Raw genomic sequence first — 72,089 nt, forward strand, 5'->3', positions numbered from 1 at the left:
CTAACATTTTTAAATATGTTAAATTTATTTTTCAATCACTTTCTAAAAATAACTACCAATTTTTTCAAATATGGTTTCAATCTTTCTTAAACTAACTAACAATTTTAAAAAAAATTTAAATTGTGCTTTCAATCATTTTTTTAAAATAACAAATAATTTTAAAATTTTTTCAAATGTGATTTCAATCTTTGATTTCAATATTTTTTTAACTAACTAACAATTTTTTACTTTTTTTTAAATAATTTTGTGAAACATTTTTTTAATATAATTTAAATTTTTATTTCAACAATTCTTTTAAACTAAATAGCAACTTTTAAAAATTTCAATTTTGGTTTCGTCAATTTAAAAAAATTTGGCTCAATAGTTTTCGTTTAAATTTTTGTTTCAATCATTTTCAAACAAATTTATCCAAACTTTTCAATAATTTTTTTATCAAAATTTTCCATTTAAATTTTTCTCAAATTTTGGTTTCGTAAATTTTTATAACAATATTAAATTAGAATTTTTTTTCAAAAATATTTATGACAATTTTTTTTCCACTAATTTTTATAATAATTTTAAATCATTCAAACTATTTGTTTAAATAAATTTGAACTATGACTTCAATACTATCATATTTAAAATTTAATATCTAATCTAAAATCTAATCTTAATAGTAACTAATAGTTTGAATTTAATCTAATGTTACTGATAACTAATATCTAATCTAATGTTACTATAATTAAGATATTATTTTTGGTTTTCACTCATTTTCTTAAACTAACAATCTTTTCCAATTTAAATTTTCGTTTAATCAATTTTAACAAATTTATATTTTCTAATCTAATTTTTGTTTTTTTTTCCATATTTATCACAAGTATCAAATTTATTCTCTTTTAAATACTTCTTCTAATTTTTTAAAAAGTTACACAACTATAATATTACAATATTTAACACCAATTTTGTGGCCTTCACATTTTTTACGTAGTAATCTAATCTAATGTCTGTTTATTCAAATCTAATCTAATCTAAAATGTAATCTAATCTTCCTGATAACTAACATAAATATTTGATATATAAAATCAATAATAAACAAATAAAATCAATACTAAAAAATAAATCAATACAAAACAATTTATAAAATAATTCACATATAAATATTTTTAATTAAAAATAATTCCTAATTTTTATTTCAAATAAAAACATTTTTTTTTAAAAAAAAATCACGTACGAATTAATAATCCGTAAGAGTTTTTTCACAGACCACAACCACATGTAGAAGAAGAACCAACCATGTAGTGCCATCATTCAAACAACAACCATATGGAGAAGAAGAAGAAGAATGCAATGAAGAAGAAGCAACAACAACCATACCAAGGTGCCATCATTCAAACAACAAGTGAAGACATTACTTACCTCGAAGGAGAACCCAGGTAGAAGAAGAAGAAGCAACAGCGCACGAAGAGGAAGAAGAACCACGAACGCAGGAACTTGACGGAAACATGAACACAGGAACGAAAAGAAGCACCAAAACGAAGAAGTCCTATGGAGCAGCAAGCCGAATAGGAGGAAGAAGAAGCATATATGGTGTGGGGAATAGTGACTCGTACGTACGAGTCACTATTTGCTTTTATATGATAGGGTGAAGAGCGTTTTAGCCCTTTCACCCGAGTTGCTGGGTGCCCCAACAAAAACGTTGGGTGCCCCAAGCAACTCCCTTGTGAATTTTATTTTTTTGGCCTAACTTGGTTGGAACCCGATGTGAGCTGGGTTGGTTACAAAAATTGCCTCTATTTGCAATCCTAACAACCAGAGCTCAATTGGATGGAAATGATCAAATTGAAATTGATATATTTAAAAAAAAATTAAGAACTAACTTAAATCTTTAAAAATTTTGAGACCAAATTAAACTTTTTAAAATAATTTAAGAATCAAATTGATAATTAAACCTATTTATTACTACTAATAAAAGATCATCTTATAAGTAACATTAATTTAATTTACTAAAATTTTGAAACATAGTTAATATACGACCATTCTCTAAATCTTTATGGATAACATAAATATTATTTTTTGAGTTTAATGTTTATTTACTCTTAGTTTAAAATCAGTTTTACATTGTCATTCAATCACAAATACCGTTTGAATTATTTTAAGATAATGATTTTAAAAATGAACAAACTTATCATATATGATATATTGTGGTTAAAAGTCTAGGTAAAAAATTTTACACTAGCATAATTCTTTTTAATTTTTTCAATTAAAATTTATGAAAGTTTTTAATTACATGTGAAATTGATAATTGATATGTATATTTAAAAAAAGTTTAGTTTATCTTATACGTAAATATATTTTTATTAATATTTTGATACACTATTAATTTAATAAATGCTTTGAAATATATAATTATAAAAATTTAGTATAAAATTATTGTATTGAACAAATTTAATTTTAATAGTTGCCCCCCGCAACTTTTTAGTCTGGGTCCAGCCCTGCCTAGTATTAGGTTAGAATAGTTCTCAACAAAGTTTTGGATTTATATTTTTTTTCATGGAAAAAATGTAATTAAGAGAAAAGTAAACATCCTGTACCAAAAATAATGGAAAATTATACGAAATATATAAATAAAATAAAAAAAATATAAAAATAAAATAAAACTTCCCTGTGTCTGGTGGCGAGTTTAAAAACTCGGAATTAACATTGTGGTGTCAAAGGTTTCCATCTTTTTACTGTTTTCCTTTGTCCCTTTTGTATCACAGAATCATTCTGGCATCTCTCGTATTCCTTCTCCTTCTCTCTCTCCTCCTTTCCCTTCATTTCCTGGTTTTGGTTTTTCTATGGTCCTGCCTTTCCACACAATCCACTATAGTTTCTTCTATACCTTCCTTGTGGATCTGTCACTATGACTTCCTCACTCGTGAAGATCCAAGGCGAACAGGTCCTCACCAACGATTTTCAGGACCTTTCAATCAAAGATCTGGTATTTTCCCCTTCTTTCTTGTTAATGGGTATGCATATTTTTTTCCTTCTTTTTAATGGGTATGCCTTATTTTGATTCAATATACGTATTTAATTTCTGGCTTGTTTGGATGATTTTGTGGGTACCCAATTGGGTTTTTATGTGAAAGTTTCAAAATTTATGTTGTGGGTATGATTTGTTTTTAACCAATTGTTGATTTTGTTGATGTTCTTTTTCTGTGGATGGAAATGTTGGAATTTGTGTTTCTTTTGTTGATTCCATGGTTTTTGATGTTGTTTGTGTTCAGAGTGAGAAAGGGACTGAGGCAGAGATTCACAAGGTGGGGTCTTATGGAAGCCATGGGGGAATCTGTGCTATCTGCTTGGATAAGATAGTGCTGCAGGAAACTGCTCTTGTAAAAGGTTGCGAGCATGCTTACTGGTTTGTCTGAACGATCTCTTGCTGTTCTTTTCAGAATTAAGTTTGACGAAAATGTGCTTTTTTTTTATTATGGTATGTTCATTTTCCAATTGCTTTTGGATTGGTTGGAATTTTCAGTACTAATTGTTGTTATCACCGATATGGATTAGTGCCACTTTCCAAATGATGGTGGTGTCTTTCTTTCCTTGAACTAAATGAAAAAAACACCCCTCTAAATGCTAGTATGTTTTCTGTGTTTATCCTGATGATGTGGGACTGATTCATTTAATTGGAGTGTATTATGTCTGAGCTACAAATATCATTTATGTTTGGATCTTTTTTAATATCTTTTGTGCTTGAGATTTGAGAATCTTTTAAGTCAAGGGTAAACTAGTGGCTTTATTACCTTTGGTTAGTACTTTGATTTGCAAACATCTATTTATGAGTTTTTATAAGTTTGTCACATCCAAAAAAAAAGCATTATATAAGTTCAGTTAGTATGTTAATTGAGCATTATGGATTCCCACAAGATCTTGATTTGGAGGCTTTGATGACTGATGTGGTCATCCGTAATCCAAGTTCAGTTACTATGCAAACTGTTGGATCTCAAACATATTCCTTTATGTACTATCATGTTCACATTACGTCCTTTTGAGGTAGGGTGATCTGTTTTCCTGAGTGTTTCTCAAGGTTATCAATGGCCGATGGTGCAAGGCCAAAATAATGCCATATGAGCTTGCCATGGCGGCCTATGGTGCCTCCATAGCAGGCCTCCCTTCACAACATTGTGGCGATGCTATAATGGTTATTTAACAACATTGGTATTTCTTTTATATGGTTGCCCAGGCTGAAGTCTCCATGATTGGGATGATTAGTGGAAGATAGTAACTCTCTTAAAAGCTCTAGATGCAAGAGCACTTTGGGCTTGAAGCCTGGAGAATGTGCACAAGTGTAATTTTAACATGTGCTTAGGCTCAACTTTTATTTAGAAGAATGGATGAGATAGATTGAATTTGAACTCACGGCCTCTTGGTAGTAGAGATTCTGATATTATAAAAGTATAAGTTGTTAGGTGAAAGCACTTGAATGGTTTTATTTAATGTTGAATGACTAGGTTAGCTTTGATTTGATAGTTATAGCATTTCGAATTTACGCCCAATATTTGTTCAGTGCTGAAATAATAACATATCTAGGTTTTACCTCAGCATGTATCCCATATTGAAAGCACACTTACAAATGTCATCATGTTGACAAGTGATAAGTAAAGTTTCTTGCAGTTGCTATGAGTTGGAAATTAGAATTGATTCTTACTTTTCCTTGGAGGATGGGGTGTTGCTTTTCACTTTTTCAGTTGTTTACTTTACTCTTTAATCTACATTCATGGATGAGAGGAATTCTTCATAATTTTCTCAATCATCATATATTGTCTATTCAAGTTATCCTAGTTGATCAGCGATGATACATATCACGTTCAATTGCATCTATGGAGTTGAGTGATCAACAGTGCTTTATATGGTTGAGGCAAGTCTTTTAGGATCTTATATTTCTTGTAAATGAATATCCTAGAATGTGTCTGCATCAAATTGATCTGATTTTATTGGTTCTGCATCAGTGGGATTGGAAAAATATAGGTCCAAAATCTGGACTGATCAGCTACTGACTTTTAGTGGACGTATTTAAGTTAATTTTTAATGCTCTTGACCCTACTTTGTATGTTGGGGAAGTTCCCTCACTAACATTTGAGCATAAAGCAGGAGGCTTATATGATTTGCATTTTTACTTTTCTGTTCTAAATGTATCATATCCTTTTGGCTAATTGCAGGTACACACTGTAGACAATTTTGTTCTATTTTGATTTTGTAGTATTTTCCAACTTTCGTTCCATGCATTAAATCTTTCGTGGTAATGGAAACTACTTGTGTAGTTGGAAATTGTAGTCATTGATTACTAACATTCTGTGCATTATCTTTTTGTTCTAATTTTTTAAAATTAACTACTATTGAATTGTCTGTTTTGGCATGTGATATTATTATTATTTTTTTTTTTTGAGATGTGTTTTCTACATCTTTTTGTTTATGGTTTTACTTGATTTTGTGTAGTGTAACATGCATCCTTCATTGGGCTACATACCGTGAGAAAGTTACCTGCCCTCAGTGTAAACATCCATTTGAGTTCCTCAATGTCCATCGCTCACTTGATGGCAGGTAATAATTGCACCTTTTACTTCAGTTTTCATTTCTAATTTAGTTTATGCTACTTATGCTTAAAATATGATGGAAAGAAGTCATTCTAATTTTGTATGGGAATGGATCCTCTCATTTTAAATTTCACATGATCTTGTCATGTGAAAATTTTGTGTTTCTCTCCATAATATTAACAATTTTTTGCTAGACCTCACGTATTTAATGCCTATGAAAAGAGAGAGAGACTAGATTCTAATGACAAGGTCGTGAAATTCAACATTGGAGGATTCATTCAGAATTTTTCTGTGATCAGCTACATCAATCAATTAATGGCCATTAGTTTCTATCAGTAACTAAATTTTCAGTTTTTCTAGTCAATTAGAAAGTATTGTTGAATAGATTGGAATTGGAAAGGTGTGTCTAAGGCAAATTCTTCCTTCTTTACCATGTTTCATTGTAATCAACAGTGAAAGGATGTAAAAGATATAATTGTAAATCGAGATTTCTTTTGAAAATACTTGAGTTGAGTTATTATTGTCTGGTTGCTGAATATGGAAAATGGGATTTCTAAGGGTGTGTTTGGTTTGCATTTTCATTTTCTGTTTTCATTTCCTGTTTTCATTTTTTGAAAACTGTTTTCATTTTCAAAAGATTAGAATTCTGAAAATATGTTTGGTTTGACTTCTTGTTTTCTGTTTTCATGAAATAAAAATACTGAAAATTTATGATATATTGACTTCTTATCTTTTTGTATTTTTAGATTTGCTTAAAATTACATTCATTGTCACCACAATTTCATTTTACCCGAAATGAGGTTTCTGTTCTCAACTGAAAACACTGAAAACGAGAATTTATTGTTTTCATTTTTCTGGTTGTTTTCTGTTTTCATTTTCACTGAAAATGTTTTCAGAAGTCCAACCAAACATATTTTCATCACCATTTTCTATTTTCAGTGAAAATGAAAACAGAAAACAACCAAATCAAACACCCCCTAATTTTATCTGATTGAAGTTAGGTTACTGTGTTTTCAGGTTTACCTGACCCCTAAACATTATGTTGGGAGGCTTCTTGACTTTCAAGTTTTAGCTCCTATCAACTTGTTCCAACTTAGGATAATAAGCTCATGAGTTTAGTCTTACTTCACCAAGTTAGAATAAAAAAATTGGTTTGGACTCCAAAAATACAATGATATTCTGGTTTATTAGATATTAGCAATCTTATTTTAAACATCAACAGTTTTACTTTTGTCAACCTTTTCGGCTCCTTTGGTTATATATCATAAAATACTACCATCTCGTACAATGTTATCAAATAGCGGCCATGGCGGCACCATGGCGGAATAGCGTGGCGGAAATTTGAAAAAACGCCACCGAAAAGCGGTGGCGTGGCGAGTTGCGTATGGTGGCGCCATGGCGGCCACCATAGCCATGCCGGTCATGGCGGAATAGCGGAAAAGGCGGAATAGCGGGTTTTGTGTTTTTTGCGCGGTAGGTGTTGGGCTGACCCGACCCAACCCTACCGGATATTGTATTGCAAAAGCGCAGCGGGGAGAACGCACAGCATAGAACACAGCAGCATGACCCCACACGCACGACCCCGCACCCAGCAGCGACGACCAAGCACACGACACTCGGACGGCAACGGCGGCGGCGGCAACGGCGCTACAGTCTGCAACGGACGGTAACAGCGTTACAGTCTGCGACGGACGACATCGTGGTTCTGTTTTTTTTCTTCTTTTTTGTTGCTGGTGTTGTTTTTTGTTCTGTTTTTTTTTTTCTGTTTGACACCCCTTTTATTTTTGGTTCTGCTTTTCTTTTTCTGTTCACCCCCTTTTTTTTTTGTTCAGCCCTTTTTTTATGATCTTTTTCTGTTTGACACCCCTTTTTTTGTTTTTATGCTTTTATCCTTTTGTTATTTTGAACTCTTGAATGAGTTTATTTGGTGTTGGTACTTGGTTATTGTGTGAACTCATGAAACTTTTTTAGTTTATTTGAATACACTCCATTGTTTTTTTAATTTTTTATTTATATTTATTTTTTATCTATTGTTTTGTTAATATATATATATATATATATATATATATTTTTTTTTTGTCTACCATGACGTCCACCATTTTTCGCTACGCCATCCGTCATATTTTTATGGTGAATTTTTGCCTTTCCGCCATGAACTGCCATCCACCATTAACAACACTGATCTCGTAGCACAGGAACTTTAAACTATGTAAGACTAGGCTGTAACAAAATGCCAAAATAATGTAGCATCAGCAACTACTTAAATTTTTGTACCTATAATTGCAGAATGAACATTCTATAGGTGAAGTGTTGCATTTGAATTTCTGTTTTGGCAATCATTCCAAGTTGTGACTGAAATCATTTTCTTATTGCTTAATCTTCAATTATACTGTGGCAGCATTCAAGATTACATGTTTGAGGAGAGTGTGTGCCTGCTACTTCGGGCCTCATGGTTCACACCTTTATCTGTTGAAGAACATGTGGTTCATGAAGATGCATATGAAGACCTAGAAGATTATTATCAGTACGAGGATGATGATGATGATGATGATATGGATGAAGTTTACTATGGTGGTTCGTCCAGTCTTCGGGTTATTGGCAACCGTAGATGGGGAGATAATGGTTATGTCAGGGCTGGTCGTCAAGAAGCTCGGCCAGTCCATCGTCCAAACTTTCAGGATTCAGGAGCAAGTTCTTCTTCGCATGAGCCGAAGAAGAAAGAGGCTGGGAAAATTATCACAGGCAGAAGGGCAAAGAGGGCACAGAAAAGGGAAGCTGCTGACAAGGCGGCGGAAGCAAAGCATCAGCAGCATTTAGTAAGGTTGGGTAGGAAGTGATTCTATTTTATTTATGTCAGGCCATGGCCTTGAACTTTCCTTCCCATAAGTTAAATATTTTCTTTTTCTTTACATTTTTTTTTTCTTGTACATTGTTTCTGTGCTCTTTACTCTGAAGCATGTAATAGATCTTGGGGAAGGTGTTTTAGAATAATGGCTTGGTGGGGTGGTTGGATTATGGAAACTCCGAACTCACTATAGCATTGAACAATTTAGGTTTTAGTTGTTATTATGCTCTCAATGCAGGTCTAAGTTGTACATAATTTCCATGTGATGTTGATACCTCAACAATGTTGATATCTATCTCAAAGTTAAAATTTCAAACACAAGAATAGTTAAAGGAAACGCGGTTGCGTACATGGCCAGAAAGTTGTCCTGAAACTGCTTTGGATGCATTTTTAATTTGGTTATGCTGAAAGTCATTAAAAGTTAATTTTTGGATATACTTTTGATTGGATTATCATGAAAACTTTTAAGTTAAAAATATAAATATAATAAGAAGATTTTGCAATGGTCACTTTGGATACACTTCTAATTTGCATTTTGTAAAAGGCTATTTAAAAGTTAATAGGAATCACTTTGGACGTATTTCTGATTGGATTATGATCAAACTTTTAAAATAAATTAAAAAAGATAAAAATGACTAAAAATACCAACACACAAATATTTTTCAGAAGAATTATCTAACTTTAATTCTCTATTTGTAGGAGCAGGGGATCAGTCATATCAAGTTAAAAGATAACAATATAATAATAATTTTTTTTCATAATAATAGATTTCTTTTGTTAAAAATAACAATAAATAGAATATCCAAAAATATTCTTTTTCATTTTGAGGGTTAAAATAAAATTTTATAAGTTATTCAAATTTTCACATTAACCATCTTAGGACCAACGTCATAAAATGCTAATATCTTCGGTATGCGTAATTGACTTTTGAATCAAAAATTTGGTTGCAACTAATTAGACCCAAAATTCAACTGTGCTAACCGCCATATTTATTTAAAATGATGGTATACCTAAATAATACTTTGATTGGTCGGTCATATTTATTTACCAATGTGTATTTTAACTTGTATGGTATTTTAACATGGATGGACCAATCACTAGAGTAAGGAGTAAGAATTTTCAAGAAGAGCTTAGCGAGAAATTAAATTCTCTCATGGAGAAAAAAGAAGAAGAAATGAAACTCATAAATTTTAGTCAACTTTTAAGAGGATTTATTTTCGTTTTTTAATTATATTTTGGGCCTATTTTGGACGTAATGGGTTGCCACGACCTTCTATTGTTATTTTCAAGTCTTTTAATTATTATATATTAGTTATTGGACCTTGGGCCTAATTTAGTGTTGTTAGTAGGAATATGAATAGACTCGCCTAATTTAGTGTTGTTAGTAGGAATATGAATAGACTCGTTAAACACTTTGTTGACAGCTTTTGATGAAATTTCATATTACACTCAGTTAAGAGACTGTCTCTCTTGGTTTTTGTATGAAACCTTAGGTTTTTATCAAAGAATTCTATTCTTTGTGACGAATTATCCTCAACTTACCAATCTTTCAAGATTGTAGCGTTGTTCTTTCCATCTCCTTTTCTAATTCCATTTTTTTTCTTTTTATTTTCCCCCAATTTTAGAGAGTTCCAAATAGATTCCCTTATTTGTTGATGCTAAAAATTAGATCCACAAATTAGCGTTCCATCAATTGGTACCAGAACTTCGGTTCTTGAAATTAAGTGTTATGTATCCTTTGTGTTTTCTTTCTTCTTTTGTGTTTCCTCTTTTGTTTAACGCTATATTATTGTTTTGTCTTCCTTTATTCTATTTCTTTGTGTCTATATTTATTTTTTGAATTCTATCTAGTATCAATATCTTTTTGTTTTTGAATTCTATATTTATTATATATATATATATATATATATATATATATATATATATAATAAAAAATTTGTGCAAAAAAAAAGAAAGAAGGGAAAAAACCTAATTTTCAAATTTGGAGCCAAAATTCTGTCACAATTCATATTTGGATAATGGAAGTTGTTAGGATCTGAATTTGTTTTTCAAATTTGGAGAAATTTTTTTTGTTACGATCTAGATTTGGATCTGGCTAATCACTAATTTGCTTTCAAATTTGAATTTCGTGCCAAAAAAGTGGAGAGATAAAAAAAGAGCAAAAAAAAAACGCAAAAAAAAAGGTATGCATTCAAAGTTGTTTCCCTTCTAGTTTTCACATACCTATGCTTCACAACTAAAAAATTGTGTCTTGTTGGTTATTTACGTCTAGTTTAGTTCAATTTTGGGACAATCTTTTTCTTGATTCTAGAGTCTTCCAATTTGTTTTCCTTGGCATTCCTTTTGAGTATTCATTTTATTATTATTTTTGTCTTTAAAATTACTTAGTTTTGTCTTAGAGTATTTCTATTCTTGGCTTCTTGAGTTGAGTTTTGGTTTGTGACATATATTCACATTGAATACTTCATGATTTTGAGCTTGAAGGTTCTGCTTAAGAATTGAAGAGGAGAAAGAGTGGTAAAAGACAAGAGCGCATATTATAAAAGGAAAAGCCTTGAAAGAGTGATACACGAGTGAAACACTAAGTTAAGTGGTGAGGTCCTGTTCTGTTTATTACTTGTGCACTAACTTTTCCTTGTAGGTATGGCTTCTACAAGTGGAGATGCTGCTCCACCATCTCCAAAAACCGTAAGGCTCATGGCGTAGATGATTAAACTTGGTGATCAAATGAGAAGAATGAGTTATGAAAATGAAGAAAGGATGGAGAGAATGAGGAGAGTCTGGGAAGAATACACGGGAGTAGTGAAGCTTTAAGTGCGAGGATTAAAAATATAGAGCGAAGAAGAGAGGACATATCATCTAATTCTTCTCATGGAGAAGTGAGGGGTATGAAGAGAATGAGGGAGGAAGGAGGAATGAGAGGTATAGAGAGAGAAGAAATCATAAAAGATATAGAGGTAGGCAACGAGAGGAAGGGATTGAGGGACTGAAGGTGAAGATCCCTACTTTTAAAGGGACTTGTGATCCATAAGTGTATCTTGAGTGGAAGATGAAGGTTGAGCAAGTCTTTTCTTGGAGTTTGAGGGATATGCCTTAGTGTGGTGGAACCAAGTGAGGAGTGATGTTGAGATGATGAGAAGACCTTTGATTAATACTTGGCAAGACATGAAGAAAGTTTTGAGAGAGAGATTTATGTCGTCCTATTATGGGAGAGACCTTCATAACAAGCTCCAAAGACTAATTCAAGGAAATAAGAGTGTGAATGAGTATTACAAAGAGATGGAGATTTCCTTGATTAGGGCTCAAATTAAGGAGTCTCAAGAGGCGACCATGGCAAGGTTTTTGCATGGTCTCAATAGGGAGATCCAAGATATTGTAGAGTTGCACCACTATGCCTCTTTGGAGGATCTCATTCATTAAGCTATCAAGGTGGATCAATAATTAAAGAGGAAGCAAATATACAAGAAGTCCCCATATGAATCTTCAACTTGGAAAGATAAGGAGACATTCAAGAAGGAGGGAGGATTTTCATTCAAATCTCATGAGAAAGGTGTTGCACTTAGTAAAAATAATTCTAACCCTATTCCCACTTCTTCAAAAACGAGTTCTATTAAATGTTTTAAGTGTTTGGGAAAGGTTCACATTGCCTCCCAATGTCCTAACAAAAGGACTATGGTTATGTTAGGTAATGGGGATATCACTAGTGCATCTTCTTCTAGCTCTTCCAGTTCTTCTAGTGAGAGTGAAAGTAAATGTGATGTACAACCCCTAGAAGGTGATCTTTTGATGGTTAGGAGGTTAATGGGTAATGTGTGTAAGGATAGAATGAAACTCAAAGGGAGAACATTTTTCATACTAGGTGCATGGTCATGGGAAAATATGTTCTCCCTACGCCAAACTTGTGTAGGTATCAACATACGTGGTGGCTCATCCCTTTCTACTTCCTTTTTTTAAAGGCATTTTTGTTTCTCCTAAATGCATGATCACTTGGTAAGAACCTATGATGACAGTTAAACGAAGATTTTTTCCCCCATTTGCCAACTGGAAGGCCTTTGTGTCCTCCATGCAATACGGACATGTCAATCTACCTTGTGTCACCTAACTAAACAACATGCCATAAGTAGGAAAATCATTAATAGTCCACATCAAAGCTGCCTTCATCATGAAATTTTGCTTTCTTGAAACATCGTAAGTCAGAACACCATTCCACAACTTCTTTAGATCATCAAAGGTTGTAAATAGAAATCAATACCAACCGTTGGATTAAATGGGTCTGGTACAACACAACTCAAAAACATATCAGGTTTAGTCATACACATTTATGGAGTAAGATAGTACGGGATAACAATGATTGACCAACAAGAATAAGGTGAAGATAATGCTTGAATATATGGGTTAAATCCATCTGTGCATAAACCAAGTCACATATTTCGTAGATCAATAGCAAAATTTGGATGTACCCGATCAAAGTGCTTCCAGGCTTCACCATCAAAGGGATGTCGTAACATGCCCGAACATCTTCTATTCTCATAATGCCATGTCATTTGGCCTGCAGTTTGCATTGATGCAAATATTTTATGCAACCTTGGTACTATAGGCAAATAGAACATCACCTTAACTAGAATTGGTTTTTTGTTACTCGTTCAATTAGTCTTGGCACAATACCTGGGCTTGTTAGCAAATTTGCATTCAGTTAACACTACATCATTGTTATAATAGAACATGCAATCATCCATACAACAATCAATCTTCTTAGCCTCCAATCCCAACTTTGATACTAACCTTTTGGCATCAGAATTTTTTTTGGCAAATGCTCTTCTACAGGTGTTACATCCAAAAGCATTTTTGAAATAAACTCTAAGCACTAATCGAGGATATTCCAATTGGACTTGCAAGCTATAAGCCTCACGAATATTGATAATTTTGAGTCTGATGCCCCTTTGTATAATGGCTTATTTGCCACCACAAATAAAATGTAAAATCTTCGAGTATCTTCATTTGGAGGTTCTTCCATATTATTTGAGTTTGGAGCTTCAAATGTCTCAGGTTGCCTGAGCGCATCACACACCATCTCTTGCATTAAGACAAATTGTTCAACTTGAGCCACATCTGCTACACTACTTGATGCATTTGTGACACCCTCTACCCCAACATTCATATAAATAGGAAAAACATATAAAACGCGGAATCTAATTAAATCAATTTTATTCAATAAATCGTAAGTAAATGGTAAAAGGTCTACATTCACTTCTCTATTATCAAATAAAAATTCTCAGAAAACATTTCTGGCTCAAAACAAGGTCGTTCAAGTTTACAAAAGAACTCAAATTAAGTAGTAGAATAAAATAAAGTAAAATGACATGTTTGGAACATCATGCAATTAAAACAAAAACTCATGCCCCAATGTCACATCCTATCAAAACATTTTGTCTTGACGTCCTCTAGCACGAGGTTCCTTAAAGCAATTCACCTAGCCGTCTACTCCCACGAACACAAGGTTCGAGATCATCACAAGATCCAAACACAAACAACACATAGGGAGTAAGTTATCACATTCTTAAATAGATAGAGATAAAAAAAAGACAAATATATATAATATAAGTATAACAAGCTCAACTTAGCACAATTCGCATCATTTTACCACTCATTGCATAACATCACTTGTCCCAAGGATTTAATCACAAAATTACATTCCACACCTTCACATTAATCACATGTTCAAAACAACAAAACTTAAGTACAACATGACATCTCATGCTCATACAATTCATTACCCACCACCATCACGTAACAAGTCACAATGATCATTACACAGGCGTTATGCAACAAATACATTAAGACTCAATCCTATATGCAATGTGATACCATGTCAATGAAATACAACACCAGTGCACCTAGGAGTACATAACAAGATAAGTCACACAATGGGTATGTCAGGTCACTCTCACTAAGTGAAATCATAAGGTGACCAGTCAGGGTCACTCTATTTTGCGAGAGTGCTCCAACTATATGGGATCAACATAGGCTTAAAGGAGCATTTAAACCGAGTGTATTTACTCCCAAGGCCTAGACTTCGAAGAATCTGTTAGGGCTTCATCTTCCTAATTCAGGTCCAACCCTTAAAATAAATTTTGCATGCATACACTACTCATGAATTATACAATATTCATGACCTCACACTTATTTTCAAGCACGTTTAACACAATGCACTACAATTTAACACCCCAAGTTCCTAATGGAACTCTAGACTTTCCTTTTAACACCTCGTGTATTGCATTACAATTTAACACCTCAGGTTCCTAATGGAACCCTAGACTTTCCTTTTAACACCTCGTGTATTGCATTACAATTTAACACCTCAAGTTCCTAACTTGGAACCCTACATTTTCCTTTTAACACCTCGCGCATAAACACTTTTCTCAAGGTAAACACCAATCAGGTTATTGTATAATTCACAACTCAAAACACAAGTAATATCACATCAAGTATTAACCGCACACTTATTTCATGTCCATAATTTAACACCTCCCAATGTAACAATCCACCATCACATGTTCACATGTATTTCACAAATTAACACATGCTCAACTTACCACTTATACTCAATGTTAATCATAATTCATAATATACAAATATTATTACATATATAAACACACACGGTATATAAATAACTAAAGACACAAATATTCTAATCATGAATTTACAAAGTGAAATATAATCAAATAAAAATGTACCTAGGATTCACTAAAACTTTGGAAGAAACTTATAGTTAAATATACATTGGCCAATTTTAAAGAATAACAATATGAAACAATATATAAACTCATATTAAATATTAAAACTAAAAAAATAATCGAGAATGAAATTTTGTTAGCCTATTCTAATTCCAAATTATAATATTAATTCCAAACAATATAAAAAAAATTTAAAAAGCTCGAATATGTGAAAAATACAAAATCAATATCTCACTCTCTCTTACGGTAAATCTTTCTTTACTTAATTTCATCAATTCATGCTAATTAGAAAAGACTCAATTTCTAGGTTTCACACTTAACACAAGAACATATCAATTTTGCATCGGGGCATCAATTGGCCCGTCAAATACAGTCAATTTGCGAATAAAAGAATAAGAACAAAATTGAAATTCATAATACAACCCAAAATAACCCAAAATTTATCCTCTAAGGATCCCTACGCATGTTCATTCTAATCCCTAGGCGTGAGTAACTCATCGCTTACCTCTAAGAGGGCTCACGTGTGTAGTCCGGTAGTGATAGCGGTGTCCCTAGCGGTTTCCTCTAATTCCTCAAGCTTTTCTTCTAGTTGCTATGTTAGGATTTCCAAGCGTTAGAGAGAAGAAGAAGGGATTGAAGCCTTAATTTCACTGTTTGTGCGCGTGGGGAGTTCCTTGTTAAATCCCAATTTGAAGGTGGCGTCCACATTTTAGGATGATCCAATGGTTAATGTGTCTGAGATTGTAGTTTTACTTAGACATATTTTGGTGTTTGCAGAAAAAGAGAGGGTTTTGGGAAAGGAAAAAGGGAGAACAAATTTGGGAGAAAGGAAGAGTGTAGAAACGTATCGTAATTGTAAAAACTGACCTAGTATTTCTTTATTTATAACTAGGGTACTCTGAGCCTATTATTTACTCTATTTTTCTTTGTTTTATTATTTTATAAAAAGGAACTTTATGTTACTCTTTCATTAAATAAATAACCAATTAAAACATCTCTTATTTTAATTAACAAAAACATTTTCTCTCATTTATTTAATTTCTAAAAACTCTACTAATTTTTAAATAAAACTTTATCTATTTTACGTAAAACAAGGTATTGCAGCATCCATGTAACTATTGTCATCATTTAAATCAACATGCAACATGTGTTCACCATGATCAATCCAAATCCAATAATTAGGCTTGAATCCATTTTTGTAAAGGTGAACCTTCACAACTCTATCCTCCAAAATCCTACCCCATCATTGTAATAACAATCTTGCAAATTAGCTTTGCTTACAAACTCTTCAACCCTCTCGACAAAGGATTCTTTCAAACTACTTCTACCACTATAACATCTATCGTGCATCCAACGACAATTCAAAGGAATATAGTTCATGTTTTGTATGTTTAAGCAAAAAAAATAGGAACATTCATGAATCACATACATAATCTTAGAGTGATCATCTATTATTAGTAGCAAAAATTCCGATGATGTTTTAGGTGAACACAAAAATCACATACATAGTGTTTGAGTTTCTTAATGAACAATGCACGGAATATAAATCACATAACCACAACCAGAAATATAATTAACACATTTACTATACAAAATTTTAAGCAACTAGAATAAAAAAGTTACAATTAACCTGAACAATACAACACATGTCTGAGTAAGGGAATGGTCACCTAACAAAGTCATACCTATTAAAAATGATATTTAAAATTAATATATATGTGTGTAGGGAGGGAACACATTTACAATAAAAAAATTTAAACAACTACACAATAAAAAACCACATCTAACCTAAACAATACAACGTACGTCTGAGTAAGGGAGCGATCCCCTAATAGAGTCACACTTGTTAAAAAATGATAATTAAAATTAATATATATCTGGGTAAGGGAGCCAACACATTTACAATACAAAATTTTGTATAATGTATAATTCAAAATAAATGATATTATTATTAATATATATCTGTTAAAAAATTATGCTTTAAAAAATTAAAATTATAAACACTTAATTTTTTCCAGTTTAATAAATAAAAATAAATATTAAAATTAAAAGAATGATATATATACATATATATGATTAAAAGAAAAAATTAAATTAAGCTTACACAATTTAAAATTTAGTGTTTTTCTAAACTTCTTTTTTGACCATTTAATTTTCTAGAAATTATACAATAAATAAATTTTATTTCATATTATTGGCATGTGATAATCATTATTTTGGTTGAACAAAATTATAACAATGCATTGTAATAGTTTTTCAGCATTTTTCCTTATTATATCAAATTATATGTTCCTTTTCTTTTTAGTACATTTTGTATTGATTAATGTTATTTTAAAATTCATGTAATTTGAGTATTTAATAATTTGAAAATCTTACTATAATCAAGAAGATTTGATCTCAATACATAACATACATATCATTTAAGAAAAATTATATAAAGTTTAAGAAATAGAAATATTTATATTGTTATAAAATCTAGAGTACGTAAGGATTATTTTTTCTTATCAATTTAAGATAATAAAAAAAAAAAAAAATCCAGTGTTAATCAGCTATTTTATGTGAAATATTAAATAAATTATGAATTAAAGGTATAAATGAGATATTGTGTGTAAATAAATTAACCACACTGTATTGACAAACTTAGTTAGCCACACGTTATGAATTGAAGGAATAAACTTTAACTCTTTTACTTTTTAATAGAACAATTTATTAACTTAATTAATATTTTTTTAAATATTTATTTGACATTAATTTGGTCTTTCGAAGTTTTTGATATCAAATATATTTTTTTATGAATATCAAATAAATTCTTAAATATTATAAATATATACAAAAATGGTCATTTTTAATCTTAAAAAAATTATTTAATATTATAAATCTTTTAATGATTACTATTATAAGAATATTCTATAAATGATTAACATAAAAAAAAAACTAGCTACACATGCTACACACGGATATAAAATTTAGTGTTTATGGTGGTGTGTATTGTGAACACACGAATAGCAAGCTCTATAATTTTAGAGAGTTCATACGATACTTAGACATACTATGTAGGGTACTATTGACAGCTAACAATGAAGCAAAGATCAGCTGAAATAATAGAATAAAAGCCAAAAAAAAATGTACATAAAATATGTTGTGATTGCTCATCGTGTTCAATTCCAACTCAAATGCGTTACAAATAAGTAGGTTGGATAAATCCATGGGCAGAGCAACAAACATTATTATGTCAATGCAAAATACAATTTTTTTATTCGATAAATATCCTTGTTAAACAAATAATACTATGTTATGTGTGTTAAATTTCTGCGTCCAGGAAAGCGCCACTATTTTTAGCTTCTATTTATCACGTAAAATATTCACGTCTGTGCTTGTAGATGCAAAAGGCAGAAGTGCAGACCCAAACATATACTAAATTATAATTCCCTTTGTCGATTCTATATCAAGATATGGAGCAAGTTCAAAAGCTGCAACAACGCCACCATTAGATGCTATGTATTGCCCAATCTATACATAAGACAAGGGGAGCAAAGGAAATAAACATGAAAAGATAATGAAAATTAAAAAAATTGCACAGCTTATCAACCATGAACACAACATATCCGAGATAGTATATGAAGAAAATTTCCATGAAAGTTTAAAATTGAAATACAATATTTATCATGGTACAAGTATAAGGCTACTTCACGGTCAAGGAAAAAACTCATTTGAATGAGATTTTAATTCCAACAACCTAATCTCAAGTTCGAGTTCCTGTTGTATGGGTATGGTGTACAACTTACCAAAGGAAAAAGGGTCAATAATGAATTACATAAATGATATTTTCAACGCGCTATTTCTCCCTGATTCCTTCCCCCAAGCAAAATAAAAGAAGCATAACTTTTTTTATGAGCAAATATCATGCTTACAATGAGCACGACGGTGTGAAAGATCAAACAAAATTGGAGTGAAAAAAAATTATGAACCAGAGAATTCAAGGTAACTGAGGGTCTGGCACAACAGCCATGTGGGCTCAATGGAGGGGTGCTCGATCAATGGCGATGACGCAACCATGTGGGTGACGGGGCCTTGTGCGATGACGGCGTGAGAGGTTGATTGAGTGGGATGACAGGCAATGGCGGACTTACTTTGGCTTTAGGGGTGTACTTACACCCCTCATTTTTTAAAATTTACTTAATTTATAAATAAAATTATATATTTTTATATTTTATTATATATATATTTATATAATTGAATCCATTGATTTTATTTTTTATAATTTATTCTCACTGACTTAATGTCTTAGATCCGTCACTAATGATGGGTCTGATTAGGGTTGGGGTCATTTTTTTAGAACATTTTTTAATTTTGACAGATAATTATTCCATAAAAAAATCCGTCGGTTTATGTTTCTGACAGATAAATCCGTCCATATAAATCCATCGATAATATATATTTCCCGACGGAAAAAATATTCGTGGGTATTTTAGATATTTTCAACCAAATATATTTTGTTGGTAATTTCAATATTTATGATGGATTATTATCCTTAGAAAATATTTCGTCGATGATAACATTTGTTTGTGTAGACTTGTATTTGTTTGGACGCAATGACATTTAACAAGCCTGCTTTTGCATGGTTACATTTATTGGTCCGTATAGGCATTCATGTTTGTGGACTATCCCACATACCTACTTTTATTTTATTGAGTATTGACTACTCAGTCTTTCATATGCTGAATATTGACTACTATGGCGAAGCTAAAACGTGGATGTCAACATTTTAAAAGAAAACTTACTATTAATTATGTTTAAATTTTAATTGATTTGAAATAACATGTTCTCCCAAATAACTTGAAACTTGAATGGAATTAATGTTCAATTTTTCTCCAAAAGTGATCTTCACGCAATAGGCTTTGCAGAATATTCAATATTCAATAAGGTTTGATCAAATTCAGCGTGGCTCAAGCTAGTCTAATGTGTTGAATTCTTTACCAAGAACAAAAACTAAGTCAATTACTAGTGACGGACAAACCGAAATCCAACAATCACGTAAGAAATATAAATATTTTTATGAGAAATACTAGTAACAAATGTTCTAACACTCTTTTGTGAACACTCAATTATTGATTAAAAAACATTTATTAAAAATTTAAAATTTTGACGAATTTCACTTTAATTTTCATTAATGAATTTTTTCGTTATTCGGTTGTTTTTAATAAACTTTAACTAAAAATTGAGTGTGTGCTAAAAAGCTGTTTATAGAAAGTGTGCCATCCACTCTTCATAGCTATGATGATTGAGGCTTTTTAGAGTTGCTCCAACGGTTCTTTGTTTGTAGCTATGTTCTGTAAACTCCACCATAACACTCTTCAATCCCAATTTCAAATTTAAATTAAGCACAGTATTTCATAAATGGAAACAAAAAAAGAGTGACTAATGCCACCGGATTTTATGTATAGAAGCAATGACTATTTTTCTACGTTTCCATCATCTAAGTAGACTAATTGGGCCTTTGTGGGTCCTCAATACCAATACTCCTAGCGAGTGGAGCAAGTGAGTCACCGAAATTGGAAGCTGCACTGTCAAGCAAAGAAAAAAAAAAAACTTCTGTCTCCCACACCCGTAAAGAAAGATTAATAACTAGCAACAAAAGGCTAATCCTATTAGTTAAGGACATGTTTGGTATAATTTCTTTATAAGTGTTTTAAGGAAGAAAAAAATAAGATAAAAAAAATAAAACGTACTTCAAAAAGTTTATATATAAATTAATTTTTAGAATCTCTCCTATTAGCTTATTTAAAAGACATTTTTTAATTTATATATAAGTTAATTTTAACTTATAAAAAATATTTTATTTTTATTTGTCTCTCTTAAAAGTATTTATAAAAAAATAATTCAAATAAATCCAAAATTGATTGTATGAATCAAGTACATAAATCACTTAATATCATTTACTTTAGTTAAAGATTAAATCTTCAGAGGTATTTTGAGTGACATTCTTTACACGTGTTGAAATCAGCTTAAAGATTTTTTTATAATTTTTTTTTCTTAATTGGAGCTACACTACACTAGCATATATATATATATATATATATATATATATATATATATATATATATATATACCAGTAAAATAAAGAGCAGAAGCAGCAATCGAAGAAAAAGTGGCATCCAACCAATCCCATTAAGTCATCATCATCTTCCCTATTCATTTTCATGCTTTCATCCTTCAATTTTTCACCTACTACCACAACAAGCTCCTTAACCCCCCTTCCATTTCCATCTAAACAACACACTTTATTGCAACTTAACTGTCTCTCTCTCTCACACACACAAACACGTACACTTTATGGATAAGTACCCCCGTTTCATGATCATTGATGAACTAAAACATCTATGTGAACTCTGCTTGTGTTATAGTTTCTTATTCTTGAGACTTTTTCTGGCAAGTTTTGAACAAAGTTTCAACAGGTTAGAATGGATTCGTTCAATCAGAGTCATCAAACTACCAGCTTCAGGTACAATCCAAACTCGAACACAATGAATCATGCAGATGATGACGCTGAGTTCTCAGGGATTCTTGATATCTATGTTCATCATGCTAGGAACATTCACAACATATGCATGTATGATAATCAAGATGTGTATGCTAAGTTCTCTCTAACATACAACCCTGATGAGACTCTCTCCACCAGTATCATAAATGGTGGTGGAAAAAACCCAATATTCAATGAAAACTTGAGGATGAAGATAACCCAGATGGATGCCGTTCTCAAGTGTGAGATTTGGATGTTCAGCAGGTCAAGAAATCACTTGGAAGACCAGCATTTGGGATTTGCTTTGGTCCAAATTTCACAAGTTGTTGGCAAAGGAAAGGTGACAGAAGATTATAGCCTTTCCTCCACTGATCTTTTCCATTGTCCTCCTGGAACTGTCAAATTGACACTGTCTTTGGACACATCATTTTCAATCAATTCCACTGTGAATCCCATATCACAATCAGCTACTAATTCATCCATATCTTCAGAAGTTGTTTTGCTTGATCCAAAAATTTCACAAGATATGTCAGACCCAGTTGAGTATTCTAGAATTGAATTTCCTGATGTTAGTGTGACGAAGGAGAACCAGAAAATGGTTTCTGAGTACTTCAATTTGGAATCTTATGGTTCTTCTGCTTCAAGGCCTAATTCAGTGGGATTGCTACCATTTCTTCACCTTGGTGCTTCTCCTCGAGGTGATGATTATGAAATGACTGTGACTGCACCAGATGAGAATCATGAATCCACTTCTCCATATGAGAGCATTCAGAAATCTGTGTTCCCAAGTTCTACTACTACGAGCTTAAGTGATGAAAGAAACACAGGTGATTCAGTTGAGGAAAAGAACAACTTAAGGGATAACACATCAAATTCTTTCAATGTTTCAATCACAGTTGAAGGTTGTCAGAACTCTGGTGCTAGTCCAGATACCCCAACTTCCAAGAAAGAAACTGGAGCCAGAGATGAAAAGGAATCAAAGTTCACATCAAGGAAGGAAAAGGAGATCAATAGTGATAGAAATACAGAAGCTACAAGATTTGGTCAAGTTTTTTCTGCTCCACTAGGGAACATCAACATGGAGGCTGAGCAATCAGCTATGCAGCAGCAAATAGTTGACATGTACACGCGAAGCATGCAACAATTCACCGAGTCTTTGGCAAAAATGAAACTCCCAATGGACCTTGACAAACCCGAGAGTGAAGGTCAAGGTGATGTGGTTCAAAATCATAACAGCAACAAGTTAGAAACTGATAAGAAAAAGGATGGATCACGTGTGTTTTACGGTAGCCGAGCTTTCTTCTAGTTATATCTTGATGCAGCAAATGTGGTATGGTTGGTAGATAACCACGTGCCTAAAGAATGTGGTAAGGGATTTGATCTCCAAGCTAAGTTTGTGTGTATGGAAGAGTATCTATTGAGAGACGTTAATCCCTTAAGTGAATCTTAGTACCTCAAATGATTGGTCTCTGGCTTTCGGTGGGGATACTCCAGATTCACCAAAAAGAAAAAAAAACGTTATATCTTGATGCAGCAGAAACATGAATACTTTAGTTTATTGTAACATGGGGTACCTCAGTTTCTCTGGTGATATTTATTATGATAGATTTTAGTTAATCCTGTATTGTTTAACCTTCCCTTTACAATCTTGTATTTTAGTGCAACACTGTACCCCAAAAAAAGATACCTTCATGACTATGTATTTCTTTCTCTATAATGTAGTCATGGGAATGCTTGTGTTAATTTCCTATGCTATTCAAATCATGGAGCATTTTAAGATGTGTTTATTCACTATGTAGTATATAAATGAGCAAATTCATTCTGTGATGATAGCAGTAGTAAATTGTTGTGCTGAAGTAGATTGCAAGAAATTGTCTATTTTCATAACTAAATTCATAGTGCATAATTAACGTAGATTTAGAGTGAATTGAAAGGCTTTGGTCAGGTTGGAAACAAGTTGAAAGTGACTTTGTTGAGGCCAGACTGAAGTTGTTTTATAGAAAGCATATATACTAGTGGTTTTAATTAACACCAAATTGGCATGCATGCTAGCTCATCAAATAATTTCTATTCAACACGTCTCAATCTCCTTTTTGTTTGAGGCTGGTATCACCATCCTCAAGTCATATATATAGGTACAAAAATCTTACCTGCTTTTTGAAAGTTTTATTGGATGCTTTTGACACCACTGTTGGGAAGTGTTCCACATGCTTTATTTTGCAATGATTGGTATGCCTTGTTTGAGAAAACCTTGTTGTACCCCCTTATTAAGAACATATTTGCAAATCAGTTAAAAAGTTACTTTTTAAAGCTAAAATATTTTTGCAAAACAATCAGGACCTTTACTTTTATTTCAATTTTATTTTTATTAGTTAAATTTATATTAAAATGAATGTTACAGTAATTTCAACTACAAACCAAACATACCAGAACTATTTCATCAAATTCTATAATTGAACAAATTATGTGTTTATAAGTATTATTATATCTATAGGCTCAAATATGGGTCCCATGTAGATTGAGAAATCAGAGCCGAAATTTGTATATTACATTGTAGTTCTGGTGGGTGGTGGGGGCAGGTTTACACCAATTTTGTCAACACAATGCATTTAACGAAAGGAGGACAGGGAAAAGGAAACACAATAAGAGGAATCCGAAGAGCCACGTTCACATTGATTTAATTAGAAAAATGCTACTAGTATTTATTTATTTGTTTATTTTGATAAATAAAGTTTAAGAGGAGGAAACATTGTTTAAGATCTTTTTTTAAGGCTAAAATATATTTTTTATTTACATAAATATAAAAATAATTAAAATTTATCATTGTAAAATTTTCAGTATATTTTTTATTTTTATAAAATTAAAATGTGTTATTTTTTATCGATTTACATATATTATGAATTGAATTAACTCTTTATATGTATATATAACTTATTGCTTTTTTCTAATTTTTTTGCTGGACAACCTTTTCCTAATATATATCAAACTCCAATCTTATTAATTGAATTAACTCTTTATTAGTGTTTTTTATGCAAATCTATTTACCATATATAAATTCTGAGACGCGAATTGTGACGCTGTCATCTCAGTTCTTTGTAATGCATACATTATTCGACGTCAACTTTTTTGCTTATGTGGCGTGCTCCTCTCACTTTACCATTTTCCTACACTCTTTAAAGTTTGAAACAAATTATTTCCCGTTACTAAATGTCACCATTTGCTGTGTTCACTCTTAGAGTCCAAAACAAATGTTTTTTTCTCAGTGACTGAACTGTCATTAAAGTTTTCAAAATCATCAAGCAAATATTACTCTAATATTCCTTACGTTTGAGTATATGGTCTCGTTGTCTAAAACCAATTGCTTTTGATTGGTTACTATTCGCTGTGAATTGAACAGATTTTAGACTCTCCTCAAATGGACAAAATAAAGTTGCTTTTCTATATACCTTGCGATTGTAGCGGAATTCATTTGGTGGAAAGGCTTTTTCATAGGAAAACTACAAAGAAGTCATTTTCTTCTACTTTGAAGGTTGTATGTGTTACATATTTTTAATATGTGAGTCAACATATAATATTAAATTATGTATTATATATATTATCGATAAAATTTTACTGTCCCTATTAAAGTAATTTTATAAGGATAACTTTATTGAAATATATAACATTGCATTTGATGTAATCGATTATATAAATGTGTAGATATTATAAGTCTTATTTTTATTATTATGATGGATAAAATAGAAATAAAAAATATTTAATAGTTACAACTCTTCTTGAATGAGTATAATGATGAAAAAATATAATTCTTTATGAGAGGATACTTAACTATTATAAAAAGGGTTATGGTCTCCAAGTAATATGTGCCAATTTTCTTTTCTAACATCTCATCACTAGAGAAGATCAAGAGAGATTGTGCATAAATACTTGGAAGATCATTGAGCTCAATTGTTTCTTTATCTTATAATCATCCTTGGATACTGGTACGCTTCCGCTATAATTTTTTTTTTATATTCTTGATGATTTAACATAAAAGTTCATGTATGATGTTTATCATAATCCAATTTATCTTTTTCAAATTTCTAATAAGTGGTATCATAGTCCCTTTTATGTTGAATCATTAAGAAAATAATTTGAAATTCTTCTTTAAATACTTTTGTTGAGTATTTTTTTTTGTTAAATCATTTTCAATTCGTTAATGGATACGATGTTTAATTCTTCTATCATTATATTTGGTACTATACACAATCATGGATACTAATTTCAATGCATTTTCAAATTCATTATAGTATCAAATGATTTCATTTCTGAATTGTCCACCTATTACTGCATTTTAGTTTCGGTGTTACAATCATTATTTATTATGACAAGAAATCGCATTATGGTTTGGTGGTTTGTGGCTTCTCCCTATAAGTGTTGGTTGCATGTTCGAATCTAGGAAATTATGGTTTTTTTTTTCAAAATTTTAAAACCTTAAAATAAATTCAAAAGAAAGGTAGTGCTGGAATTCAAACTTGTGATGGTTGGAAAGAAGGAGGTGCCTTAATCCCCTATGTCATTTGGTTCAATTATGATGCATTTGAAACTTAAATTATGTGTGTGTGTCTGTCTGTCTATCGGTATATGTGTGTGTTTTGAAATGATTTCATTTTTTGGCATTTAAATTCAAATAATTAAATTATAGAAATTCATTTTTTATCCCTAATAAGTTTGTCCATAATTCTTAGTGGATTAATTGATACAATATGTTGCCAAAGTGACCTCTTTTATGAAGATTTTTCATAAAGAGTAATGGATGTTATATGCATATGTAATTTCATGTTGGTATTTTACTAGCCAAAAGGAAAGTCAATATTTGACATAATTATGCATGCATTTGTGATGATAAATACACAATAATATATGAGTTCATGCAAATAATAAATAAATCAATCCAAAGATAGTTTTAATTGACATGAATTATTGTTAGTGTTTGATCATTGAAACAAGATTTGTCATTTACAAGTAATATTAATGCCCAAAGACTTGATATTAATGTTGTTACATGTATCTTGTAATGAGTTATAATTACTTGAATTTATTTTTGCTAGTTAATATTTTGTTTGAGTATGATTATGTTGTATTATTTTGTTTTAGCTACTATTTCCTCAATATTTTCCAATTTAAGTTCTATTCCCGTGTTGAATGAGAGTAATTTCAAGGAATATAAAGATAACATTTAGATTGATTTGGGTTGCATGGATCTAAACCTTGCATTATAAACTAAACAACCTACTTCAGTTAATGATGCAAGTTCCTTTGAAGAACGGAGACACTTTGAGAAGTGGGATTGCTCAAATCGCATGAGTCTAATGATCATTAAGTGTGGTATTCTAGAAGCCTTTAGGGGTGTAGTGTCTGAAGGGATCACCAATGCTAAAGATTTCCTTGATTAACTAAAGAAATACTTTTCAAAAAATGATAAGGCAAAAACAAGTACATTGCTACAACACTTAATTTCCATGAAGTATAACGGAAAAAGAAACATTAGAGTACATCATGGAAATGTCTCATAGAGTTTCTAAGCTTAAAGGACTCAAGCTTGAACTATCTGAAGACCTCACTGTGCATTTGGTTTTGATCTCTCTTCTCGTGCAATATAGTAAATTCAAGGTAAGTTATAATTGCTAAAAGGAAAAATCAACTCTTAAGGAGCTTATTTCTTACCTTGTGCAAGAGGAGGAAAGATTAAAGCATGATAACACTAAAAGTGTTAATTTGGAAAGCACCTCTACAGGAAAGGAGAAAAAGAGAAAGAGATTTGAGGCTGCAAGTGGTTCAAATCAAAAGAAACATGTCATTGACAAGGATAAGTGTTTCTTTTATAAGAAATCTGGACATCAAAAGAAGGATTGTCCCAGATATCACACCTAAGGTTTAAAGATAGGTATACCTATTACTTTGGTTTGTTCTGAAGTTGATCTAGTTTAAGTATCTAGAAACACTTGGTGGTTAGATTTTAGTGCTACTACTCATATAAGTGTTTCTATGCAGGGTTGCTTGAACTACTGAAAGCCAAATGATGTTGAAAGATACATTTATGTAGGAGATGACTAGTCAATAGAAGTAGAAGCAATTGGTCATTTTAGGTTGTTATTAGGAACTCGATATTATTTGGATTTGATAGATACTTTTGTTGTATCATCATTTGGGTGGAGTTTAGTTTCAGTTTTTGCATTGGACAAATCAGGTTACTCTTGTTCATTTGGAAACAATAAGTTTTTATTGTCAATAAATCTAAATATGGTTGGCACTAGTTCTCTAATATGTTATGATAATTTATACTTACTCGAGATAATTGCATCTTATCAAGAAACCTTGCAAGCATCTTCATGCGGTACTAAGCGTAAGATTAATCATGAGAATTCAGGATCATTATGGCACAAGCAATTAGGTCAGATTTCTAAACAAAGAATTAAATGACTTATGTCTGAAGGGATTTTTAATGATATAGACTTTACAAACTTTAATGTTTGTATTAATTGTATCAAAGATAAACAAACCAAAGCTAAGAAAATAGGTGTTTATCAAAGTTCTGATGTCTTAGAATTGATACGTACGGATATTTGTGGATCATTTCCTAAGCCTTCATGGAATGACCAACAATACTTTATATCATTCATAGAAAACTACTCAAGATATGGGTATCTATATTTGGTTCATGAAAAATCAAAGGCCTTGGATATGTTCAAAATATTTAAAACTAAAGTAGAAAATCAACTTAACAAAAGAATTAGGAACGTTCCATCTGATTGTGGGAGAAGCATTAAAGATAACAACCTACATTTTGAATAGAGTGCTAACTAAAGTAACTACTAAAATACCTTCTGAGCTTTTGACAGGGCGAAAGCTTAGTATAAAGCACCTACACATTTGGGGATGTTTGGCTGAAGCACAACCTTATAGGCCCAAGGAAAAGAAATTGGAGTCCACAAACAATTATCGTTACTTTATCAAATACTTTGAACACTCCAGGGGTTATAAGTTTTATGATCCCACACTTAAGACTATATTTGAGATGGGAACTACATAATTTTTTTGAAGATGGTGAGTTTGGGGGGAACAAGGATAGAAACATTTGTTTTAAGAATTGGTTTCAATTCCTAAACCAATTCCTATTCTTGCTTCTAACAATGCATAGTTTATCATACCTATTGTTGTTCAAGAAGTAAATCCGTAACCTCATCAAGATAATGTTGAACAAATCCCTATGGAACAACCTCAACAACAAGTGCCTTTACGATGATTTATTAGAGAGAGGAAAAATGCAAATCTAGATTATTATATTGTGTTCCTTCAAGAACACAATGCTGATAATGGTATAATGAAGGATGATCTAATCAACTTCCATCAAGCCATGAAAATCACTAACTCTCAAAAATGGATTGAAGCAATGAATGAAAAGTATAATCCTTGCAAGACAATAAGTTTTGGGAACTCGTTCCACTACCTGAAGATATAAAAAAATATTTAGAACCAAACGAGATGCAAATGGTAATGTGGAAAGATATAAGGCTCGTCTTGTGGCAAATGGTTACACTCAAAATGAAGGGATTGACTTTAAAGAGACTTTCTCTCCAATTTCTACGAAAAACTCTTATAGGGCAATCATGGCACTAGTTGCACATTTTGATCTTAAGCTTCATTAGATGGATGTTAAGACAACATTTCTCAGTGCTGACATTGACGAAACAATTTATATGGCGCAATATGAAAACTTTGAGTTGGGAAACCCAAGCAAGATAGTTTGCAAATTGACTAAATCCATCTATGGACTCAAGCAAGCTTCTTGATAGTGGTACCATAAATTTCATCAAGTAATTATCTCATTCGGTTTTGAGGTAAACATTGTTGATAATTGTGCATATCAAAATTTTCATGGGAGTAAATTTATATTCCTAGTTTTGTATGTGGATGAAAATCTGCTTGCCACCAATGATATAGGCATATTGAATGAAACCAAGAGATTTCTATCAAAGAATTTTGAGATGACTGATCTTGGTGAAGCCTTCTTTGTATTAGGAATCCAAATACAATGAGATCGTACTTTGGGTATTCTTGGATTATCACAAAGGAATTATATTGAGAAAGTCCTAAAAAGGTTAGGCATGCAAGATTGCATACATGGAAATGCCCCTATTGCTAAAGGCAGAAAATTTATCCTAAGTCAGTGCCCTAAGAATCACCTTGAAATTAAAGAAATGCAAAAGATTCAGTATGCATTAGCTATTGGGATCCTTATGTATGCCCAAGTTTGTACGCGTCTAGATATTGCGTACATTGTGGGTATGCTAGGCAGATATTTAAGTTATCCCGGATGGATCATTGGGTGGCAGCCAAGTGGGTTATGTGCTATCTGAAAAGAACAAAACATTACATGATCACCTATTGTAGATTTGATCGGTTGAAGATCACAGGATATTCTAATTCTAATTATGCTGGATGTCAAGATAGTTAAAGATCCACTTTAGGCTACATTTTCTTATTGGTAGAAGAAGCCATTTCATGGAAAAGTGTCAAACAAACACTTGTTCTTCTACCACCATGGAGCTAGAATTTATAGCAAGTTTTGAGGCATCCAATTATGGAATATGGTTGTGAAATTTTGTCACTGGGATGCGCATATTGGGAAAAATAGAAAGAGCATTAAAGTTATATTGTGACAATAAATCAATAGTTTTATATTCCAATAACAAAAAGAGTTCATCTAAGTAAAAACACATTTACATCAAGTTCCTAGTTATCGAAGAAAGAGTGCAAAGTGAACAAATATCCATTAAACTCATAGGGACAAACTCCATGATAGCAGATCCACTTACCAAAGGATTACCACCCATGGTCTTTCATGAGCACACTACTCATATGGGTGTTGTCAAGATTGAGGATATTTTCAGTATAGTGGGAGTTTGTATTTTGTTTTGTTTAATGTAAGATACTTATTCTTTATGATATTTATCTAATCAGAAATAAAGTTATTCAATTTCCCGTTGTTGTGCTTCACTCTATTAGATTATACTATAACAATGATCTCACTAAAGTAATTAAAGTAGGACCAACTAAAATTAGACATGTTTGATCACATTACATGTAATTTTCACGCTGCACATCCACACTTGATCCATGTTGTTGGTTATATTGTATATGTGACAATTGATGGACCTATGATTCCTATTGGGTCCTTTGTCTTTACTTAGTTGGACTAGAATAGGTCTATGGTCTGATTTGAAAAAAGGGAGATGAAACACATATGCTTCATGAAACTTCAAAAACCATTGCATGTTTACAAGAAGTTTGTCTAATCTCTTAGCTAGATTATTTCTTCTCCAACTAAAGGGGTTCCCTTGGAAACCTCCGTTAATGAGATCACACATCTCCACCATTTGTTGAAATCTCTGCATGCTACGAATGGAAGAATGAGAATGAGATTTATTCCTCTCATGGTTATGCAAGAACACATTAAAATATCCTAAAATTGCCATGGCTCCAAACAAGAAGAAGTAATATTGGTAAGACCATCCCAAAGCTTATTTCTTCTTTGATATTGGGGACTGCCATATACACCAATGATAAGCCAAGGTTCACCTTTACTCAAAGCTAGCCTCATGTGAACAAATTGTTCTTCTGAAGCTAGAACATCCATTCTCGAATCTTCAGAATTCCAAAGCACCCAAATTCCTTCAGGCTGGCCTTGGGCATTTTGGATACGGAAGCTATCAAAGCCACACCTCTTACAAACTCTTTCTACTTTCTTACCACTCGAGTGAGTCTCAATTAAGAATAACAACATTATGTTATAGTCTCTCTTAATGTCACTAATGAGGTTACCAAAACCTCTTATTGTAGTACCCTTATAGTTCTAACTCATCACTATCATTGGACACAAGGGGGGGGGGGGAAGAGGGGGGAGGGGTTGATAGGGTCATGGTCTTCGGTCTGATCACTATCATATGAGACAATGTTCATATCCACATCTTAGTACTCCGTTGCAGAGGACATCAAAACAACCCCATCCAAGTTCACCTTAAGAGTGTGTTTGGATGAGGCAATTTAAAATTCTAAAAAATTTTAAATTCTGAGAATTTCAAATACTTCAATTTAAATTCCTTTATTTTTAAAATTCTGTGTTTGGATACACTAACATTCAAACTAGAAAATCAAAGTCAAAATAAAATGATGAAATCGTTAGAATGAAATGCATGAGTTCGGTGGTTGAGATTACAAACTTCATAATGAAATAGATCTTGTTCAGCGACTTGGACTTGGAAATGATTCGCTCGAACTTTGATTTTCCTCCCTACAAGACCGAACCCTATTCGTTCACTAAACCTCACCGCCTTTGCCGATGACGGCGCCGACGGTTGCATTTCAACCGCGGAAGTGAGAGATTCTAATTCAGCCCCTAGAGACGGCGACGCAGCACGAACAGGTGCGACACCAGAAGGAACGCCGATGGTGGAAGCCGGAGGAGGATCGGATGGTGCATTCACTGGAGAAGGAGCAGGAATTAAGGAGGATTCTTCGTGCCCACGGCCACGGCCGTGTCCTCTTTCGGCGGGAGAAGGAGATGCAGACGGTGGTGCTGGACGGCGTGAATTTGGTTGTTGTTTAGAGCCACCGCGACGAGACATTTTAGAGTAAGAAAGAGGCATGACGTACTCGAGAATGAGAGAGGAATTTCTAAATTCATTCCCTTGAAGATAGAATTTGAATTTCTATTCTTTCAACTAACTAAAATCCCTTTTAAAATTCTAAAATTTTGAATTTCTTTTACTAAAATATCCAAACAGTTACTTTTAATAAAAAAAGAATTTAATTTCCTATAAAAAATACATTACCTAGTTAAATTACCCTATTCAAACGCACTCTAATAGTTTTTCTTGGATCATCAATACCTCCATTTCATATCATCTTATACTATCAAGAAGATTTCAACTCTACACTAGTACTTGATAACTCCTTCCCTGAATTTTCTATTGCCATACTTTCGATTTTTTTGCGCATGGTCTTGTACATTTGGTCTAAGGAGATGAAAACCTCCTTCTTGTCAATATACCTCATAGACTTCGACATCTTGTCTTTCTTCTTCCCCTTTTGAGCCATTTTCGCTTTAGCTGAGGATTGTCCTCCATTATCCACCTTTTGCTTAATATCCTTTGGCACATAGGTTTTCATTAGCTTCGTCATACTTAGGTTCTTTTTAGCACTAGTTTTTTTTTAGGTTTTTGAGGGTTCTGTCCCCCAGTGAAATTACGTACACGAGTCTTTTCTGTGTCCCTAATTTTCTTGCTATGGTCCCCAGTGAAGACCACATTATCAGCGTTGGACTTAGTGTTCCCCTCTTGATGCTCCTATCCAAATTTTAAAATTGAAAATCGAGATCCTCCCTGATTCTTATTCACATCTTTAGTGAGATTCAATTTATGCAATACTAATCCCCCACAATTTGTAACCATGAGGTGGGGCTAAATTAGCAACCAAGCCACCACACGGTGGATTTTACCTACAATGCAACTTGCTATTCACACACTTCGTTTTGCTAAGTACATCCATTTCCTTCTCCTTATTTTTTATTACTATTTATATATACCTTTTAAAACCCTATTTTTATACACCTATCTTTACCTTCTAAATCCTATTCCTAATCCTATTGTTAATATTATTTAAACCTTAATTTTGAACTGCCATCTTGATTTGTATTCAATATTCTTTAAACCTAATTTTTGTAATACTTCATTTTTCATAAACTTTATTTGTGATATTGTACATTTTTCTCCATGTGACATTGTGTTTAAAGGTATGTCCATGGTTGGTTTCATGTATTATATAATGTAAAAATTACTTTGTTTTTTCACATTGAAAATATGAGTAACAACAAGCACAAATTAAAGTCGTTGACACACCATCATGTGTCTCCTCACATTTTGCCCAATGGGAATTCCAAAGATAGGTTTTTAGTCTCTCAATATCTAGTGTCGAAATAAGTATTCCATTCAACAATTAATGATTAGTTATTATTGTAGCTCCTAAAGGAAGGTGTGTATGTTCGATGACCGTCAGAAATTACTTTATACTTTATATAACATATATCGACTTCAAAAAGAAGTTTCTAGAACTATGTGTATTTTTTTAAAATACTTTCAAAAATTACTTTTTGATATTCATATATGTTCTTCCAGAAAATAATTTATTTTCTGTAACTATATTTGATCAAGTAAAAGAATATAATTGACAACAAACATATAAAGAGAAGGAAGGGTATACTTAACATACAAGGGGGGTGTAAATAGTGGTTCATAATTCTACTAGACATATATGAGGTGGCAGAGGTGCCGTCCATAATTTTAGATAATTGGATAAATCTTAGTTTTATACTTACAAGAGGATTACATTTTGCACATTTTCTTTTCTTTTCACATTTTAGCTTTTTTCTCTTTAAATATGCTCTTGACATAGAACGAGTTACACATTTTTTTTAAAATTAGATGATTCAGGCAAGGTTTTAAATTACGATTGCGATTGAAGTCACATTAGAGTTTTTACAATTATAAGTATCGCCCTTCTACAATGTATATTACAGTTGTTGTGACATCAAGTACCCACAACTTACCAAATTTTTTTATAGATATAATCATAATAGCATATAATTGATATTTGTTTCATTTTTATGAGATATCTAAGATAAAAGATAATTAAAAATATTAGCATATGGTTAAGTATTAATCATGATATTATTTAACTCTGGAATAAATAAATTGTAAGACACATGAAAACATACGAGGGCTAACTTGTGTTTTTTTTTTTGCAAATCTTTTAAAAATGTATAACTTTATGTACAACAAAAGACAATGCTTCACATATGAAAGTTTTTTTCCCATTAAAACGTTTAGTTTTTAACATTAAAACTTAAATAAATTATCTTCTCTTTTTTAAAGCAAATAAAACAACCAATGATAAACAAAAAAAAGCAAACAAAAACTTATAAAACATAATTAAGGAGGAAGGAATGATACCTAAAGATTATATTTGTTCATCATAACGCAAGACAATGTCTAATTTTTGGTATCCTGGCCAAGGATTTCATTAATAGATGTAACAGTTACAAGTACTCTTTAAGTAAGCTTCTTTAGGCTCAACAACATGTATTTTACTTACTTCTCTAAACAATTTTCCAAGTTTTGTTTTCACTCAAGTGTCTTAAATCTCAAACCCAAGTAGTATGTTAAACAAAGCTTCTTTAGGCTTCAAACAATCTCACAAATAAAAAGTTTAAGGGTAAATCATAGACTATCAATGTCATAGAAGATAGATGTACAAGTTAAGGCTTAGATTATCTCCTAGACCAAGATATCCAAAAATAACTATGAAAAATAATAAGGAGAGTGATGCATAAAAATAGTGATCGCACAAGATCAAGTATACCCTATGCAGTAGTAACAATTGACTAAAGTTCGATTATCAAACCCTAGAGACCAATTGTATTTTCAAATAGTTAAATTATTGAACTAAACAGTTGAGATAATTTAAAAGAATATTGAAGTATTTTTATGGTTTTGATTTTTGAAAGAAAACAAATAAACTATTGCAAAAGAGAAATTTAAGTGATATTAAAAGCTACAAAGATTATGATTCACTAGTAACAATTTCCCCCCAATCCTAGTTCTAATGAAGTTCCTTCCTCGGTTAACTACTGATTCACAAAGTCAACCATAGCCTATGGTCAAGGTCAAAGGATGCTCTTTTCCTTAAATTATTACTCCAACCATCATAGATATATCAATTTAAGTTAAAGGATATAATCAACTTCAAGTGTAACACCCTTAAATATAGACTTCTAAAATAACCCGCTGATTCCCCTAAAGAAAAGATTATCACAAGTTCGCTTTATTATTAGCTCAAAAGATTAGAAAAGATAGAGGAAATTTTTGCCAAAAAATACAAACTTTCTATTCTCAATTATCAAAACTTATTTTCCTTGTTAAAGTGTGCATAATAAATCATAGTAATCACTTATTGTGTTAAAACTACAAGTCGATGAATAAAAGTGAAATGTTCATGACATAAATAAACCATACATGCTCAAATAATAAGTAATAATAAATAATTAAATCTCCATGGTCACCAAATATAGATAAATAAGTTTCATGTACTATAATAAGTAGCAAAACATAAGCGTAGCATATATAGCTCTAAAGTAACCAGAAACATAAGTAACTAATGATTCAACAGATACAAAAGGTTTGAGCCAAGGTCTACCCATCTCAAAATACATAACAAAAGGGAAAAAACTAAGATTCAGAGCAGTCACTTATACCCAAGTCTAAGTCAGTTGTACCCCAAAAGAAGAAGTATAGTTAGAAGGAAAAGAGGTCTCCAAAACTCATTAGAAAAGTCCTATGAAGAGTCCTCCTTCATCGGCTCCAACTCCATAACAGGGTCATCCTTATCCATAGATGGGTCCTCCTCGATATATGTATCCTCCTCCAAATCTTCACCTTCATCCTCAAACACAAGATCCACCAAGTCTATCCCAAGTGGTACCTAAGACTCAGGTAACATTGATTGTGGAGACATCGGTGCAAATGAGGTAGCATTAGTGTCCTCAGATGGAGAATTAGATCCTGCAGAGGAAATCGCATCATCCACAGGCAGTAAGTGCGATTCAGATTGAATAACCACCTCTAGCACAAGCATGACAAAATGGTAGTATGATGATGTGGGTTGGGTCCATCAAATGTAAAAGTCAACTATATGGGGCCTATAATTTTGTGCATCCACTAGCGTACTATGAAAATGGAGAAAAATGTAGAAATGATCCACATGAAGTGTATCTTCATGCTCCCACCACATCTTGATGACATCAATGAAAAATGGGAGATTTAACGGTGTACTCGACATCGGATCCTGAAAATGGTAATAAGGAAGTGAGTACTCCATCCCTTTAGAAATCACAAACACGAAGGTTAAGTCCCACATATGACCTAGACAACCACCATGTATGGTATTCTTGCATACATCGCTCACAACATCCTAATTCGTAATTCTATTCTCACACAATTCTTGTCTCTAGCCCAACACTGCCACTAAGCCTCCCAGGTCTTCATGGTCTTATGCAACATATGGATGACAATTGGGAGGGCACGTCACATGTTGGTACAGAACATGACACTTTCACCAACCATGGATATGGCTTTGCTCTAGTCAAGAATGCTAAGTGAGGCCTCCAAGTCCCCTGAACTAACCGGAAAAACCCTTATTTGGGTTATCACTTCAACATCCCCCAAGTTCCTTCGAATCATTCAGATCATCCTTAAGTGTACCTATTATATGTCATTCACCCTTTCTTAATGAATCTTCACTAATCCTTTCTGATGAGAAGTATTAATCTTCGAACGATGGTCATGTTGGTACATGTGAATAGGTGTTATATGGCCAAACCTTCCTTCAAACTACTAAAGAAGTAGGAGGGAACAAAGTGGAATGAGGAATGTAAAGCCCATTTTAAGAAAATAACAAGATGCTTAATGAAGCACTCGACTTAGCCAAATAACAAGATGCTTAGTGAAGCACTCGACTTAGCCAAAAAGACCATCAAAGAAGTCCACATGAGAGTCAATTTGTACCAAAGGAGAGCTAAGAAAAGATACAGCAACCAGGTCAATCAAAGAAACTTCCAGATGGGCAACTTGGTACTAAGAAAATGTGGAGAAACCCAAAAAGATGCTAGAGAAGGCAAGCTTGCTGCAAACTAGGAAGAACCTTTCAAGGTTATTGAATCACTTGGGAACGGGACCTACCAACTAAAGAACTTATCCAACAAGGAGATTCCAAGAAGTTGGAACGTTACTGACCTCAATTTTTATTATAGTTAAACTTGTAAATGCTGATGTACTCTTTTTCCTACTCTAACATTTTTTCCTATGAGGTTTTTTGTTAGAGAGATTTAAATGAGGCACACCTGAATTTTCCATTGAATAAAAATATTACTTTTATCATTGTTATTGGCTTTATAGATTTGAGAAGAACAATTCATTTCTCTAACTAGAGACCCAACCTGGTACATATAAAATCGAATAAAGATTTGGCTTACTACATAGATCGACACCCACAGTCGGCTAAAGATAGATAACAAATAACTTAGTTATTTAGCTAAAAGAAGACCAAAAAAGCTAGGTTACAAATAGACTTAAGATAACTAAGTTAATTGACTACAAATAAACAAAAAAAAGACAAAGTTATTGACTAAAATTAAACTAAATTATTTTGGCTAAAAGTAGACCAAAGAAACTAAGTTATTTAGCTGGAAATTAGACTAAAATACTTGACTAAAATTAGACTAAGTTACATAGCTAAAAAGTGAGACCAAAACCAACCAAGAGATTCGGCTAACGTTCAATATACGAACAAAATTTGCTAAACACCATTAGGGTAATTGTATTACCAAGTAGTTCCTAAGTGAGAATTAGAGAATATAACTAAATACAACACTTAGAATAAAAAGGCACTAATTCATATATTAAAAGGGTACCCCATTTGATTTGTCAGGCCTAAACCTTTACAAAGAGAAATAAAAAAACAAGATTAAACTTGAGCCAACTTGGTTGGTGCTTCATTCTCGGGTATTTCAACTTCATTGACCAATTCTCCTTGATGATTGACATCCTTGTCAACATCAAAAAGGGAAAGGTCAACATCCTTCAAAAAGAACTTGACCTGATGGAGACCTTCTCGATATCGACTTCATGAGACTTTAAGATCTTGAACTCAGCCTCACCGAGATCACTTTCCAATTTCTTCTCAGCCTTTTCAGCGTCCACCTTAAAGAGAGCAAACTCCTTATTAAGGCGCTCAATCTTTTTCGTGAGAGCCTTAGCAAAATTCTTACGAAGGCTAATATGATCTATAATGACTCCTTTTGAATCTTGGTCTCCTTTAACTTTGTCTTTGTATCTTCAAGAGACATATGGGAATCTTTGGCTGATTGCAACAAGGTCTCGTTGGCCTTAGTGGCTTCAATCACGGCTTATTGGGCTTTGGCTCACTCAGCTTGAGCCTTTCGGGACTCAACATTGGCCTTCTCAAATTCATTAGCCATGAAATCAATAATTCCCCAAGTTCTTGTTGCCATCCAACTAGTTGAGTATGGAAGAATGTATGAGGTTTCTAGGATTGAAGTCCTTACCCCAAAGAGAAGTAGTTTCTTCCTTCATAGAAAGGAAAGTGAGGTGGCTCTCAATGGAGGAAGGACCAACAATTGGCACTGACTCCACTCTTGGCCTTTTTTAAGGCCTTTCACCTTAAGGACTCGAGTTTTCCCTCTTAGTGGCACTCAGGCTGATGGGAGAGGGAAGAGGAACCTAGTCATCTTCGATGTTGTCCTGATTCTTCCCTTTAGCCTGTCAACTTGGGTAATCAAACTTGGCCATAATTCCTAAAAAAAAGGAAGCCAGGGATAGAACTCGAAAAGAAAGGAAAGAAAAATAACAACAAAATTACTCATGATCCAAATCCACCATCGGAGTTTTCGAGAAAGGCAAGTCCACCAAGGTCTTACAGTAAAGAACCCTAAATAACTTATAGAGTACAACCATACCCTCATGATTGGAAAGAGACATGTAGACCACCGGTTTGGAGATATTTTGATATCCAACCCATCGATATCACAAAACTCAACAGACTCGAGGAAGTCAGTAATAGACTCATAGGTTAGAAAACTATTTTCATAGGATCTGACTTCCTCATGAACCCGACTAAGAGTAACCTGTAAGGGTTATGGAAGGGTACTCCTTTCTGACCTTACTAGGTTTTCTAGGAGGAGGAGGAATAAAAGGATGACAGACTAAGACTTGAATGGTAGTGGCCTCCAACTCTAGGTTAATAACATTATGAGGAGAACTAGGTAGAGGGGACTCAGCCTCATCCTCCCTAGAGATTGAGTGAACTCTAATGTTTGGGCAAGGTTCTCCCTCAGTAGCTGTAGTGCCACCAGCAGGGGTGGTAGCACCAGCGCCAGGATGAACAACACCACCAATTATGGCAGTACCACCAAGGGGAACACTAGATTCCTAGTCACTGGCAGCATTAGAATCGTCGTGATGGTGAGAAGGATCATCATTAGAACGCTCACCAATAAGGCAAACTTCTGGCGACAACATCTTGCCCCTGCTAAAGCGCACAGAACCGTCCCTGGAATGAGACATAATGAAAAGTTGAGAAGGGTTAAAGTGTGTACCTGGAAGGAAATGGGGTAGTTGAAAAAAAGAGATTGGAGAGAAAGAGATGAATGGAGAAAATGGTGTTTGGCCAAAGAAGAAAGCACTGAAGCAAAAAAGTTGGAAAAGAAAATTCATCCCACCTTTTTATAGTCTTTTGGAAGTTTCTGGTGGTCGAAAGGACACATCCATTTGAATCGTTAGATCTTTCCTTGAAGAGATCACAGATCAACGAATAGGGAAAGATGTGACCTTTAGATATCCCATCGATGTTTCAAAATTCAAAGAATGAATAAATCATTGCACTTTTCTTGAAAATGTGTGAAAACATTAACTGCATTTGAACATATGTAACAAATGATAAGATGCTGCTTCAAACTTTTAACCATTTGGACTCAACACTAACTACTTAAATCCCTTTGTGACTAGGCAAAACACTTAGCTAAAGAAGACATCCCTCTCGAAATCAACTACAATCAAACCTGTTAGTATCACTCGAACTTGGTTGGTAAATAGAAAAGTCAATTAAGGACCTAAGATTACTTTTTATAAATAGCTCTTATATCCAACTTTATAGCTTGGGGGACATATGTACTACTCAGACTTGGCAAGCCTCCAAACTCGATGGTCGTCTCAGTAGGCTACTCAGATACAGGAAATATGGTAGATATAATTAAGGTAAGAGAAAAACTCTATCTTTTACCAGAAAGATAGAGATATCCCCTAAAATCGGATGTTATCTTATATTAGAGGAAAAAGAAGATAAAATCACATCTTTTCCTATTTACATTATCTTAAAAGGGAAATTGAGATATTATCATCCAAATTCACTTCTGCAAAAGAGGACCATCAAGATTTTGGTAAACCAACTCTTAGTCTAACCTATTTTTCGATACATGTATACCTCTACACCTTTAATTGGAGCATCAAATTATATTTGTAGGTACACCCCACCATTGTTCATAGAGAAGCACACAGAGGAACAACACTTTGAGAAGATTTTACCAAATCTAGTAAGAACAATATATGTGTGTGTGTATAGAGAGAGAGAGAGAGAGAGAGAGAGAGAGAGAGAGAGAGAGAGAGAGAGAGAGGAATCAACTTACTTCAAGAGTAACTCTTTTAGAGTTACTTCTCATCCTCACCTTTGTTTTCTTAAAATTTGATGATTGTAATAAGTAACTAATCTTAACATTTAGATTTCAAGAAAATGAATGATTAGGATAAAGAATAACTCTTTGTAAAGTTATCCTTGACTATCTATATATGTTTTTTTCCATCTCTCTCCTAACAATTAAAGAAAGTGAAAAGGATCTTATCATTTATTTTTGCTTACATTTATTTTAATAAAATAACAATAAGAAAAAATATTTTATTTTTAACGTAGAATCCGGAATTTCAATTTTTGCCCCTTTTTGAATCTAAAAATTCCTTTCTTTCAATGGTGTTTTGGTTACCAATGACTTTTATTTACTTGGGTATTTGGTGGGGAATAAATTTTTTCATACTCGTAAATCATGATTCCTGAAAGCTATGAATCCCAAGAATCGTGTTTCTTGAAATTGAATAAAATTTGTTTGATTGACTATTAAAATCTTAAGATAAATTTGTTTAGAATTAAAGAATTACACAATATTTTTATAACATTAAATATTTTAATAAAGAGTAAAATGTCATTTTTACCATAGTACAATAAAAAATACTCAAGAAAGTAAGATTCTTACATTCCCCTATTTCCTCATGATTTTTTTTCATAAAAAAACCGATTAAAAAACATTCTCGAAAAATATTCTTTCCCACAAATATTATTTTTTTAAAATTGATATCAAAGATGAAAAATTAAATATTTTAACCTATAATTCTCATAAAAAAAAAAATTATCCCCTACCAACCGTACCCTCATAGCAAAAATTGCAATCTCCGGAAATGATTTATATGATAAACGAATCAATGCTTAGTTTTGAAAAACGTTCACATTCAACTTCAGTTAAAACAATTTGTTACAATTGTTAAAAGCATATTTACTTGCCATAGAATCACATTTGGGAAGGAGAATGGAGTTGAACAATGGAATACAAATAATAACATTTTGAATATAATTCATTTTGAATTCAATATTCATAAAATATTTTATATTTATACTGTAAAAGTCATTCAATATTATTATGAGAAACAAAAATAATTTACAAGTAAATTTTTCTAACGTATTTTTTTTCAACATCAATTATATAATTTAAAATAATCACACTAAAAAATTTTAAAATATCATCGTCCTTATTATTATTATTATTATTATTTATTTTTATATTTTTAACGTGAAATAAGTATTTATCATAAAAAATCATATAATAAAAAATCATATTTGAAATATTAATAGACTCAATTTTCAAAAATCATATAACATAGATTAAGAAAGATGTTTTATTAAATTGAGTTTAATAAAACTAATTTTTAAACTTTATTGTATGAACATTAGTTTTATTAAATTTTAAACCAATTTAATTACTAATTAACTGATAAAAAAAAGAATTTAGTTCAACGATGTCTGACACTTTTTAAAGACTGATCGACCATTGTCTGGACTGTCCGGTTGTTTTACAAACATTTATCAAACTGTTTTAAAACATATTATAAAAGTGGGCCAATACGAAGTTGAAAACGCTAGTCAAAGTATTGCGAATATCCTTAAACGCTAGTCATCAGAAATTAGTAATCTTTTGACCATATTTTTAATTAAATAATGGAAATATTTAGAGAATTTCCTTAAGCACTATCTTGTAAAATTAAATTTAATATATCGGTTGCTGAGTTAGCAGTCAAATTTACAAAAACTATAATTATGATAGTCAAACTCCCATATCATATCAAATATATCATTGATAAATAATATAAATATTTTTATGCTAAAAATTAAATATATTATAATTTAATGCTGCAATAATATCTGATATATATATATATATATATATATATATATATTCTCCCCACATGTATTACTACTAAACCTGACTATTGTTTCACACGATTGTGTGTAAGTGAGAATTCAAAATGTCCGTCATAAAGAATTTTCAAAACTTTCACAATATCATATTAAAGAACACATTTTAATTAACTTTTATAATATCTTAGGTATTCCATTGTTACATATTACTTCTTTGCTCTCTAATTATAAGATTTTTTTGCCAGAAGTTTAATTATTCCTTTTTATAAGATAGTTTTATAATTTTAAGATACATTAATTAATTTTTTCCCTTACATACTCTTTCTTAATTATTTTGTCTCTAAATATTAATAAAAAAATAATTAAGTGAAATGATATTACAAATAATTGAAAAATTTAATATAATTAATTAAATTAATTATTTTTTAAGAGATGTCAATGAATTAAAAATGTCTTATAATTGGAGATGGAGGGAGTATTTATTATTCACAAATAAAAAAAATTAACAAATAGATCAAAAAGAATAAAAAATTTACAAAATTAATCTTATCATTAATTCATTTGTAGATTTTATTATCCATTATTAATATTATATGGGACATATTTTCTCGCATGACAATTACTATAGGATAGAGGGAGTATCTAATTAAACCATAAGCTAGAAGATAGTAAATATATATCAAATGTAAGATGTGTGTCCAAAGTCCAAACAGTCAAACAAAACATAAATTTTTACAGCATAAATCAATTTATTTTGAATGGTGTCACCGACTATAATAAATGTCTTAATTATTTTATTAAAAAAATCTGAATGGGTAATAAATAAGAATGTAATTAAAGAATTCATAACATAACAAAGAATTAAATATTTATGAAATGTATGACACTTTATAAGAGAAATGATGTAAGGATCTTTAATAACAAAAAAGAGAATGAGAATTTCCGCGAATTATTCATAATGGAATAATGAAAGCAACTTGATGAATTGAACATGGTATAGTCCAATGAGTCATTCGTAGCCTGTTCGTTCAAAGCACCATGCACCTGTGACTTACCTTCATGCTCAACATTAGAGACCATAAATGAAGCATCGTTCGACGACAAACAAAAGAAAGAAACACACCCTACTATGCTATGGAATTCCATAACCACCCACTTGACACACATTAGCATTGGCTACATTAGACACACACAAAGAAACTGCAATTTCTACTTAACATGATAATTGACACCTCAACAGTGCAAAAACTCATTTAATAACTGTTTTTTTTTTTTTTTATCTTCCTTCTTGTTAGATTATACTGTATGACTTATCATATTCTCACTTTTCCCTCTTCTGTTTCTGTATCTCTCATAGTGTTGACTAGCATTTATTGTCAACAACACAATATTCATTTCCACTCCAAAATCTATCTATTCAATTCCATCAACAAGAATTCCGAAAACCATCATGCACTTTTGCCATAGAAGATCTTGGTTTTTCATGAACTTGCAACTCTCTCAAAGGAACAAATCACATGAACGGAAATAAAATTGATATGAAAAAAGAAAGAGGCATTGATTAATTGAAGAAATTCATTTAAAATAGATAAGTTGAAACAAGTATGTTGAACATGATTTTGCATCTAACCTAAAACACCAGCAAATAAAGCATTGTAGAGACCCCCCTCCTCTTATTTTACCCCCATGACAAAATCTAACAACTAACACACTTCCAGCAAGACCCATAACATGAACAAAAAAAAAACGACACATTTAGAGAGATCTTTGTTTATTTGCTGTGTTCTTGCTCTCATGTTGTCACTTCAGATCATTCACCACCCACGAACTCTGCAACCAACCATGTTGAACCCCAACAACTCGTTACCCCCATTAAAATTTTTAGAGATATTGTTATAATGGTTGTTATTATTGTCATCCCCGTTCCTTTCTTTGTCTGTAGGAACGTACTTGTACATCACAGGGTTCTTGAAGGTGGAGATTGTAAGGCTGACATCATCACCGGCGATGACTCTACCGCCAATGGCGCCGCCAAATACTTGGCCTTGAGAGGTGGAAAAGCTGATCCCGAAGGATAAGGGAGGGGGAGGGGTGGCTCCAGGGTGAAGGGTGTAATGGTTGTTGTGTAAGTAGGAGCCGTTGAGCGAGAGCAAGGTGAAGGGCCCACGGAGTGTGAGGGCAGCAACACCATGGATAGAGTTGTGAAGGGTTACTTTAGAGATCGTGCCAGAGGCACTGAGGATGGTGAGGCTAACGTGGCCTCGACGAGCAACATCAAGAATGGACTCAATGATGTCGCTGCCAGGGGTCACGTTGACAATGACGAGCTTCATTGAGGGTTCAGCGGGTTGGCCCACTGGGAAGGAAGTGGTCTTAGGCTTGTTCTTGGAGCCTGGGGGCCTGCCACGCGGCTTCTTGGTGGGTGGGGTTGCAATAGGGAGATTCTCTAGGGGTTGGTTTGCAATAGGTGATGGTGGACAGCGAGGGAATTGGGAGGAGGAGCCAGTGAGGTAGTCCCATGAGGATGTCGAGTCTAAGTCCGAGGAGAAGGAGTTCTGGGAGATGGAGATTGCCATGGAATTGGTTGTCATTGAGACAAAAAGGGAAATGGAATGAGAGCTGGAAAAATATGTAAGAGGTGTTTGAAATGTTAATGAAAGAAGAAAAGATGCAAGAACCTTTGTTTTTATGGTGTGAAGGTTTGCTTGTGAAGGGATTTATAGGGTGGTAGTGGCAGTGAATTCTATGAATTGTTGTGAGTAAACATGAAGGGGCGTGTTCTGAGGAAGGTTTCAAGTATGGAAATAGAGCCTGGTAGTGTGAGCGGTTATTGAAAGTGGGGTCTCTTTCATGCACAATGCAACAAAAGTATTTACATTAAGACTCAAGAAATTTATTTATAAAAAGGTAATGAAATTAAAAGTTAGGATTATAGTCAAAGATTTTGAAATCATTAAAATATACATATATGACTAAAATTACTCTTAGTAAAATGAAGAATTTTAATAATATATATTTTAATGTATTATATATTAATTAGGTCAATACCATGTTAGACTTATTAATTATTATTGGACAGATAGATTAATTAGTGTGAAATTTTTTTCAACTTAAAAAAGTGATTTCAAGTTTAAATTATTAAAATGCAACATGTGATCTCCACAAAAAAAAAATATTTAAGCAAAAAAAAATATTATAGTCGTTAATTCAAAAATAAAACTCAACCAGACATATGCTATTATGTGAATTTTATTCAACAATAAAATGTATTTAAAAATATGAGTCATGAGAAATAGAGTTCAATGAAATACTTGTTATTGTGTGAATTTTATTTGGATTTTATTCAATAATAAATTGAAATGAGTATAAATAAAAATTAGTTAAAAGTTGTATTAAGTTAACTTTTCTAATTGCATCATGAAAAAGTTGCAACGAGAAAAATATTGATAAAATAGTTGAGCTCGGTAAATTGAATTGAATTTTTTGATATAGTTTTAATTATTTTTCATCTTATTTATATATGAAAATAATAATTAAAATTTGTAAGAAAAGTTTCCTACCTAGGAATAATTTAAGTTGTAAATATAATTGCAATGAAAATGACTCATTTTAGGAGTTTATTTTTTGTTTACAAATATCTTTCAAAATCTTTTATTACTTTTTAAATATATATTTTTAGTTAGGTAAAAATCATTGAAGACCTTTTAATTAGAAACACAATTCAATAGGACACTTTGTGGTATGCAATTTTAATAAATACATGAAGGAAAAGCTTTGTCACCCATAGTTTATGATATATTTGTGGTTTGGAATAAATAAATAAAATAACTCTATGAGACACTTATTGTCATGTAAATTTTGTTATAAATTTATTTCAATAATAAAAATTTTATTAAACAAAATGCAATCAAAATGCATTGTTTAAATTTCTCTAATATAATTAGAATAAAAAAATGATTAGATAGTACCAGTAAAATAGTTGAGTTTGTTATAAAGTTGTTGGAATTCATTTTGAAATGTTTTCTTCTACTTAATCAATAAGATTAATAATTAAAATTTATAATATATATACATATATATATATATATATATATATATATATGGAGAGAGAGCGATAAATTATGCTATAAATGTATATATAATAATAAAAATTGAAATTTTAATGATGCACTTTTCAACCAGTTAGTTCTGATCAAAATATTTTTATTGGGCAAATTTCTCATTACACCCGTTAAAAGAGAAATAGCATTTAATGAGATTTGCATTTTTAAATAAAGTAGCTTAGTGTAATTCACATCATATAATTTATAGTAGTTTTTATATTATTTTGAATTTTTAATTATTTAGTTTAAATTTTAATATATGTATGTTAATAGATATGTTAATAAATATTTAAACATATTTTTAATTGGACATATGCTTCAAAAATTATTAATTATTGGGGTGTTGTTTTAGGTAGATTTATTTTATTTTGATGATTTCTTATATGTTTATTTTTTTTCAAAAAGTTAATTTAGTTAATTTTTTATTTTTTAATTGTGTTACTGATACAAATCTAATAACTTGTGTTGATCATTAATGTTTAAAAAAAATATCTAGTGACATCTGAGTTTAATTAAATATGTTAAAGTTATAATATATATAAAAAAATGATAAGCAGTAAGATCAATTTATTAGAAATAGTGGTAAAAATTAATATAATCATTTGGGTATATTATAGGTACAATGTAGTTTAATTCATTTTTTTATTTAATTTAAGTATTATTAATATAACTAATAAATTAAATTTATTAAAATCAATGTTTTTTTAAATAATAATTAGAATACTTAAATTAAAGTAGTTAGAATATTAGAAATATATTTTCAGAAGAAAAAATATATCAAATTAGAAAAAAATTTATATGAAAATAATTACATACCTGTTTTAGAAAAAATGTATCAATTTTTTAAAATAATAATGTAAAACTTGATTGCATTAAATACTAATAGAATAATAATATTAAATATTGATAAATAATAGAATGTATACCAAAACCTATAAAATGTCACAAAATTATTGTACATCACTAAAAAAGAATGCAACACCCGTAAATTAATTATACATATAAATTATAGAAAATCATGATAATTAATAAAAAATAACAAAATTTTCGGAATCAATTATTTTAAGCCTATAGAGACCTTCCCTTTGGACCAAACACCATACTACCCCCTAAATTTTTATGTATAAAAAATATGAATTACTTATATTTTTTCATAACATTAGAGCAAGAAAAAGGTAAACAATTGGTACAATAGTTGCATTCTTTAAGGGCGTGTTTGATACTTGTGAACTAAGGTAACAACTCAAGTTACAATTTTTTTTTTACATCGTTCGATGAATAATGAACAACACAAATCTAATCAAGAAATTTGTTTGAATACCCTTTTTAGTTTATCTTAAATATTATGTTTGGCATAATTATTAATGGCATCCGCATTGCACTTCCACGCCATTCCCTACGTGGTGTAACACCCCAACTGTACTACTAAGGTTTTCTACTAATTTTTAACTCCATTAAAACTCTTATTTAATTTATTTATAAAAATATGAGTAATTTTTTTTCAAAATATAACTATAAATCGAAGGCATACATTAACATATGAATAATCTCAAAAGTCATACACAGAATAAAAACACTAGATTAGACAACATCTACCTAATGTTTATCTAGATGTAGATACTAGCCAAGATTACAAAAATATCTCCAACGAAAAGCTAGGTGAAATGTGTGAAACCATCAATATTGCACTCACTACCTACGGTAATACATCCAAAATGGAAAAGGAGATACATTATGCACTCCCTATGTTCGTCGTAAACTAATCCTAAAACATAAAACATCGGCAGACTCATAGAGAAATCTTCCTCTACCATGATACTCTAGAGACTAAAGAAACACAGTATCGTCCAGATAACTATTGTAACCTCTTCATGAGTAGGTTCCCTTGAACTACCATCTGTCGACACACCAGGTTATGCCAAACCAAAGACTCAAAAGGAAGTTTATACTCATGTATTCAAACAGGGGGAGCAACATGAAGACTAAGTCTTGGAGCTTGAAGAAGTTTTGTTTTTTACATGTCCAACTCTCTTGAGTGGCATTTGTATTGATTGTTGTATTGTGTGTTGCATCTTAGTCTCTATATTTTTATATGTACATCATGCATCATCATGTAGGACTAAGAAGAGTGTTTCTGAAGTTAGAAACTTTCTTCAGTACACAAAACTCTTTGTTTTAATTGATTACAAGGTTGATCGTAATCGATTATACAAGTGTTTGTAGCTTGCAGAGAATTTTTTCGTATTAGTTTAATTGATTACAAGCTAATCGTAATCGATTACATAGTTTAGTTGAGACAATGATTGGTTCTTCAGGAGTCTCTACTTAATCGATTACCAGATAATCGAAATCGATTACTCTGTTCTTAAAAGTGTTCCCAGAAGTGATCAAGAATACTTTAATCGATTACATCAAAAATCTAATCGATTACATTGTTCTTGAAAGTTTTCCAGATTTAGGAAAAACACTTTAATCGATTGAAATGATAATATAATCCATTACTTCTTCAAAATAATCGATTGCATTGTATATTTAATTGATTACAAGCGGTTATAACTATTTTCTCTATAAATAACCACCTTGTATTCTCATTTTTGTATGTGAAAAGTGTGCTAAAAATGCTAGCTGAAATAAGTGAAATAAAGAGAGAGAAGTAAGTGCTTAGAAAAAGTGTGACTCGCAACTTCTAAACTTTATTTTGAAGATCTCATGGTGAAAAGTAAGTTGTGAATTTCTAATGAGTTCAAGAAGACACTCATTCACTCAAGCAACATTCTTGCATATGATTGATCAAGTTGTGTCTTTCTTTGACTCTGTTTTCGTGTACATTGTTAGCATATGCATGAATTTTTGAAGGCATGCTAGAATAGGTTTTTCTAGTTTGGGCTAAGGGTAGGTTTCTCTTAGCTAGGCTCTAATTCATAAAGGATCCTAGAGTTGGGTGCCTTAGTCTCTTTTTCTGGGATAGGAACTGAGATTGATTATGATTGCTTGTAACAATTCTATATGCATAGTGAAAATCTAATTCAGGTTGAATTAGATAACTAAATTAGCTTCTCTAGAGATAAAGAGTGAACCAGTATAAAAATTGGTGTACATCTTCTCTTGATCTTATCTTTCTTTCTCATTCTAGTCTCGATCAATTTATTGAAGGTTAAAGAAAATATCTTTTAAGAAAGAATTTTAACAAAATATTTTGTGTAAAAGGTGATTGATTGAATATTGGTTTATCAAAAGTTTGTGATGCAATCCTTGGAAAAGAAGTTTTTTTTAACTCTGTTTTTTAAAAGTCTGATTTAATTTAGAAACTAATTCACCCCCCTCTTTGATTAGTGAGTTTCATCATCTTTTTCAAGTCCTTCATGTGTATGCCTCCTGACTGCTAAGATACATATGTGATGAGTATGCTCCCTTCTATTGATCATCTCTCGTGGTGACATCTTAATACTTTTGACCATAAAAAAACGTGCAAATCGAGTATAATCAAAGAATAACCAAGGGTGGGTTTTAAACCTCATCCATCTATTCCCATTAACACGTTGTCCGAGATCATCACAGGCATAAAACCACATGTGCAACAATGCATGGATAAGCTACCGAAAACAAGACACACATACACACGTATACATATACGGTGGGAATGTAGCTAATCATATAATATCTAACATAGTAGATAAATAATACAACAAAGGATATGCCAATCATTCACGCGCATTTATCACCAACCAAATACAAGAGATAAATCCAACATATACATCACCTCATATATGAAATGTCATGAGACGCCAGACAACTCATGTGACACGACAACAACTTTCACAAATTGACGTCATGACCTCTCATGCTCGCAATGCAATGACTACCTCATTGAAATTCACATGGTTGAGTGATCAAGTTGGATAATCCATTAATCATAGTAAAATCAACAACACCCCAATTAGGCAACAACACTAGCACATGCCAAAAACTATTTGGGGAATCCCATGCAAAACTGATTTGTTGAGCGATATAATGGTCCTATTAGGATAAAAGTTTATGGCTAGTGGCTTACCACGACACAAGATCTGCAACAATCCTAGCCTAAGATCCGGAGCCGCTCGTCCATCCCCAAGAAAGTCCATCCTCCACCAACCTCTCCCACACTAGGTCTGGGGTCCCACCAAGTAGGGTTGAGCAAAAAAAATCCAAATATATAAAACCAATCCATATCCAATCCAATATAATCCACTTTAAATCCATTTAAATGGTCTGGTTTTATATCCAAATCAATTTTTTGGATTTTAAATCCAATTCAATTAATTGGATATGGATTCAATATTTGTTTGGATTTTTAAATCCAATATAATTTTTTGGACAATGACGACTAGGTTTTTTTTTGCTAACCTAGGTAAGAGTTATTTTTTGGTCAATGTCATCTAGAGTTATTTTCGGTGACATCAAATGATGATGTTTTTAAGCCGTCATTGGTTGAGACTATTTTTTGGTTAATGTTGGTAAGGGTTTTTTCGGCCAACGTTGGTTGCGACTATTTTTTGGCCGGTGTCATCTAAATTTTTTTTGGCCGACATCAGTCGGAGCTATTTTTTTATTGACATTAGTTAGGGTTTTTTTTTTTGCAGATGTCTATCGAGATATTTTTTTGGTTGATGTCGGGTAGGTTTTTCAGCCGGCATCGGCTAGGGTTTTTTGGTCGATGTCAAAGTCAACTAGGATTTTTTTTGGCTGACATTAGTTGAAAAACATCATCGATTGACATCTGCAAAAAAAACCTAGCTGACGTCAGCCAAAATATTCCCCCAATTGGCATTGATTGAAAAAACCCTAGTTGATGAAAACAAAAAATATCCCTAGCCAACGCTGGCCAAAAGAAATAGTCATGGCTGATGTTGGCCAACAAACCCTAGCTGACACCAACATAAAAATAGTTTCAACCAGTGTAAGCCAAAAAAACCTAACCAATGTTGACCAAAAAATAGTCTCGACTGATGTTGGCAAAAACAAAATCAACGATCAGCATCCGCCAAAAAAGCCCTTACTGATATCCGCCACGAAAACCCTAACCAATGTTGGCCAAAAACTAGTCACGGTCGACGCTGACTAAAAAATTGCTAGTCAATGTCGGCCAAAAAATATTATTGACCGACATTGACTAAACCCTAGTAGACATAAACCAAAAAATAACCTTACCCAAGATCGACCAAAAGCATCCTTAATGGACGTCAACCAAAAATACGCTGACCGACGTTAGTAAAAAAATAGTCTTGGTTGATGTCAATCTAAAAATGTCTGGGCCGATGTCAACCGGAATTTGCCTAGTTGAGGTAGGTCGAAAATACCCTAACAAAGATCAATCAAAAATAGTCTGGACCAAGGTCGGTTGAAAATAGCTCTTAAATGGATAGGTGCTAAGTTTTCACATTTTTAGCATTTAATTACTAAAATTTTGCCAAAAAAAATCCTTATATTTTTTAAGTGGATATAAATTGGATAGGACCAAATCCTTATCTACTTAAATGGATTGGATCTTAAATCCAAATTATTTTTAAAAAAAAATATGGATATAGATTTAAGATCCAATCCAATTAAATAGATATGGATTGGATTCTTAAAAATCCAATCCATGCCCACCCCAACCACCAAGCAACCCCAAAATTACGTGTGTACTCCCCAACATGGCTAAAATTGTTAGAGCACAACTCATACTATAACTACACAATCGAAGCCACTTACTTATGCACATATGCATCAATACATCACCATCATAATGTTTAGAGCCACAACACATGTAACTCTTATTGAGTCAACAATGTAAACATTTATCCTCAAGTACAACAGGATCCTATCCAGAGTGATTCCAAATTGAGGATAAGTAAAGGTTCTCCCAGAACAACCCTCAACACAAAGTTCTCATTGAGCAACTTTGCCAACAACAAATTGAGCCACCACTTAATTATTAAATAATTCACCTTAATTACATTACCTTAGTTAGTATTTTCAAAATGATTGAAATATAGTTTGAAATCAAGGAAATTACCAATAAGTCAAAGAAAGTCAACTTCTACTTAAATAGGAAAAGATTTCACTTATCTTCATAGACAGAATATCTTATTAATTATAAAAACATAAAATATTACTTATTATCGTTTGAAGATCAGATTTAAACTCACTAAATTGATTTAGAAAATCACCAAATTCCATTTCTCAAGGTTATGGAAATCATCCAATTAATTTCTTTAAGGTAGCTTGAAATCTTAGGGTTTTGTTGTTTTGTTTTCAAGGTCCAATTAGATAATCATTTGAATGACCAAAACATTTCAGTTTCATACGTTCAATATATAATTTTAAAGCTTATTGTGTCTAGTTTTCAAAAATAGTAACTAATTTCTCCATTAAAAATCTACAACAATTTAAATAAAATACTAAGAGGTCAGATTGTCGCTGCAAGAGGGCTAGTCCACTCATCTCTCAGTTTTAGCCCAAAAAATTACTTATTCTTGAGAAAATACTTTTTCCACATTTTAGAGGATTATTTCCTGTTTCTAAAAATTCCAACCTTGCAAAAATCTAAAGTGTAGACCCTTTCTTATGGTTCTAGTACTAAACAAGTCCAAAAGCACTTTTTCTATTAGAATCTGATACACAAGTTTCAATTCTATAATATAGAAAATAGAGTTCTCACTGTAATTTAACATGTGATGGATAATTTTAAATCTTTATAAGTCTACTTTTTATAGTTTAACTCAAAGATCATAACGTTAATGAATAGTTTCAGTTTTTAAAAAATGTTCGTACTACTCGCCAATGTTTTTTTGAAAGTATAGGTTAACTTCTTGGGTGTTTCAGGCATCCATTTTATATTTTTTTTTATGTATTATTTCATATAAAAGTGGAATCAGCTCAAAACAATAACCATGACTCAATTTATACCAAGAACAAGCCATATTGTACAAACAAAACAACAAATTCATGCCATCTTCAAGCACATCATAATATATCTCATGCTTTCATCAAATAAACTTCAAACAAACCATATATCAAGAAATATACACCAAACACAGCAACAAAAGAACACCACAAAGCATGCATAACACACACAAGGTAGCTTTCTTTATATGTTTCTCCTTAGCCAACTCAAACTAGCAATGAGCAAATGGTGGAAATGACTTCCTTTTGGCTTCTCCTTCACTTAACCTCAACTAACCATGAGAGAATCAAAACATGAAATTTTAGAATAGAGAATAAAGAGTCTCTTGAGGTGTTAAAATGAAAAGGAAAGAGTTGGAATCAATAGGAAATAGAGAGATTCAAGAGGAAATGAAAACTAGATCTAGGATTTTCAACTTACCCTTCTTCCTTCTTTTCTTCTCTCTACACTTTGAGCTTGGGAATGAAATAAAATGAAGAGTGTGTGGATGCTGATCTGATCTACATGAATATAGAGAAGATATGAGTGTGTTTGCAGCAAAATAGACTTAGGTTTAAAGGCATAATTGAGGGAAATTTAGGAAATAGAAAAATAGATGGAAACTTAATGAAGTAGTTGTAAAATTTGAATTTTGGTGTCTCTCCCAAGGAGATATTTTAGCCAGCAGCCCATACGAAGGGGAACATGATTTGGTTTAGCCTAATCTTAGGTACATTTTTATAGGAATTTGACAAAGTAAGTGTGTTAGCAAGTACATGTAGTTAACCTAGTTTAGTTGCTTTTCAATGAGCTTGGTTGAGATAGAACTACTTTTTAGGTGGAAGAGAGAGAATTTTGTGGGTCCACCCTATCTAAGGAAAATAAAAAGTTGTTTTGTGTACTGGTAAAGAATACACAAAAAAATCTTAAACAATACAAAACTAATCTTCAACAACATTGGATCTAAGATAGTTTTTCCAAAATCATTGTTGTTCAAACGCGGTGGTAATTTTATAAATAATTGAATCTTTTTAAGTACGATTTTATAAAAACCCTCATAGAAATCAAGTGTTCAAAGACGATTTTTATAAAATCTTCATAGAAATCAAGTGTTCAAAGACGATTTTTATAAAACCATCATAGATGTCAAGTGTTTCATTATTTTTACGCTCTCTTAGTCTTTCTCTCTCCCAGACCTATCTCTTGTGCCCTCTCTCCTTTTGTCTCTTGCCATCATCGAAGCCCTCATCTTGCACCACTGTTGTCATTGAAGCTCCCTCTTTTCAGTTTCTCTCTTTCACTCTTGCTTCATCTCATTCTCAATTTTGTCACACCCATTCTACACTTCTCTTCAACATTCTCTGATTCCCACTTGCCTTCTTCCAAAATTGCATTCTCCTTCTTAATCCACCCTCCACACACATCTTCCTCTCTTGCCCTAGTAGATTCAAAAGTGTTAGCATCGTCAATCCCAAAAGACCTGCCCCCTAAGTGAAAGCATCAATAATGTTTTTTGTCGAGGTCTTCGAAAAAAAGGATCTTGTCGTGTCCCTAGCCGCATAAGTCTTCGATCTCTCCAACAAATTCACTTTCGAAAGAGGGGCTTTTATTGTTTGCCGATATCTCCGGTGAGGGTTTTAAATGTTCCTTTTTTTTTGTTTGAACCTAATAGTGATTGATTCAATTGAATTGAACTGGATTAGGGTTAATGTGAATGTGTTGTTGTGTGTTAGGGTCTCAGGAAACTTTTGGAATCGCCTTATGTTGATACTCTTGAATGGTTCAAATGACATGTGTTTTGGGTGGATGAGAGAGTTGTGCCCTAGACTCACGAAGATAACAACTACAAGCTTGCTTTGGATGGACTTCTCTCCAAGGTATATATTTGTTTAGGTTGAAAGTGTTTTCCAATTTTTGAGAATCTTTCTGTGTTTGTTATGCGTTAAGGTTTGAAATTTAAGAAAAAGAAAAACATTGTAAAAACATGCGTCCATTGAAAACACGTGTCTCTTTAAGTTGACACCATTATAAAAACATGCGTCCCTTGACACCATTGTCTCTTTAAGTTCAAACCATGTGTCACTCGAAATTATAACCTATAGTATAATCCTGCAGATATGTTAAGAATGAATAGCTTACTCTGATCTTTGAAACTAGGAGCAAAATAATTTATTGACTATTGTATATAAAGTTAACCCTCAAATTCTTTCAGTGAGATTCATCAAAGCCTAATCATATAACTCATATCTTTGCATCTTCTTGATTATAAAATCAGGCTCCCTTTGGTTTTGTTCCTTTTGTCAGATGGGATTAGTCATTGGAACCTGTCTGAGCATTGGGTTTGAGCTCTATAACATGCTAAAGGTAAGAAAGATAAAGGGAATAAAAAATAGAAATGCAATGATTGCCTATAATTATTTATCATCCAGGTAACTCTACAAGTCAATACAATTTGTTGTCCAATCTTTGACAATCACCATGAGAAGTAATGACATGTGGTCCTTGGTGCTGAAATCACCTACAAGAGTATTTTCATCAAATAGCAAAGATTATGACCATGTTATAATATAGATATTGTAGTATGTCAACACTAAAAGATTTGAAGCAAAGTGTTGGTGTAAAACAAACACTTCTTCTTTGTTGTTTTGATGTGCATATTGAATAAAAATGTTGGAAAGTCACGATCACCCCTAACCTGCCTTAGTAGTGACTTCCTTGGGGCTGCCTTGATTGCAGCCTCAAGGATGGTGGTTTAGTCCCACATATAATAAAGCCAATATTCTAAGGCAAAATTTATCCAAAGATAAAAAAAAAAAAAAAAAACATCTTATGAGTTTGCATTGTTGGTTGACCTAGGATGCATTTGTAGTTATGCTTAGACATGTGTAGTTATGTTTCAGTTTAAGATTAGTCTCTTTATTTACATTAATTAGCAAAAAGGACATAGATTACTAAGATGTTTCAGTAACTATTAGTTAACAATTTAGATTATGTTGTTGTTGTTTAGATTATGTTATTATTATTATTATTATTATTATTATTATTATTATTATTATTATTATTATTATTATTAAACAACAATTATCAACTAGTCGTTTATATTTTAATTAACAATCAAGATTATATTTTATTATTTAAAGTATACCTTTTCAAAAGTCAAGATAACCTCACGTATCATAAGTATTAATGATAATTTTTTTTAACTTTCGATAAATCCCATTTCAATAAACCAACGTGTGGGTATCTAATTAGGCCAAAAAATACAGAGACTTAGCCTTGCATTTGATTATACTTTTTTGTTGTTGTTTAGTTTTTACAAAAATTACATATTTGTTTGCATTAAATTTTGTAAAAATTAAACAACAATAAAAATATAATCAAATACAAGGCTATGTCTCTGTATTTTTTGGCATTAGACAAATTTTGTACGTGAGTTTTATCTATGTTCATTTTATTCTTCCACTTTTTGTGTAAAAATTGTTAAATAAAATTTAACATTCAAACAATATTTTCACATTTCATTCAATAGTAATTTATTCTACTATACCTTACAATATAAATAATCTCAAATTGAATGTAGAAAAATTAATTTGAATATTTTTTGACAACGACAACAATTGCAAATATTATTAATTATATTTTATAAACATTAGATGCATATAAAAAAGATTAATTTTTTAATATTTTTAATAAGATATTAATTTTTCTGGCAGAATTTCTTTTAGTCCCTTCAATTTAGGGAGAAAAGTTAAGACCAATAATATCAAATTAATACTCACTAAAACTTAAATTTAGTTCAAGATAAATATAATAATTTTTTTCAATTGACTTTCTTTGATAATTCTCAAATATTATGATTCAAATAAAAAATACAAAATAATTTTATAATTTACAATAAGAAAAATGTGTAATCTCACCACTCTCATTTTCATCAAAATATACGTTATATTCTTTTTATAAAATTTAATCATTTTATTCATTTTAATATGATTTTTTTAATTTAAAGTAAATGAAGACTAATTTTTCTATAATTTTTAAATGAATTATAAACTTCTCATATGGTTTATAACATATCTATGTGTATGTATATATTAAAATTTTATAATTTGACTAACAAAATAAATATAAATAATACAATAAAATGTATTACCTACTAATTTAAATTTAAATTAAATTTTTATAAATATACATAAAATTAAGAGCTTGGTGGGAGGCCTAAGGCAATGGCAAATTGGCCTTACCATTGCTACACACTCATCAAATGATCAACATATTAGTATATGTTGAGATTTAAATTAAGTCGAATGAAATGATAAATAATTTTAAATTTATATGAAATTTTTTATATATGATCTATTGTAAAAGAAACTATCAATTTAATTATAAATTTTAAAAAAATATTATCTAACTTAAAAATAATTAAATGATGTAATAATTTATCAAAGTTATATGAATATAACTTGATGTGGTATATATATATATATATATTCTCAACTACAATGTTTCTTCATATGCAACCGTATCATTGAATTATAATATATTTAATTTCTATGTATTTTTAGTATCAAAAACTATATTATTTATTAATGATATATTATTATTTTAAAAGGGAGTTAACTGTTATATTTATTGTTTTATAAATTTTACTGGTAATAATGATTGATATACTAAATTCGTACAAACACTAAAGGGATCTACTCTAAATTTTTTCATCATTTACCTAAGTTTGGGCAAACGATTTAAAAGGATGAATAAAAAGTTACACCAATGCTACGTACTAGGATGTCCCAAAAACACAAATGGCATTAACAGTTCTAACTGTAATTTCTAGTGTAACATTAAAAATACTTCTTTAACTAATGTTTTTTTTAAAAAAAAAAAATCAGCAATGGAAAGTCATCTGACTTTCTTCTAACAAGAGTACTGAAAGAAACACTAGCTATCCCATTCATCCAAGATGGCACGATCCAAGCGAACAACAACATGGCTTGCCCTGTTGCCCACTTGCTTCATTTAATAAGATTATATTTAAAATATTTTTCATTTAATAAGGGATTTACATATAATATCAAGTTTTAATAAAAAATATTTATATTTTAATTAAAAATAACACAATTTAATAATATTAACTTATTTTTTAATAAGTACAAAATCAAGTTATATTGCTTATAAGAGAGGAGTACTCCCTCCATTCTAAAATAATAGTCTTTTAAAGTTATCCACGTATATTAAAAAACATTCAATTGATACAAATATTAACAAAAATTCCCTTAATTTTTTATTGCAAAGCAAAGCACGTTGTTTAGCAAAAGGTTGCTTTCCAAAATGCCTCGACACCATTTACTTTTTAATATACATCGTGAATTACATTTAAAGCATTAATTAGATGATAAAGGAATATAAATATACGTGTCCTTTATAGGAGAAAACCAATAGCAGAAGAAATGGAATGCCAAATGCCAATGGAAGCAAACAAATAGTCTTCCACGATAATGCAATTACATTTACGTTGTTTTCATGAGATGCATGCAATTTAGGTGAAATAATTTAGGCGGGTATTTGCTTTATTATAAGATAAAATAGGATTTTAACTACTTTGAGATGATGTGTCTAATAAAATAGTGTATTAGAGAGTGTATTCTTAATATTCATATTTTATTATTGACTTTAATTTCTAATTTAAATGACCCTACCCAAATAATTATTTGAAAAGTATTAATGCTTTGGAAATTTAATTGTAATTAAAATTAATCATTAAATTATTTTTGGTATATTTAAGACATAATTTCTATATTAGAGTTTTTTTTGTGTAACTAGGAGAGGTATAAGAGATTTCTCTTTAGCATCTTATTAATTCTACTTCTATTGAGTCGACCTATTTGAGATAAAGTATTAAATTATATGATAACTCTTGTTCTTCTTTAGGATTGAATATTAGACCTTGATTAAAAGACACAAATATTAAATTACGTTTATCAATTACTTCTAATTTTTTATATTAGATAACTTTGATTATAAATTTTAACAAATAATCTATAATTAAACAAGTAGAAGACAATTCAAAGATAGATTTCATTATATTTATACTATCAAAGACATAGTAATTAAAATATTTATATTATATCGATTTTAATCTATATGAATGAGATAACAAATAATTTTGGATTTATATAATTTTTTTTATATATGATCTATGTGAAAAAAAGTTTTAATCTAATAATAGAAAAATATTATACAATTAAAATTTATTTAATAATGTAATAGTTTTTAAAGTTATTTCAGTATAATTTATTCTCCTGTATTCTCAACTAATCAAACATAATGAATGACCGAAACGTGTCTTTTTCAGAAGCAAGATTTCCATATGCTACTGTACCATTAAATTATAATATATTTAGTTTTATGCATTTAGTATCAAAAAGTATATTATTTATTAATGATATATATTAATGTTTTAAAAGGGAGTTGACTGTTATATTTTTTGTTCTTATAAATTTGATTGGTAATAATAATTGATATACTAAATTTGTACAAACACTTAAGGGCTATGCTCTAAATTGTTTTCATCATTTACCTAAGTACGGGTCAACGATTTAAATTGATACGTAAAAAGTTACACCAAAGCTACTAGGATGTCCCAAAATTAACGAATGACATTATCAGTTCAAAAGTGTAATTTCTAGTGTAACATTGAAAACACTTCTTTAACTACTAATGTCCTTTTTTTTTCTTACCGTTGATCATGATCACAATATATTTCAAAACATACTTTGGTAAAATGTTTGTAAAACTATCCTCCTATAGTCAATCAGCCCTTATAAATAACTTTCAACTTTGGATATTATAGGAAAACATGATGAATCTATTATTAAGATTTAACAATTTTAAAAAAAAAAATTAAAACTGGTTTATATAATTAACTTTCAACTTTAGATGTTATACAAACACATTTAAATTAATATTAATTGTAAATTTAAAATTGTGTTACCATTTTCAATTTTATTTTTACATATAATTAAAATAGACAATTTATATAATTATGAAAAATGAATCAAATTATATTGGTAGTAAAAAAAACTATTAAATTATCATCTAATCATATATTACCATTGATTACTAAATAATTTATTGATTGTTATGTATAATAAGATTCTTGACTATTTTAATAATACTTTTAATATTTTTTTTCATACTTTGTAATTTTTTTTTCATTTTATTATCCAATGTTTTTTTTTTATTTTGCTAGGACATTTCCAAAATTTTACTTTTGTGGTTAATCTTGATCCATTAAGTGATTATGTTGTAAGCTAATAAAGCGTTGTGACATCACTTAACAAATTTAGATTAATGGCATATACCAAAAGTAAAAATTAAAAAATATCAGATAATGAAGTAAAAAAAAATACTTTTAAGTAATAAACTGAAAATAAAGTATATTATAGATATGAAAAAAAAATATCTAAGCCTATTAATAATTATTTAATAAGATATCACATAAAAGAATCTTTAAAAATTATACTCTAGTTAATCTTTAATTGATTGTTAGTGTAGAAGTTTTTATTGTGACAATATATAAAAATTAAATTGACTTAAATATATTTTTAGTTATTGAAATTTAATGTTTTTTCATTTTATTTTTGTAAAATGATTTTTTTTTATTTTGAGTCATTATAAATTATATTTGTTTTATTTTTAGTCCTTAAAATATTTAAGATATAACACTTTGAACAATGAAAAAAATATTATCTAAAATACTGTAAAGATAAAAAATAAAAAAAAAATATAATTTAAAAAAATTAAAAATAAAGAATAACATTACAAGGACTAAAAAACAAAAGGACTAAAAGATACTTAAATCAATTAATTCAACTTTGTAATCCTTTCACGCGCGGCTCGCTCAAGACGGTTACAATTGGTCTTTATTTTTAAATTATGTTATATGATTTATGGAAATTGAGTTATGAATATTTCAAATATGATTGCTTTAATTAAATTATTTTTATTATATATATATATATATATATATATATATATATATTTCACATTTAATATCCGTCTTAAAATGTGCGTAGTAAAATGTATTTTTCATTATAATAATTACAAAAATATCATCACCTTACTTTTTCTAAGACGATTTCTAGAAAATCATCATAAAATAAGTATCGTAAAAAATTAAATTTGTAGTAGTGACCGCCAACGCCAAGACCTATTCGGTGGGTGACGGGAGGTGAAGAAGTATTCGACCATTCTAAATACAAATACGAGCATAGACACTTAGGTACCCAACAAATAAGGATACAAATATTAAAGATATTACTCAAATAGCTACAATTTTAGGTTGGAATATTTTTCTAAAATATATGTATGGAAGCAACTGTTGTATATATAATATCCTCATGTCTTGCAGGTCTTATTCATTATAGTTCCTCCTTGAAAAAGAAAAAATGATGTTCGAAAAATTAAAATAACTGCCTACGGGCTTAAGAAAATATAAATAATAACCAACTGGAAAGTCAAGCCAGAGAGACACAAAATTGTATAAGACCATCTGGTACGGAATTAGACTATTAGCTCAAGATTCAAAATTAATATTCTTAATCCAAATAATACATCACACGCAGTTTCAACAACCAGGGACCTTATAATAATATAAATATGCAGTTACCCAGATATGCGCTATTCTCACTTCTTATTCCGTGAACTAAATTATTAAATTGCGGTCTCACTTATGTGACTAATATTTGTAAAAACTGTGAGATAAATGCAGGCTTATTAGAGTCATGATGCATCACAATTGTAGCTGTCAACCATAATTTAAATCTTGTTGTATACATTGTTTTTATGTCATTCTTTTTAATGAAATACTCCCTTTATAGGAAGAGGAAAGGAAGCAAAGGAAATGAAATGAAAATAAACATATAATGCATTATAAAAAATATAAAAAATAGAAATAGAAAGTTCTAAATATGGTCAACTTTGCAGTTTCATTATGATCTTTGTTTGTAATAAATTAATGGTCGTTTATTCTTTTTTTGAAACCCTGCTCGCACTTATATTTGATATTCCGTATAATAATAACTTAATTAACTCCTCTCTTGAAAAAAAACTTAATTAACTCCAACAGACCATATATTTTTATTCCATGATCAACTTGTCAATGCGTGTTTATTTTTGTTTTTTGGTTAAGTGGCGAATTCTTTTTTTAAAAAAAAATATTTTATTTTGATAATGAAAGAGAGGCTACAAAATTCTGCTTCAATGTTTTCACCCAAAATACGCGCATTGAGTTGGTTATTATTTTGTTAAACCGACAAGCTAAAGGGAATTCTTGAAAGAACTTCCGATAGAATCCAAAACGAAAATAACAGAACTTTATAAAACAAAAGGCAAATGGAAGTCTTACAAATTAACATTGGTGGCTACATATTCCATGGCCATGGATTTCCACTCCCATTATGTCACAATTTATTATTCAAATAAAAAGAAAGACCAAAAAAAGAAAAAGAAAAAAAAAAGGATCCTTAAAGGTAACTACAAACACAAAATGAAGCAAAAACACAGGGTTTTATGGAATCCACATACACCATTTGATCATATATGGTAATAACTAACTACTCAGGTAGATTTTCCCGGTGGCAGTGACTTCTTAGCGGCGGTCGCCGGAGAAGGGATTTGCCTGCCTTGGTGTTGTTGGTTGGTGGTGGAAATAGTGGTGCTTTTGGTGGTTCCAACTTGATCAGCAACTTGTTGGGTCAGGTCAAGTGACTTTGCGAGGTCTTCGCCGGCGAGAATCTCCGGCGGCAGGACCTGGGAAGCTTGCCGGCGATGGCGGGACATGTTTTTGTGTGCGTGACTCTGTTTCTTTGTTTGGGTAGAGAGAGAAATTAACACACAACACAAGTGAAGTGAAGGTGGGAAGTGATGAAGAAACAAAGAATTTGAAGTGATGTATGGAAGTGGGGGTTTGTATGGAACTATATATGGACAGAACAATTCTACCTACGCGCTTTGCATTACGTGACCATTCAATTTGAAGCCAAACCTTTTTCTTTCAAGGGTAAATAAAATGTATTTGTCTTTTTAAAATTAAGAACCTCATTAAAACGTACTAAATTAATTTTTTTATTGTCATTTATTTATAAATTGATATGTATGGAGACATTATTAATATTAATGATAATTTTTTTAAAAAAATATATTTGAGATGAATTTTAATTTATTATATTATTATAATTACATATAAATTTAATTTTTGGAAAATATAAAAAATTAATTAAGAGTTATTCCATTATTATTTGTAACGGAAGAAAAGGTTATACTTCAATTGGTTGAATATCCAGATATTTGTTTTCTATTTCTACATGTAAAAAATAAATAAAGAGAAGGAAATATAGGAAGGGACTTTGCTAAATTTGTGGCCTAATCTCCGTAGAAGCACCAAACTTTACCAAAAAGATTGTGCATCCGTTCTCTTCTTTCAGATGTGGACCAGCCCAACAGTTATGTTTCAATTAAAAAGCAATATTATATACCACTATCATGAAAGAATGGGAACATAGTTCAAGGTGGTAACATTCCGAATCATATGCTCAACATAACTGATCAACTGTACACTTGTACTTTGTGGATGTATTTTGTAGTTGTTATGCTGGTCCAGATCCAGTGTTTCTTTAATTTTAACTTTGTACTGCTTCCTTCGTTTTTTTTTAGTGTCGAATTTTTAAAATAAAATTATTTTTATTTATATATTATTTATAAAAGTTAAAATCACATTAATTATTCTTTTATCAATTATATCTTAATTTATTTTTTAATATTTATTATTTTACTTATATATTTATTGTGGAGTGAGCAGAAATAAAAAAGAAATCACATTACTATTTTATTATAACCAATAAAATTTATTATCTTTATTGATTTTTACATAACCATCTTGAACGACGCATAAAAAAACGAAAGAAGTAACATTTATTAGATAAAAGTTTAGAATATGGGAAAGTGTTTTCAAAATAAGAAAACGCTTAATATATTAAAAAAATCTTATAAAAGGCTTGTATTTTATTTCACTTTAAGATAAGTAGAGGGTATTAAAAGTAATAACTCAAGATTAATTTTTTATATTTTAAAAGTGGTTACCTAAAAATATGATACTAGAATTTTTATTTCTTTGAACTGCCGTTAATTACTGTGTAAGACTTTGAAATATTGTTGGTAACATTAAATGTTTGTTTGACTTTGAAATTTATATTGGTATATTAAATTGATGGTTTATTAGCTAATTAATTGTCAGTTTTTCACTGTTCTGCATTCTTTAATGGGTAATGGTTTCTTTGACCCAAAAATTGATTATTTCATAATACTATATCTTTTTATAATTTTTAATATTTTATAAAATAATAAAATGAAAAAAATAGTCTTAGATATAAGAAAGTATATATTGAATAATATAAAATAAGTAAAAAAATGCTAACGACCTTTAGTAAGATTTTTCTTACAACTACATTTTTGTTTCACTCACAAATCTCCAACTTGAAATCTATCTTAAGGGATTCCAGCTCAATAAGTACTAGTGATGCTAACGACTTGTTAGTAATAGAATATTATATAAGGACAGATGATTTTTTATATATAAAAATAATGTAAATAATTTTTACATTATCATCAAATTATAAATTTTTATTATTATAAATTTGATAAGTTTTATAATAATTATAACAAAATTCATTTCAAAGATGATTTATGATCGGTTGAAAGTTTATTTTTTTTTACTAATAGTGCATCACAATTAAAGTCTAATTAAAATATAAAAATATTGGAGTTATAAAGTTGATTGGGTGATTAAGGAAAAATGGATGGAGGGAAAGATAGTAGGTTCGGTTTTTCCTGCTAATAACAAAATTAACAATTAACAACTTACATTTGGCTGATAAAAAATACAAAACTATCAATCTAAAATTTATTTATAATTTATGTATATTTTATTATGAATATTGATAAAATAATTGAGTACTCGTTTCGGAAATTTAGGAATATAAATATTTTTATTGAATAATTATTTCAAATATTAACTTAATTTAATGTGAAAAGTTAGAACAAATAAAAAACCGAAATTACACAAGAGCATATAAAACTATAACTCAAGGATATTGTTTTTTGAAAGTGGAATTAATATATATAGAGAGATTAGAGAACTAATTAAAATTAACTTTATTGATCTTTACTTTTTAAATACTCATTCCAATCTAATAATTAATTAGAGGATGCTTCTTAGTATATACAGTCTAAGAATTAAGAACAAATCAAAGCATTAACAGAAGAAGAAATACTAATTAATGCGTAGACATTATGAATAATGAGTACACTATTAAATGTTGGTTAAAATATATTCTTGATCTTCTATCTTATTTTTAAGATTTATTTTAATTTTTTTATCTTTTAAAAGATTAATTTTAATATTTCAAATTTAAAATTTGAGTCATTTTGATCATCCTATTATCTCAAAAGTAACGTCTTTAATATTTTACATTTTATGAATATAATACACACTTTGTAGTGATTTTAAAATATTAGTATATTAAATAATCAAAATAACTTAAATTTAAAAGTTAAAATATCAAAATAAATCTTTTAAATATAAAATACAAAAAAATTCTATAAATAAGATTAAAAAAAACCCAAAACAGTTCCACCAGTCATCAGTGTGTTTGAAATAAAGAAAGAAACTTCGTGTCTAAAATATCTTAAGGTGAAAGAAAAATAGTAATAACTGCCTCTAATTAGTGGCAATCCTATGTTGAATTGAAAGTGTGCAAATGTACTAATTATATTCCTGCGTAAGTGCAATTCAACATTTCATTTCATCTCATATCTCATTCTATTTTATGATAATAATTATTTTTAATTTTTAAATAAATTACCCCACTAATTGAGATCCTAACCTACCTCGGCCTTGGTCCAAAAATTAAAAAGATCGGTGCTTGTTATAGGGACTGGAAAATGAAAGATTGTCTTCACACTTGCAATCTTGTCAATTCATGTCAATAAAAAAAATTGATCTATCAATTTTAAATTTGTTATTTTTTTTGTCTAGAATAAACATATTTTTATTGGAGGTAATCTTATTCATTTGAGTTGGATAAGATTATTATAAACCATAAAACTCTTTATTAAAACATCTGGTTAAGCAAAAGTATATAACTCCACATCATTTAATGTATCCAGTGACTGGTAATTTGTTAAGATAATATTTTTTCTTCAAGTACAATGAATACTAAATTCTTTGAGTTTATTTATAATACTAACTGCTTTTGTGGGAAGAAAACTAGAGGAAAATGTGTGTTAGCTCTTTTAAAGTTAGTGTCGGAGTAAGTTGATTTCTCTCTTTCTATATATACTAGACTTTGGCCCATGTCGATGTACGGACTCATACTCCTATTTGAATATTACTAACACATGTGTAAAGTTCAATAATGATGTTTATTTATATGATCATAATGTTGAGCTATGTGTAGAAAAAAGTAACATAAAGTAAGAATTTTAAACTAACCTAATGCTATTGTAGATTGTTGGATGATATTGTTGTGATTGTCATCAATGTGTTGTTGTTGTAATGAAAGAGAGGTTGCACAATAAACAGAGATGAATGAGTTGATTAGATTTGTGGACACGGTTAGTGATCATTTAATAATCATAAGTACAACAATGGTACTATATACAACAATATGCACATGAAAAGTAGACATTTTAAATCAATATACTTTAGTGGTAGTGATATAATTAAATATTGACGTGTTAAAAATGAAATCCAAGGAAAATGTAGTAGGTTGAGAATGCAGGACTTGAAACTATACCAATTTGGGAAGCACACTTGTTTATAAGTTTACAAATACTTCTTTGTATACTACATTGACGGTAGTATTTCTTGCAATACATTGATTATCATGAATAAGAATATGTAGTCCTTTTTTGCTTTGCACTCGTGAAAGTGTAACATATAGTTGGCCATGACAAAATACTGGCTTTGGCAAATACAAACCAACATGTGCTAAGGACTGTGAGACTTGTTTATGGTCATTGCAAATGAAACCATGAATGGAAACTGTCTTCTAATTAGTTTGAATGGCCATGGAGAATCAGAAGGAGACATATTCATTCTTGGTATGTATGTCCTATGACCTATATTGGGTTCAGTTATTACCTCTGCTTCAACTACATTGGTACCAAGTTTGATGACAATAAGCCGAGTTCCATTGCATAAACCATATGCCTGGTCCAAATTTCGTAGTAGTATGATGGGAGTACTAATCTTGATTCTTAGCTTGTGATTAAGTATCCCTGATGTTTTCAAGGAGTTCAGAAACTCAGGTGTTAGTACTCCAAAAGTAGGATTGAGTAGTTCATCAGATTTGTCAACAATATCAGCACTATAATACTCTTTCTCGTCATCGAGAATCAAAGACAAGACATAGTCATTTATTTTGTCAACAACATCTTTTGTAGAGGCTAGAATAGCTCTCTTTTGCAAGAAATCTGCGTTGTTGTAGTTTTGTAATAAATCTGGATATGTTGTGTCAACAATTGCTTGGATAGAATCATCAAAATCCATTATAAGAAACTCTTATAGGATGATTATTTTGCTATATCCATCGTTAGGTTGGCCAAGTTTGCCATCACCTATGTCTAGTAGCCAATCAGAAAACTGTTTGAGTTCATGGATTGCAACCGCATGTTTTTTTGTCAATTTTAGAATTTCACAATGACCCCAAATGTATGATACATTTAGAGATGCATGGACAATATCAGAGTGATTACCTCTTGGCACAACAGGTAGTATTTGCCGAAAATCACCACCGAAAACAATAACCTTTCCCCCCAAAAGGTTTGTCGTTGTGCATGATGTCTTTTAAGCTTTTGTCAATTGCTTCAAAAATAAATTTGTGACACATTGGAGCTTTGTCCCAAATTATTAATTTTGTTATCTGCAACAATTCAGCCAAGTCGCTCCCCTGATGAATATTGCATGTTGAATTTCGTGTTGTAGGCACTAGTATAGCAAACTTAGAATGTGTTGTTCTACCTCCAGGCAACAATAATGAAGCAATCCCACTGGAAGCCACTGTTAAAACAATGCCTCCATTGGATCGTACAACAGATGATAAAGTTTTCCACATAAAGGTCTTGCCGGTCCCACCATATCCATAGAGAAAATAAACTCCCCCTAATTGACTTGCAACAATATGCATAATCTTATAAAAAATAGAAGCCTGCTCATATGAAATTAGTAATGTATACATCTTGAATTAATAGTATGGATTGTTGGGAATGAATATTCTGTAAGTTAAAACTAAAATGTGGTGTACGTACCTATTAGTGAGTGATAGCATCTGTTAAATTCGGCGGTCAAAACTTCATTGTCATAAGCCATTTCATTGTAGATGAGCCTATTTTGGTGTGGGTTGGCAGCATAGCCTATTGGGTATGGCATTGAAGGGAAATCTCGTAGGCTTTTCCTATTGCCTTGTAGTAGATTTTCAATTTGAGTCAAACAAAGGTGCATTGTTTCTTTGTCAGTGAGTTGAATGCCTATGAATAGTCAAATAATCACACTGTTAGCAAGTAGGTTGTTTCCTATGAATGCTATGTAGTTATTTAGGATTTATGAAATTACCTTGTTTTCTGTGATTAAATACAATATCATCTATCATCCATCACCAAGTTTGTTCCCACACATATTCTGGTCTATCCATGGTATTCATAAATAGCAGCTTGACAAATAACTTTCTTAGGAAGTGTGGAGTTCCCCAAGTGTTAGCCTCTTGTAAAGCACCAACAAATTCTTGATCACTTCCTAGGAAACCTTTTGCAAAGCATGCTTCTCTAAATGTATGGTAGACAACATTGTCTACTGTTCTAATATCTTTATAAGATTGTGACCCTTTAGCGGAGGAAAGCATCATCCTCATGTAGAACAACTCTCCAGATGAAGGGGAACTACGGTGGTTCGTGGTGACTACTAGTGGTTGTGGGTGGTGAAGAAGAAGCTTGGGACGTTGGGGAAGGGTTTTGTAAGAAAGATGGAGAAAGGAATGGAGAAAGGAATGGCTATTTTCCAAGGCTACACGAAAAATAAGACTTGAAACACTCAAGTGTTTCTGCTCTCGGGAAAAGAAGAGTTTCTCACATACCAAAAGACATATCGCAGATTGCAACGGTCAGATCATGAACATTTGTCCTATGAACCTACAGACCAAATTTTGAGAAGATCCAACGGTTAACGAATGCAGGAGGGCACTTTTACCAGGATGACTTCAGGCAGCTTCCTTGAGAAGCTTTCTCGTGAGGCTTCTTTGTGAAGCTTCCTTGAGAGGCTTCTTTGAGAAGCTAAAGTCTTAACTACCCACACCCCTCTAATAAATAAACTAACCTTCTTGAAAATAAAACATAGATAAAATAACACAACAAATAAAATCAAACATCAATTATAATTGCTAATAATATTTCAGGGTGTTACAAGCACTGCATAGATTTGCCTTACAGGTGCAATGTAGTCACCGAACTGCATCCATCTATCATCCATTTCTTCAACAGAAATCGAAGGCGTAGTATGATGTGGTGGAATAGTCTGGACTTATCCAAACTATCATACAATCCTCTCCGGTTGGTGAATGATTGTCAAAGGACCCCATTTGAGATGGCCGAAAAGCAACGAGATGACCTCAAATTCTCTAAATGAATGGTGGTCACCATATGGAATCCATCCCACTACATTAGGGGTCAGTCTATCCAAACGCCTACGATACGTCGACACAGGCAGCGCCTTGCACGAGGTCCATTGGCATGCACGCGGTCTCCTTTCATCATAATCCTTGGTAGCTAGGGTGGAACCAACGAATGAGAAATGCTCGTAGATCCAACACTAGATAAATTTTCAAACATATTCATTAAAATAATCGACAACATGTAATAACCAACGCTAATGAAATAATATTTTATTAACATCTGAACTAACCTGTAATGGAGTGATATATCCTGCAAGCTGCCTCACCGTGCTCTTTGACGCCTCATTTAAATTATCATACATGTGCACAAGTGCAGCAGTGCCCCAAGCGTAAGTCCCATTCTGCGTCAAGTCACGCAGTACATCCAAGAATACCATGTGCATGTGTGTGACACTCTTGTTATCAAATAGTGTGCATCCAAGCAGATGCAACAAATACGCTCGCGTTGGTACAATCTAGTGACATGCGTCAATTTTCTTTTGATACACGTCTCGTAGCCACAATAGTCGAACATAAGATCCATAGCATTGAATCGTCTCCGTTCTCACCTCTGCAGTGCTGACCTCGAGTAATTCCACCAACATATTGATAGTGTCGTTGACATGAAGTTGCTGGAAGCTGTGGAAAGCCCCTACGATAAGCAAATGTAGCAACGACACCACATCATCCAAGGTGATAGTCACCTCTTTGACGGGCAAATGGAAACTACTAGTTTCCTTATGTTAGCGTTCCACAAAAGCAGACATTAGTCCTTGATCGCCCGTATTTAGGGAACATGCGATCAAAAGACTTAGTCCGCTAGCAGCCACAAGGCCTTCGATCTCTAGAGCAGGCCTCCCAAACTTAGCCATCACTACTACAGTAGTAGTTTTCTACATCAGTTAAATGGGGCGTTCTACATCGATTTATGACCGTTGTCATAGACCGCATCGTAAAAAGGGGATAGCTATTCTACGACGGTCGCTCAGACTGTCTTAGAATGTATATATTTCTAAGATGATCACATCAGAAGGACCGATGTAGAAAGCATTTCATTCTACGATGGTCACATGCGCAATCGATGTAGAATGCTTTTAATTCTACGACGGTCATCACAAAACTGATGTAGAATGCATTTTGAAATTTTTTTCCTTTAAGGACTAAATTGACACTATCTTCTACAGAAGTGGTCATTTACCTATTACTATAAAATAAATTAGCACATTACCTTATAAGCCACAGTTAGAATCCTAATACTCGAACCCAACTTCCATTGGCTCCAATCCTTCTTAACATAAAGGGCAAAAGATGTGGCTTGTATTGCAGCCATCAAGGTCATCAATGCAGTGCTTGAGTGATGACTTGGCTATTCTTTACTCATCTTGGACTGTCACATGTGGTGATCAATAACAAAAGAAATCCAAAATGAAACCACAAACTTCACAAATATGTAATGATAAAATAGGAGAGTAAGTACCTGAATGA

The 72,089-nt window shown here is 31.3% G+C and overlaps 5 protein-coding genes across 5 annotated transcripts; 2 read left to right on the forward strand and 3 right to left on the reverse strand.

Moving 5' to 3' along the window:
- The first annotated feature begins 2,734 nt into the window (after window positions 1-2,734).
- Window positions 2,735-8,713, forward strand: LOC100777135 (ring finger domain-containing protein). The gene is made up of 4 exons (NM_001255658.2): window positions 2,735-2,959; window positions 3,246-3,379; window positions 5,458-5,562; window positions 7,954-8,713. Exons 1-4 carry the CDS (start codon window positions 2,882-2,884, stop codon window positions 8,390-8,392), a joined length of 756 nt encoding a protein of 251 aa, NP_001242587.2. The 5' UTR covers window positions 2,735-2,881; the 3' UTR covers window positions 8,393-8,713.
- A 12,566-nt stretch (window positions 8,714-21,279) lies between these two features.
- LOC100818106 (uncharacterized) lies at window positions 21,280-23,481 on the forward strand. The gene has a single exon (XM_003528541.4). It carries the CDS (start codon window positions 21,596-21,598, stop codon window positions 22,958-22,960), a length of 1,365 nt encoding a protein of 454 aa, XP_003528589.2. The 5' UTR covers window positions 21,280-21,595; the 3' UTR covers window positions 22,961-23,481.
- A 16,271-nt stretch (window positions 23,482-39,752) lies between these two features.
- On the reverse strand, window positions 39,753-45,431 carry LOC100818645 (AT-hook motif nuclear-localized protein 17). The gene is made up of 2 exons (XM_003528542.1): window positions 44,659-45,431; window positions 39,753-39,873 (listed from the first exon to the last, which is right to left on the reverse strand). Exons 1-2 carry the CDS (start codon window positions 45,429-45,431, stop codon window positions 39,753-39,755), a joined length of 894 nt encoding a protein of 297 aa, XP_003528590.1.
- Window positions 45,432-67,891: 22,460 nt separating this feature from the next.
- On the reverse strand, window positions 67,892-68,452 carry LOC102668001 (uncharacterized). The gene has a single exon (XM_006584370.1). It carries the CDS (start codon window positions 68,450-68,452, stop codon window positions 67,892-67,894), a length of 561 nt encoding a protein of 186 aa, XP_006584433.1.
- A 1,857-nt stretch (window positions 68,453-70,309) lies between these two features.
- LOC102668119 (protein MAIN-LIKE 2) lies at window positions 70,310-71,816 on the reverse strand. Its single transcript, XM_006583907.4, has 2 exons — window positions 70,856-71,816; window positions 70,310-70,762 (listed from the first exon to the last, which is right to left on the reverse strand). Exons 1-2 carry the CDS (start codon window positions 71,006-71,008, stop codon window positions 70,487-70,489), a joined length of 429 nt encoding a protein of 142 aa, XP_006583970.1. The 5' UTR covers window positions 71,009-71,816; the 3' UTR covers window positions 70,310-70,486.
- Between the last annotated feature and the right edge of the window lie 273 nt (window positions 71,817-72,089).

The sequence above is a fragment of the Glycine max genome, chromosome 7, assembly GCF_000004515.6.
Source record: "Glycine max cultivar Williams 82 chromosome 7, Glycine_max_v4.0, whole genome shotgun sequence".
Taxonomy (NCBI): Eukaryota; Viridiplantae; Streptophyta; class Magnoliopsida; order Fabales; family Fabaceae; genus Glycine; species Glycine max.

Coding starts and splice junctions, on each gene's coding strand:
- LOC102668119 (XM_006583907.4), bottom strand. CDS start 71,008: ATGCACATGGTATTCTTGGATGTACTGCGTGACTTGACGCAGAATGGG. Junction 70,763..70,855: donor GATATATCACTCCATTACAG/GTTAGTTCAGAT, acceptor AAATTTATCTAG/TGTTGGATCTACGAGCATTT.
- LOC100818645 (XM_003528542.1), bottom strand. CDS start 45,431: ATGACAACCAATTCCATGGCAATCTCCATCTCCCAGAACTCCTTCTCC. Junction 39,874..44,658: donor GGTTGCAGAGTTCGTGGGTG/GTGAATGATCTG, acceptor GTCTCATTCCAG/GGACGGTTCTGTGCGCTTTA.
- LOC102668001 (XM_006584370.1), bottom strand. CDS start 68,452: ATGGATTTTGATGATTCTATCCAAGCAATTGTTGACACAACATATCCA.
- LOC100777135 (NM_001255658.2), top strand. CDS start 2,882: ATGACTTCCTCACTCGTGAAGATCCAAGGCGAACAGGTCCTCACCAAC. Junction 2,960..3,245: donor ACCTTTCAATCAAAGATCTG/GTATTTTCCCCT, acceptor GTTTGTGTTCAG/AGTGAGAAAGGGACTGAGGC. Junction 3,380..5,457: donor GGTTGCGAGCATGCTTACTG/GTTTGTCTGAAC, acceptor GATTTTGTGTAG/TGTAACATGCATCCTTCATT.
- LOC100818106 (XM_003528541.4), top strand. CDS start 21,596: ATGGATTCGTTCAATCAGAGTCATCAAACTACCAGCTTCAGGTACAAT.